The 72,089-nt window shown below is 41.0% G+C and overlaps 1 pseudogene; it reads right to left on the minus strand.

Moving 5' to 3' along the window:
• Nucleotides 1–2,295: 2,295 nt before the first annotated feature.
• LOC147443729 (uncharacterized) lies at nucleotides 2,296–33,234 on the minus strand (annotated as a pseudogene).
• Nucleotides 33,235–72,089: the final 38,855 nt, after the last annotated feature.

The raw sequence follows: 72,089 nt of genomic DNA on the forward strand, positions 1-72,089 counted from the left end.
AGAGAGAGAGAGAGAGAGAGTGGGAGATGAGGGGGAGAGAGGAAAGATAGGTTCAAAATGAAAAAAGACCGGCTCAAGTTTGAGCAAAAAGGTTCTCAAGCCGGTTCAAATTATTTTATTTAGTAACTTGGTATAGAATTGTTTATGTGTTGGTTTAATGTATATATTTTATAAATATCCCACATTTTAATTGAGATGAAAGTGGAGTTAAGTAAAAGTGGAGTTTTGTTGCCATGAGGATATACAAAAGCTATACTTAATTGCTTGCCAGTCGCTCTTAACATGGTCTAATTGTTGCACGAACCACGTGGCGGCCACCCCCTCAAGCAACGTGCGGATTTCCAAAGCGCGACGGTCATCGTGCCACTGGTGATAACTTGCCACATTATCAAAATGGTCAAGCCATGTGAGGATATCTTCTATAGGTAACCCAAAGAAAGGAAGAGGTTTGACGCCTGTGTCAGTTTGAGTGGTGTGTAGGGAGTTTGTTGCCATGAGATTGAGCAAAGTTTGGTTGGTGTGGTTGACCTACAGAAGCATGTTGGAGATTGCCAGGAATATCTGTTCCATGGCTGGGTTATTGAATTCTGTGTGCATCTGGGCATCTTCGAAGGCTGTGGATGTAGGGGCGTGTCGTGGAGAAAGATTATGACTCATCGTGACAGTAGTGAGGGTGCAAAGAAGATGGCACAGGAAACCAAGAAAGGGCAAAAGGACAAGCGAGTGGGATGTAGAGAGCCTGCAGTCTCCACCAATGTAAGATGCTCTCGCAGAGAGAACCAGAACCTCCTCCTCTTTGCAGGTTCCCTTTCCATTATATTAGCTTGTTACAATCTATCCCAAGAAGTCGGTACCCAACTCTTGCAATAACAGATTAGCTGACTAGTTGGCCCCTTGGGGCTTACGGGATAGTACATCACAATATTTACATTGCAACTTCAAGGAGAAATGTATCAATAATAGCATACAAGGAAAAAATACAATCCAAAAAACATTTAAGGTGCATTGTCCTATGCATATTCTTGATGTCTCCCATTCAATTCTAGGAAGCCAGCATGGAAAGTTTGTGTTTTGTTTTTTTTTTTTGTTTTTGTGGGTGGGGGTTTTGGGTGGGGGGGGGGGGGGGAGAGAGAGAGAGAGAGAGAGAGAGAGAGTATACAAGAAGAGAAGGATATTACTAATTAGTTCTAACGATACATTGAGGTCCATTACAGTTTGCGTTACATCAAGACATCCTAATTAGATACATGATACATCCTATAATTAGTAGATATTGCTAGAGCCTAGAAGGGAGTGCAGAGGCAGCGCTTGGGAAAGAAAAACATGCACCAGCAATTGTTCTGTCCGCCCTTGCACGTTTCGCAGGTCCAGTGCAGCTTCAACTCCTCCTGCCCAAGCACATGTGCGGCCTCTCGTGTCGCCTCTGCTCCTGGCACCATCACCATCACCATCACGACGCACATACAGCTTGCCGCCATTATCACCAGCGCGAGCGTTAATACACCCTCACCTCTCATCATCGACTGCTGCTTCGGATAGATAAGAAAGGTGAATGCACATTCTTATAAGGTACCTTCCACACGCAACGGGGTAACTCCTAGAATTAGACAGACACGACCTTCATCCCACTCAGGAACCCCTCAGCCTCCACGCCGACTCTTCACTACTCGAGAAAAGTCGTTTTCCAAAAAATTCCGTCTAGTAATTTAAGATACGGGAGTGCTTCACCCCATTGAGTTGCCCAACTCTACCTACTCTAAATACTTTTCTGTAGCTTATCAAAGATTCAACTATAGAACCCAACCTTGAAGCCTATAAAAGAGGGTTATTGAAGAGGCAAATGCGCACATAGTACCGAAAGATGACAGTAGCCCCATCCAAGAAAACCATATAGACGATCATTAAATGGCCAAAATCAATGTCAAAAGCTCTAAGCAACCTCCATTAGCCTCATTAATTGCCTCTGCTGACATTACCCCAACGCAAGAAAACCCTAAGCAGGTCAAATAGCAAAAAATAGTGTCGGTACCCTCAACACCAAGAAGGGCCCAGTCATTCATGGTTGCCCCATGTGGTGCTTGTGCAGAGTGTGCAAGAGAGCGAAGGAGAAGAGAATTGGGGAAGGGGATGATACACAGGGACAGGGAGTTGGGTTAGTGAAGAGGAAGGTAAGGGTGGTTTCCCACGGCCACCTGGCTTATATCCCAACAACCCCCCACTTGAAGGTCATGGTGCCCAATAGTGGCATCAGTATAGTTAGTCTATAAAAAGTTGATATGAAGCATTGCTTAGGTTTCATCCTACACCCATAAGTTCTATGCAATGAGTAAATCGTTCCGAAGCTAAGCTCTTCGTGAGAGCATCTGCGTGGTCATCATTGTGAACCTTGACAAGCTCGATGCGCTTGGCAGCCAATGCATCTTGTATGACACGGTATCTGACCTCTATGTGTTTCGACTTTGATTGAAACAGCGGATTCTTTTCCAAAGCAATGGCACTCTGCCTATCACAATGCAGTATTGGAACCTCGTGAATACCCAAGTCTCCCACTAGACGAGCTAACCATAATATGGCTTCCTTGCTTGCGTCATAGACAACAACATATTCTGCCTCAGTGGTACATGAAGATGTGCAGCTTTGGAGACACGATCTCCAAGAGATAGCTGCTCCTACAAACATGAACACACAGCCAGATTTGGATCTTCTACGATCTACGCAACCCGCATAATCCGCATATGTGTAACATACCATAGATGGATCACTATTTCCGAAGCGTAAACGCTTGCTAGCTGTACCCTTCAAGTATCTGAGGATTTTCTTCACTGCTTTTCAATTCTTCTTGCCAGGGTTTGCCATGTACCTACTAACCATCCCCACTACATGTGCAATGTCTGGTCTTGTGGATACCATAGCATACATCAAACTTCCAACTACTGAAGAATATAGCACTTTCGCCATTTCCTCTTTCTTAGTAGTTGTCTTGGGATAATTTTCCTTGCTCAGGATCTTCTATTGTATACTTCTTTTTGTATACCCACTTGCAAGGTAGAGCATTTTTCCTTTTGGTAATTCAACCAAATACTATGTCTCATTAGCCACAATCGAACTATATTCTAATTGCATAGCTTGCTCCCAATTAACGCTATCATCCATTTGTATAGCTTCTTTGTAGCAGGTTGGCTCTCCACTGTCACTGACCAAAATGTGGTGCATACCTGGGTCAAACCACCCGAGCGCACGAGATACTCTTACAGAACGTCTCAGTGCCTGACTACTGAAGACTCTGCTCTCTCTCATTAAATAGTAGTATCTTGCACTTGAGGATAGCCCATCTCTCCATTTGCACCATAGCCGGTAAAAATGGATTTGTGTGACCTGGGATCTAACTTGTGACAAAGTTCTTTGGGCACATGTGCATATGTCTCACATCCAAATACATATAAATGCTCATGGCTTGGCATTTTCCCAGTCCATAATTCCTGTGGAGTTTTGAAATTCAAAGGAGAATTAGGTGACGTGTTGATGATGTGCACTGCTGTTAGAACAGCTTCCCTCCCAAACTCTGGAGTAAGCTTCGCCATAAACATCATAAAGATAACTCTCTCTTGAATTGTGCAATTCATTCTTTCATCTATCCCATTTTGTGTAGGTGTGTATGGAGCAGTAAACTACCGACGAATGACTCTTCTGTCGAGCAACTCGAAGCATGTCAAAATGGTCTCGGAGAAAATCCTTTGCTTGTTGTATCTTCTCCTTAGCCAACCCCACCATAACAGGTGATCTAGGTTGAAATCTATACAAAAGCATAAATGGACTAAACTCTTTAGTCACATGCTTTGAACTATTATAAGAAAATTCCAATATAGGTAAGTAGTCTTCCCAATTGGTTTGCTTCTTGCTAATGTACGCTCGTAGCATATCCTCTAGCACTTGATTAACTCTTTCTCTTTCACCATCCGTTTTTGGATGATCAGCAGTACTTAGATTAAGTTTAGTTTCCAACTTTTGGAACACAGATCTCCAGAAGTGATTATTGAACTTTCAATCTCTGTCACTAATGATACTAGCTAGATGACCGTAGAGTTTATATATATTCTCTACAAATAGCCGTGCTAGTTTCGATGTCTTAACCGTGGTCTTAGTGGGAATGATTCGCCCATCTTGGTAAGACGGTCCACAATTACCCATATGGCATCATGTCACGGGAACCGAATAATAGAGATAGACAGCAAAACAGAGGAAGAAATCTTTGTATTGATAGTGTTTGATACAACAGAGGAGCAATTGAATATATATATGGGCGCACTCCGTTGTACGGAGCTCGAACCTCCCGACCACCCCCGAGCTTCATATATATATGGGCGCACTCCGTTGTACGGAGCTCGAACCTCTCGACCACCCCCGAGCTTTAGTTCTCTTGCATGCAATGTCTCACTCGCACTCGCACTCGCACTCTCACTCTCACTCTCACTCGCACTCGCACTCGCACTTGCAGAAGAGAGAATGGTGAATGATCCCCAAACGCACCACCCGTCGTGCTTTTATCCTTCTTTTCCTTGAAAAGCCTGCACGATTTTCGTACCAAGTATACCTGCGAGAATAATATAAGAACGTGATCGCTAAGCGATCCGTAAAGGTTAGATTTTTATCATGACACTTTGCACAGATCCGGTTTCACAAACTGATTTCTGCATCGCCTACAAAAGAGTCAAAAGAACATACTCGTGCAACCAATTCAACATGATAATCAAAGTAAAAAAACATAATTATATACCTTGATAATCTCAATTGCAATACTCTACCATGAAGAAACAATCCACTTCTTGGTTGATAGCAGGGAGAGCTGTATGATGTTGTATGTCTGTCTGTCCCTGTGTATACTACACTGCTATTGCTTTCTATTTGTTTTCATCATAACTTCTACAAACAAACTCAGAACAGAGCAATCCAGGTACTCAAAACGACGGAAATAGGTCTGGTCTACAAGGCAGCGTAAACAGAATGGCGAAAAACATCTTTGTTTGGCTAAAAACGCAACTTTTAGGTCGCGACTCATAAAACCTCTATTTTTGGGTCTCCACTACTTTTACAACTTATTTTAAGCCTACCCATGCATTTTAAGCTAAAACACATAAATATAAAACATTGATATTAATAAAAATCTCAATTTTACTGTTCATAGACAGACTATCTGTTATTCATTAATCTTTATCAAATCCGTCTTTAGTGTATTATTTTTAAAAAAAAGAATATATGTTCTCTCTTAATATCTCAACTCATTCGTATAAGCTCTATTTAATAGACTATTCAACAATCTTTCAAATCGTACTAACGAAAGATATGCCCTGCTACATTCTTTTCGACTTTAAGAACTTCAAAGACTAATCCTATTACACATCATGGCCATGATTTGTAGTAGGTAGTATTACTACAAAATCCATAGAGATACTCTCCCACTTACCTTGTGGAATATCTAAAGGATGTAAAAGGCCACCTACCTTGAGGCACTCTGCCTTATTAACTTGGCACATCTTCAGAATACCTGGATGACCAGCACTTGTACTATTGTGACACTCAAATAAGATGTGGCACCTAGTGTGTGAGTCCTTTGGCACACATACTCTACATTTGTGGAGTAAGTAGCCATCATCAATGGAAAAATTCTTGCATCGCTTAAGCTCTTCCTAAGTAGGGGTGCAGCTCTATGTGTTGGAGTTTTTATCTGCAAGTGCAGAGACATGTTGATCTGGTTGTTCAGAGACATGTGAGTGTGAGGGATCCCTTTTCAAAACTACACTCCACACTTTAGTGTATGATTGATCTTGTGCACACTTGCCACTTAATGACTCTAAAAATCCACTCTTTATTTCCGTGAAAGCAAGTGAATTAATTTGAGGCATCCGACTTAGTGCATCCGCTACTACATTATATCGCCATTTGCGATATTGTAGCTTACAATCATATTCTTGAAGGATTTCGACCCAGGTAGCTTTATTGTCCTTCAATTTCGTTTGAGTAGTAAACCATTTGACAAAAACTACTTCAAACTCGGTACCATGTAAACTCGGTACCATGTAAACAGTGTCACCACTTTCGTAAAGCATGAATTATGGTATAGAGCTCTCTCTCATAGACAGAATAATTCTGTTGAGCTCTATCTAACTTTTTCATTTCAAAGGCTATAGGTCTTCCCTCCTCGAGAAGGTATCGCACCAATTGCTTTATCACTAGCATCAGTCTCTACCACAAACGTCTTAAGTGCGTCGACGATTGCTAGATGGGAGAAGTGGCTATAGCTACCTTGAGCTCTTTGAAACTGCGTTTTTGGGCTTCTTCCCAAGAAAAGGTCTTACCTTTTGTTTTATGTTGATCCATCATAGGAACAATAATTTTGGCATAATCACGGATATACTCTCGATAAAATCCGACCATGCCTAAAAATATTTGAAGCTCCTCAACCGTGTTGGGATGTGGCCATTGAAGAATGGCATAGACCTTGTCAGTGTCCATTTTAAGGCCAAAATAAGAGATCACATGACCGATGTAATGTACCTCTGTTTTAAAGAAATCGCACTTGCTTTGCTTTCCATACAACACGTTAGCTCATAGCTGTTTGAACACTAATCGTAAGTATTCTATGTGTTCATCTTCAGTCTTATTGTAAATGAGAATTTCATAAAGGAAAACCACAATAAATTTTTAAAGACAGGGACGTAAGTTACTATCCATGAGTGTCATAACCAAAAAGACATCTATGCCATGTTGCACATCACATGTGGGGGGTAAACATGGTGGTAAATCACTTGAGAACACATCACTATACTCCATGAGTAAGTGAGTTAGCTTTTGCCATGCAAAAGGAGAAAGTAAACTAGAGTTATGTTGGGATGGAGAATCTTGTAATTCGTGTAATGTTTGTTTTACAATAGTTTCACGTTGCTTTATAGAATTAAAATTGAGAACACTTTGCTTGTTAGATCTGTTAACACTTTGCATACCATTAGTATTCATTGCATTTTGCATACCATTACTATAATTCACAGCACTTTGCTCTTGATAATTCACAAGACTTGGAGACAAGCAGTAACACAAAAAGACTTGATCTATTAAATCTACTTTCTGCAAAATAGAAAGCTTGGCTGTACATATAACAGGTGTAGATGGTATATTTTTCTCACCAAGCAAAAGCACATGTTTACCATTGTCTATAAAGGATAAGGAGTTGTGTTCATAACTAGTGTGCAATGTGTTTCCTAAACCATGTAGCCACGCCCATCCTAAAACTACATCAGCACGATCCATGTTCATAACTTGAAAGTCAAGGGTCATCCTATGATCTTGAACAATAAGCTCAACCCCTTGAACTACTCTATCCCATACTTCTTTATCATTCTCAGACATATGCTCGACCACATACTTGTGAGAGCAAGGAGTCTGTGTAAGCTTCAATTTCTTGACTAGCTTATAGTTCAAGAAGTTATGAGTTGCACCATCATCCACTAAAATACAAACAGGTTGTCCGTTAATAGTGCCATGCATGCGAATCAAATCATGGGGGCCAAAGGTGGGCTGGCACATTGAAGCAGGCACACAACACTTGTGCTTTTGTTCCATATGAAGAACCTCTACAGCACAATATTTAGGAGATGAATCTAATGTGAGGCGTTGCATCGTGTACATGGCCTTTTCTTTGCCTTGCAAAAGAGGAGAATCTTTCTTGTTATGTTGGTCCGAAGGACACCTAAAACACAAATTGTGTTTCTTTGCATGCTCAAAATCAGCAATGCTGAGAGACCCGCCTGGAGTATCTCGTGAGTGCTTAGGCTTCTTATCCTCTTGTGGGCATGGAGAGGTAGATTGTCTGTTATTCCTCGTGGAACGTGTGGGAGATCTACCTCTCCATTGGCTCTTAGCCACATTGCTCTTAGAAAAAGTATTCTTAGAGTAGGGGACATTTCCTTTCCTCTCTTGGTCATCATCATATCTTTGGGCATGACTGATGGCTTCTTCCAAAGTTTTTGGATGTTGGGTCTTGACATGAAGACGATATTCTTTGTCAAGACTGTCACCTATTAAAACCCTGTATCTTCTAGAATTCATCTAAACCTTATACTTTTAATATGATTTCTTGATACTTTGAAAGGTACTGTGTGAGAGAGAGGCCAGATTTGCAGCATGCATCCCATCCTAACCAATGCTTATCTTCTTCATTGAAGTCCAAAAACTCTTTGGTGAAAGAAGCTTGAAACCCAGCTCAAGACGGAGGACGTGCATCTATTGGAAATGTCATCCACCACTTATAGGCCTTGTCTTTAAGAGATAGACTTGTTTCCTCAGCCGTCTTTATATCCGAGGTGTGTCTCAATCTATGAATATCACTCCATTTGTGTAAGAACATATTGACCACATCCTTATTGCGATCACGCTATTCCATGTAAAACTCAGGAATGGTGATATTCTTAAGTAATGCATTGTTATCTTGTGCATCTTCTGCAACATTTGTCTCTTGGACTTCTTGAGTCCTGCGAGCTTGGTTCCCTTGAACCGTGGCACTTGTGGCTTCTTGAGTCACAAGTGAATTCATAAATTTCACAAGTAACTCCATTAGATTGGTAACATTTGCATTAAGTGCAGAGAGGTTGCTTTCAAGTACACTTTGGCGATGTTCTAAAGTCTTGAAAGAAGCCATATTTACAAGCCTATGATCGCCTAGATCATCATTATCATGCGTATTAGTGTTAGCAGCACTAGTGGTGCCCTGATTTTGATCTACCTGCTCAAAATCAAAAGTGTGTGTAGGTGGGATATCCTCACTGGCCATGGTAAACACACACTAATGTAAAGAGAGAGAAAAACCTTAACTTGTACCTTGTGAAATTGAAGTCTTTGTGTTTTGTATGCTCCGCAATTTGTGTTGCATGCGAACCTCACATTGTGGGATTTGTAGTGCTTCACGGGTTGTTCGTCATAAGAACACCTTTATTTCCTCTTCACAAAAACTTGTTGTTTTTGTGAAGGCTTTTGCTCACATTGAAGCTACCTCCTTGAGGAAAAAAGAATTTTTGGAGGAAAACTTGTCTTCCTCCTAGAAGTGAAAAGAAAGTGTGAAGCTACTTTCTTGAAGTTTGAAGCTTTCTTTTTCCTTCTAGTTTTCCTTTCAACACAAGTATGCTATCTTTTCTTGTTATACACAACAAGGTTCAATAGGTTGATGATAAAGTGTTTGCCTCTTACCCTCATAAGGTCGGTTCAACCCTCCTTCATGCAAGGATTAAGCGGGCCTTCCTACGCGCGCAACCAACGGCATCAACGAAAGCCTTCGGAGCCTCGATGTTGTCGCGTTTTCCTTGGTCGCGCGTTGTGGAGGGCGTAGGTGGGGTTCTCATTGTCGCTGTCTATCTGTCTGTGCACTTTCCACAAGAAAATGTGTCTATCTTTTTTTGCTGCACAGCGGAGACGTCGTTGTATGTGGAACGTGGGAGAGAAGCTGCGCGTCGCACGCACAAGCAACCCGTTTTTTGCCTCTTCCCAAAAAAATCTCGGATACCAGTGAAAGAGAGGTGGTAATGTGTGTGCTAGTCTCCACCCAAGCGTGCTATCTTATAGCCTCTCCCTATCGTACACACTGTTCGACTGTGCCGGTGGCGTTGCCCATAGGAACCATGTCCTTACACATGGAAATCGACGGGTCTCAGGAGCGTAAAAACTGCCACTTGTGGTCTTGAAATTGAGCGCGCTGGCAAGCTCGATGATTTTCTCCTCTTGGTCGTGCTCAACTGAGCTCTCCTTTGCCCAACACAAGCCCATCTCTCCTTCTCTACGCTACCCATTGCTCTCTTTCATGCATTCCCCCTTTGTTTTCCCACTAGAAAGGCCCTTTAATATCCTTTACAAGCGGGCGGCCACCCTATGGGCAGCCATACTCTCAGTGTCTCTTGGTGGCCAATCAACCACCCGCCAATCGGCAACACACTCGGCATTTCTCATCAACCAAGTCATTGCCAACATCACCTTCCACTAACATGTTGCACATTCCCCACAATAGAGTCAGTCTATTTAATCAAAAGCTCATTAAAACCTCAAATGCTTTTATAATGGCACCACATTTGGCGTATACGTCAACCAAGAATTGCTTATCATCACATCCGTTTTCAGCAGCCCTTGAATCACAATATCGTCATGATTTTTATCGCCCATCTCAATTCCTTGGATATTTTCACATGCCCTCAAGATTCAAGTATAGGTGATTTAAATTGACGTAAGGCCTTCCATCACATTCGGTTAGAGTGTCAGACTAACCAGGCACTGCCAATCACGACTACTGCCGGCCAACAACTACAAGAGATGGCATCCTGGACATGAGACTCCTCAAGCTATTATTGCTCACGCATTCCAAAACCGCGATGCAGCTCAAAAATTCCCAGATGGCTCCTCGATTGAGCCGACAAGACTAGTACATAACTGGCCTCGAGTGAAATTTAATTTGACGATATCTTGGTAATCGTAACTTTGATTGATGATCTGAAAAAATGGATGTGCTCCACAAAGTCAACACTGCATTCACTTCATCTCAAACCCTTCATTAGCATCTGCCCAATCCGGTATAAATTTGCAAACATCTGAACTTCAAACTGCCATAACTTCTTCACCCTAGCTCCAACCGATGAGCCATAAAGACAGGCCGCTAGAGCGCTTCAAGCATTGCAGTTCTAGATCGTAAACCTTCATATGTGCTCAGTTTGAGCATACTCCTTTTTAGCCTCATTAAGGAATGTGTTAGCCCTTTAAAGCCACATCTGGCATACATTAATCATTAAACTTGGCCTGTTAACAAGCCCTGATCACTGCTCAATAAATGTGTAGGCTTCAAAGAAGATTAGCTTGCATTTCTTTGCTCTTTTTTCCCATCATGAAAGCGTAGCTACATGACATCCACCCCCTCTAAACCTGCACAGCCTCTGGTCTGTGCCAACTGCACTTCAATCTACATCTGCTACAGGTACCTTAAGCTCTTTGCCATCATCAAACTCACGTAATTGGTAAACATATGAAAAGAATATAAGGCTTATACCCTATCATCAATGTTCTACCTTAATCATTAGGTATCTACCCATCAAAAATCTTTGAACCATATCTGTCGTGTCTCCAAAGCATTCAATCATGGAAAACCTATTTAGTGAACCCCTCCAAACTCAAGTGCTCCAGTTAATGATAGACATGGCTTGACCATCAAGCTATCCGCCAAGTCATTTACTTCAAGTTCTGGTAGCAGAACCAACCTAAAAGATGTGAATATACTTCATCATTTGTCCAAAGAAGTCAACTAGAAGCCAACCATGTAATCTTATTGGATGCATAACCAAAAACTCTTGTGACTTAGCATATATCTAGAAAACAAAACCTTGTACCATGCAACCTGCTACAATAGATAACTGGTATTCTTCAAATCTGCAACTTGCACTTTAGTAGCCCTCCTGATCAAATGGGAAACCAATCATTTTCCCCACTGTGAGAATTCCTTTAAAAAATTTGCACCATCTTCCAAGGTCATAGGGAAAATAAAAGATTTTCCAATCTATAGAATATAAACATAAATTAACCCGCAAATCGTCATGAAAATTGCCTGGATCATATGGCATATAAGTCAATTTCCCCAGAACATGCATATATCCGTCACCTCCTTGGTCAAAAGATAGCTCAAAATCCTCTACATCAAAGGGTAACATCAGATCCCATATAGCATCAGGTATCACTAGATACTACCATATCCCATGTGCAACTAGCTCATCAAATTGTCGATCATCAATCATAGGTAAAAGTGTCATAATAATCAATATCTAATTCTCCTAAATGATTTTCTCAGGTTAAACTGATCATTTAATATGGGGAAGTGCCAGGGGAGAAAAAGCTATAATATTGGTTAAGCTAGAATATTGGTTAATCTAGCAGACCGGCCACAGTAGGGATCCAAAGGAGGGAAAATAGGGATCCAAAGGGGGGGCCATCTGCAAAAGAGCCATGTGCAACAATGGGCTAAAAAGACCCTAAGGTTCATTCCATTAAGACTTCCAAAATGCTAAGGTTCCCAAATTCAAAGGTTGTGTCCAAAGGTCAACCTTAAGGGAATTGGATGCTTTGTGTGTGACAAAAAAAGTCTTTGAATATCCCTACATAGGAGGGGGCAAGCCTATCAAGTAGGGGATGAGAGAGAAGGCCACACACACACACACAAGTTCCCTTTACACAAAGGGAATGAGGGACACATGTCAACTCCCTAGGCCAGATGCCCACAAGGTGTACCCAATTCCTATTGGATGACCCTTGAAGTGGACCAATGAGAATTAGGCTAGAGTAAATTTAGCTTAATTAATTTTAAAACACTTTATAAAAAGAACGAATGAAAATTAAGTCTCCTGGATGATTATTGGACAGCCTGTGAAGGGGTCCAATAGGAATTGAGCAGCCCAATGGGCTACTTAATTCCTATTGGTCAGAATGGGGAAAGGTCCAATGGGGATTTAATTCATTTAAATCAATTAAGTTTAATTGATTAAGCTCTCGGAAAACGAGAAAGGGGGACACATGTCAGAAGGCTATCACTTATGTTGCTTAATAGCCATTGGCTTGACTTGGGGAGGTCCAATGGGGAGCCTGCAAGAGAAAATAGCAAGAGGGCTCACCCAAGAGAGAGAGGGGGCTAATTTTTGCAAGGCATTATCACACACACACTCACACAATCTCATGTGTGAAGAAAGAGAAGACTATCTCTACTCAAGCTTTAATGGAGAGCTCATCACCTACTCCAAGCTTGTGAGAAAGAAGCTTACATCGACACACTCTTGGCTTGTGGATGCAAATCCAACCAAGATCCAAGCTTGAATGCATGCTCATCTCCTCTATCAACCTAATTACTAAGCTAAAGCTATGCTAATATGAGTGATTATGTGAGGAGATATAATTCTTTCACGTAAGATACTCCTTCTTCCTCTCAATCTACTCTCATACCTTGCTAGCTCCTTCTACCTCTCAATCTACTCTCATACCCTACTAGCTCTCATACCCTGCTAGCTCTCACCATCTTCGAAGGTGTGTGAGGTCTTGGGTCTGAGAACGGGGATAATTAAAGTTGTGTTTGCTAAGTGTTTTGCTTAGTGCATGAAGCTTTCATCTTCATTACACTAGCTAGTCTTGAAGGAACACAAAGAATTGTATTGTACAATGTCTCTCTTGACGGGAGAAACCATAATACAAAGTCTTTTGGAGGGGGGACCGGCTCCATGCAAATCCGGTCCTCAACTATTTTCAATAGCTTAATTTCTCTCTCTTTTAAAAGTATTGTTGATGCTATCTAACTAGGTGTTATGCTTTTTGTTGCTCTCTCCACCCAAGCACTCTTGTAATTGTCATTAGGAATCTATTCTAATGAAATGCCCACTATGTTCATGCTAATGTCCGCTATACATAAGTTTTTAGACCATTAAATGTTACATTGGTATCAGAGCACAAGGTTTCTCTTTTCTTGCTCAAGAAGGGAGGTCCTCAACCTAGCTATAAATGATTGGTATTATTAATTGCCTGTGAGTAAGTAGAATAGGGATTTTTCAGCCTTGCAGTGCGCCTGCCTTCGTGCAGTTAATGGGGCATCAAAGCCACTGTCTTTAAAAAGTTGAATTTTGGAGAGCACAAGCAACAATTTTGTGTGGGCTTAACCGAAGAAATGGCGGAGTATGTCAACTCCCAAAGGCCACCTACCATATCGGCGGTAATACACCATACTATGGTGGCCTCACGAATCAAGTTCCAAATGGGGGCTAAAATAAATAATAAGCCCCCGAAAAACAAGGGTTCCAATGAGCCTAAGGGGAAGGAAAATGTCCAAAAGTCTCCTAAGGGAAACTCCAACAAAGCTAAAGAGAAGGGAGTTTACAAAGGTAAGAACAAACTCTCTCCTGAAGAGTTTGAGCGTTATCGCAAGGATAACCGGTGTTTCAAGTGCGGTGAACAAGGGCATGCGTACCGGGCTTGTCCTCAAAAGAACAACCGCCAAGATACTCCTAGAGCTTCCTTGGTTGAAATCCAAGAGGAGGAGACTCACCAAACTCATCACAAAGGATCTCCTCTATGCCATGCTTGGGGAAAGGTAAGAGAACATGATGCTTTTATTCTCTTTGACCCTGATTCTACTCATAATTTTATATCTATAGAATGGGCCACCAAGCTAGGCATATAATCCTACGAGATGGGAGATGTCCTACCCGCAGACAGTGCCTTCAAGGGGCAAGAAGCTTCAGTCACTCCCTTAATCCGGAAATTGAGGCTTCATGTCCAAGGCTATGTGGACAAAGAGGACTTCTTTATCTCTGCTCTCAAGGATGAGGATATAATCCTAGTGGCACCATGGTTTGACTGCCTGGCTGCCGATATTAAATTTCCTAAAAGGGGAATCTCCTTGAAGTTCAGGGAAAAATACATGTTTATAGATGCTAAGGAAATGGGTAACACTATCCCCATTGTACATACACCAGCTTTCAACAAGTCAATAAAGAGCTCTATTTCCGTGTACATGATTTTTGTTAAAGGTTCTCAAAATGAACCTAATGCTTTAACAAAAGAAAATAAAAGCAACCAAAAGGAATTAGAGTTTACAATTTTCTCAAGGGGTTTCAAGATGTTTTTATTGACGACATCCCTTGTGAACTACCTCCTAAACGAGGTAATAATGACTATGCAATTGAACTTCTTCCAGGAAGTTCAACGCCTAACAAACCTCCTTATAGAGTTTCTCAAGCTCAACAAGAGGAGATTATGCAGCAAGTGCGTGAGTTAGTTGAGAAGGGCATGGTTAGGCCTAGCTCATCTCCATTTTTCTCACCTGTGCTATTAATGCAAAAGAAAGACGGCACATATTGTATGTGTGTCGACTATAGAGAACTCAATAGGATCACTATCAAAAACAAGTTTCCCATTCCACGGGTAGAAGACCTATTTGATAAGCTACAAGGATCGACCTACTTCAGTAGGATTGACCTAAAAAGTGGCTATCATCAAATAAGGATAGTTGATCAAGACATTGTAAAGACCGCATTTTGCACCACATTTGGTCTTTACGAATACATTGTCATGCCTTTTGGCTTGACCAATGCACCAGCCACATTCAACCGCTTGATGGAGAAGCTGTTCAGGCCTCATCGAACCTTCACTAGAGTGTTCTTTGATGATATTATCATCTTCTCTAATTCATTAGACGAACACCAGCAAAACCTCCAGGTAATATTTCAAGTTTTGAGAGAGAATAAACTTTATGTTAATCGAAAGAAAAGTTAATTTTTCTTGCAAGAGATTCAATATTTTGGTCTAACTAAGATTCTGACCATGCCTAATAATATTTGAAGCTCCTCAACCGTGTTGGGATGTGGCTATTGAAGAATGGCATCGACCTTGTCGGTGTCCATTTTGAGGCCAAAATAAGAGATCACATGACCGATGTAATGTACCTCTGTTTTAAAGAAATCACACTTGCTTTGCTTATCATACAACACGTTAGCTCATAGTTGTTTGAACACTAATCGTAAGTATTCTATGTGTTCATCTTCAGTCTTATTGTAAATGAGAATTTCATCAAGGAAAACCACAATAAATGTTTCAAGACAGGGACGTAAGTTACTATCCATGAGTGTCATAAATGTAGCTGGAGCATTGGTTAGGCCAAAAGGCATAACCAAAAATTCAAACTGCTCGAACCGTGTTCTAAAGGCAGTTTTGGAGATATCTTGCAGTAGAATATGCATCTGGTGGTATCCTGAACGAAGATATATCTTGTATAGTACCTTGCCCCGTGGAGTTGATCAAACAATTCATCCACTTGAGGTAAAGGATACTTGTTCTTGATGGTTATCTCATTTAATCCGCGATAATCTACGCCCATGCGCATAGTACCATCTTTCTTTTTTACCAATAGAATTGGTGATGCCCAAGGCGAAGTGCTAGGTCTAATGAAACCACGAGCGAGGTAGTCAGCCAACTGACTCTCAATCTCCTTGGATTCTTTAGCACTCATACGATAAGGTGGTTTAGTCACCGGTTTAGTGCCTGGCAAGACATCTATGCCATGCTGCACATCACGTGTGGGGGATAAACATGGTGGTAAATCACTTGAGAACACATCACTATACTCCATGAGTAAGTGAGTTAGCTTTTGCCATGCAAAAGGAGAAAGTAATCTAGAGTTATGCTGGGATGGAGAATCTTGTAATTCGTGTAATGTTTGTTTTACAATAGTTGCACGTTGCTTTATAGAATTAAAATTGAGAACACTTTGCTCGTTAGATCTGCTAACACTTTGCTTATCATTATAATTATTTGCACTTTGCATACCATTAGTATTCATTGCACTTTGCATACCATTACTATAATTCAAAGCACTTTGCTCTTGATAATTCACAAGACTTGGAGACAAGCAGTAACACAAAAAGACTTGATCTATTAAATCTACATTCTGGAAAATAGAAAGCTCGGCTGTACATATAACAGGTGCAGATGGTATATTTTTCTCACCAAGCAAAAGCACATATTTACCATTGGCCATAAAGGATAAGGAGTTGTGTTCATAACTAGTGTGCAATGTGTTTCCTAAACCATGCAGCCACGCCCATCCTAGACCTACATCAGCACGGTCCATGTTCATAACTTGGAAGTCAAGGGTCATCGTATGATCTTGAACAATAAGCTCAGCCCCTTGAACTACTGTATCCCATACTTCTTTATCATTCCCAGACATATGCTCGACCACATACTTGTGAGAGCAAGGAGTCTGTGTAAGCTTCAATTTTTTGACTAGCTTATAGTTCAAGAAGTTATGAGTTGCACCATCATCCACTAAAATACAAACAGGTTGTCCGTTAATAGTTTCATGCATGCGAATCAAATCATGGGGGCCAAAGGTGGGCTGGCACATTGAAGCAGGCACACAGCACTTGTGCTTTTGTTCCATATGAAGAACCTCTACAGCACAATATTTAGGAGATGAATCTAATGTGAGGCGTTGCACCGTGTACATGGCCTTTTCTTTGCCTTGCAAAAGAGGAGAATCTTTCTTGTTATGTTGGTCCGAAAGACACCTAAAACACAAATTGTGTTTCTTTGCACGCTCAAAATCAGCAGTGCTGAGAGACCCGCCTGGAGTATCTCGTGAGTGCTTAGGCTTCTTAGCCTCTTGTGGGCGTGGAGAGGTAGATTGTCTGTTATTCCTCTTGGAACATGTGGGAGATCTACCTCTCCATTGGCTCTTAGCCACATTGCTCTTAGCAAAAGTATTCTTAGAGTAGGGGACATTTCCTTTCCTCTCGTGGTCATCATCATATCTTTGGTCATGACTGATGGCTTCTTCCAAAGTTTTTAGATGTTGGGTCTTGACATGAAGACGATAGTCTTTGTCAAGACACCTATTAAAACCCCGTATCTTCTAGAATTCATTTAGACCTTCTAGTTTTAATATGATTGCTTGATACTTTGAAAGGTACTGTGTGAGAGAGAGGCCAGATTTGCGGCATGCATCCCATCCTAACCAATGCTTATCTTCTTCATTGGAGTCCAAAAACTCTTTGGTGAAAGAAGCTTGAAACCCAGCCCAAGATGGAGGACGTGCATCTATTTGAAATGTCATCCACCACTTATAGGCCTTGCCTTTAAGAGATAGACTTGTTTCCTCAGCCGTCTTTATATCCGAGGTGTGTCTCAATCTATGAATATCACTCCATTTGTGTAAGAACATATTAACCACATCCTTATTGCGATCACGCTCTTCCCCGTAAAACTCATGAATGGTGATATTCTTAAGTAATGCATTGCTATCTTGTGCATCTTCTGCAACATTTGTCTCTTGGACTCCTTGAGTCCTGTGAGCTTGGTTCCCTTGAACCCTGGCACTTGTGGCTTCTTGAGTCACAAGTGAATTCATAAATTTCACAAGTAACTTCGTTAGATTGGTAACATTTGCATTAAGTGCAGAGAGGTGCTCTCAGGTACGCTTTGGCAATGTTCCAAAGTCTTGAAAGAAGCCATATTTACAAGCCTATGATCGCCTAGATCATCATTATCATGCGTATTAGTGTTAGCAGCACCAGTGGTGCCCTGATTTTGATCTACATGCTCAAAATCAAAAGTGTGTGTAGGTGGGATATCCTCACTGGCCATGGTAAACACACACTAATGTAAAGAGACAGAAAAACCTTAACTTGTACCTTGTGAAATTGAAATCTTTGTGTTTTGTATGCTCCGCAATTTGCGTTGCATGCGAACCTCACCTTGTGGGAATTGTAGTGCTTCACGGGTCGTTTGTCATAAGAACTCGTTTGTTACCTCTTCACAAAAACTTGTTGTTTTTGTGAAGGCTTTTGCTCACTTTGAAGCTACCTCCGTGAGGAAAAAAGAATTTTTGGAGGAAAACATGTCTTCCTCCAAGAAGTGAAACGAAAGTGTGAAGCTACTTTCTTGAAGTTTGAAGCTTTCTTTTTCCTTCTAGTTTTCCTTTCAACACAAGTATGCTATCTTTCTTGTTATACACAACAAGGTTCAATATCTTGATGATAAAGTGTTTGCCTCTTACCCTCATAAGGTCGGTTCAACCCTCCTTCATGCAAGGGTTAAGCGGGCCTTCCTACGCGTGCAACCAACGGCGTCAACGAAAGACTTCGGAGCCTCGTTGTCGTAAAGTTTGCCTTGGTCGCCTATTGTGGAGGGCGTAGGTGGGGTGCTCACTGTCGCTCTCTGTCCGTGCACTTTGCACAAGAAAATGTGTCTATCTTTTTTTGCTGCACAGCGGAGACGTCGCTGTATGTGGAACGTGGGAGAGAAGCAGCGCGTCGCACGCACTTGCAACCCGTTTTTTGCCTCTTCCCAAAAAAAGCTCGGATACCAGTGAAAGAGCGGTGGTAATGTGTGTGCTAGTCTCCACCCAATCATGCTATCTTATAGCCTCCCCCTAGCATACAAACTGCTTGACCGTGCCGGTGGCCTTGCCCATTGGAACCATGTCCTTACACGTGGCAATCGACGAGTCTTGGGAGCGCAAAAACTGCCACTTGTGGTCTTGAAACTGAGCGCGCAGGCAAGCTCGATGATTTTCTCCTCTTGGACGTGCTCAACTGAGCTCTCCTTTGCCCAACACATGCCCATCTCCCCTTCTCTACGCTACCCATTTCTCTCTTTCACGCATTCCCTCTCATTTTCCCATTATAAAGGCCCTTTAATATCCTTTACAAGCGCGCGGCTACCCTTTGGGCAGCCATGCTTTCAATGTCTCTTGGTGGCCAATCAACCACCCGCCAATCGGCAACACACTCAGCATTTCTCATGAAGCAAGTCATTGCCAACATCACCTTCCACTAACATGTTGCACGTTCCCCACAATAGAGTCAGTCTATTTAATCAAAAGCTCATTAAAACCTCAAATGCTTTTTTAATGGCACCAAATTTGGCGTATACGTCAACCAAGAATTGCTTATCATCACATCCGTTTTCAGTAGCCCTTGACTCACAATATCGTCATGATTTTTATTACCCATCTCAATTCCTCGGATATTGTCACCTGCCCTCAAGATTCAAGTATAGGTGATTTCATTTGACGTAAGGTCATCACATTCTGTTAGAGTGTCAGACTAACCAGGCACTGCCAATCACAACTACTGACGGCCAAGTACTGCATGAGATGGCATCCTGGACATGAGACTCCTCAAGCTATTATTGCTCCCTCATTCCAAAACCGGGATGAAGCTCAAAAACTCCCAGATGTCTCCTCGATCGAGCCTACAAGACTAGTACAGAACTGGTCCCGAGTGAAATTCAATTTGACGATATCTTGGTAATGGTAACTTTGATTGATGATCTAAAAAAATTGATGTGCTCCACAACGTGAACACTGCATTCACTTCATCTCAAACCCTTCATTAGCATCTGCCCAATCCGGTACGGATTTGCAAACATCTCAACTTCAAACTGCCATAACTTCTTCACCCTAGCTCCAACCGACGAGCCGTAAAGACAAGCCACTAGAGCGCTTCAAGCACTGCAGTTCTAGATCATAAACCTTCATATGTTCTCACTTTGAGCATACTCCTTTGTAGCCTCATTAAGGAATCTGTTGGGCCTTTAAAGACGCATCTGGCATACATTAATCATTAAACTTGGCCTGTTAACAAGCCCTGATCACTGCTCAATAAATGTGTAGGCTTCAAAGAAGCTTAGCTTGCATTTCTTTGCTCTTTTTTCCCATCATGGAAGCGTAGCTGCATGACATCCACCCCCTCTAAACCTGCACAGCCTCCGGTCTGTGCCAACTGCACTTCAATCTGCATCGGCTAGGTACCTTAAGCTCTTTGCCATCATCAAACTCACGTAATTGGTAAACATATGAAAAGAATATAAGGCTTATACCCTATCATCAATGTTCTAGATTAATCATTAGGTAGCTACCCTTCAAAAATGTTTGAACTGTATCTATGGTATCTCCAAAGAATTCAATCATGGAAAACCTATTTAGTGAACACCTCCAAACTCAAGTGCTCTAGTTAATGATACACATGGCTTGACCATCAGGTTGTCTTTAGGGAACCCTGTCAAGCTCAAGTATGCCTTACTCTGTATGGACACGGAATGTCCGCCAAGTCATTTACTTCAAGTTCTGGTAGCAGAACCAACCTAAAAGATGTGAATATACTTCATCATTTGTCCAAAGAAGTCAACTAGAAGCCAACCATGTAATCTTATTGGATGCATAACCAAAAACTCTTGTGACTTAGCATATATCTAGAAAACAAAACCTTGTACCACCTGCTACAACAGATTACTGGTATTCTTCAAATCTGCAACTTGCACTTTAGTAGCCCTACTGATCAAATGGGAAACCAATCATTTGCCCCACTGTGAGAATTCATTTAAAAAATTTGCACCATCTTCCAAGGTCATAGGGAAAATAAAATAATTTCCAATCTATAGAATATAAACATAAATTAACCCGCAAATCTTCATGAAAATCGCCTGGATCATATGGCATATAGGTCAATTGCCCCAGAACATGCATATATCCGTCACCTCCTTGGTCAAAAGGTACATCAAAATCATCTACATCATAGGGTAACATCAGATCCCATATACCATCAGGCGGTGCTAGAGGATGACTATGATTTCAAGAGAGAGTTAATGTCATAATAATCAATATCTAATTCTCCTAAATGATTTTCTCATGTTAAACTGATCATTTAATATGGGGAAGTGCCAGGGGAGAAAAAGCTAGAATATTGGTTAAGCTAGCAGACCGGCCACAGTAGGGATCCAAAGGAGGGAAAATAGGGATCTAAAGGGGGGGCCATCTGCAAAAGAGCCATGTGCAACAATGGGCTAAAAAGACCCTAAGGTTCAGCCCATTAAGACTTCCAAAATGCTAAGGTTCCAAAATTCAAAGGTTGTGTCCAAAGGTCAACCTTAGGGGAATTTGATGCTTTGTGTGTGACAAAAAAAGTCTTTGAATATCCCTACATAGGAGCGGGCGAGCCTAGCAAGTAGGGGATGAGAGAGAAGGCCACACACACACACACAAGCTCCCTTTACACAAAGGGAATGAGGGACACATGTCAGCTCCCTAGGCCAGATGCCCACAAGGTGTACCCAATTCCTATTGGATGACCCTTAAAGTGGACCAATGAGAATTAGGCTAGAGTAAATTTAGCCTTATTAATTTTAAAACACTTAATAAAAAGAACCAATGAAAATTAAGTCTCCTGGATGATTATTGGACAGCTTGTGAAGGGATCCAATAGGAATCGAGCAGCCCAATGGGCTACATAATTCTTATTGGTCAGAATGGGGATTTATTTCATTTAAATCAATTAAGTTTAATTGATTAAGATCTCACAAAAGGGGAAAGGGGACACATGTCAGAAGGCTATCACTTATTCTGCTTAATAGCCATTGGCTTGACTTGGGGAGGTCCAATGGTGAGCCTGCAAGAGCAAATAGCAAGAGGGCTCGCCCAAGAGAGAGAGGGGGCTGATTTTTGCAAGGCATTATCACACACACACTCACACAATCTGATGTTGGAAGAAAGAGAAGACTATCTCTTCCCAAGATTTAATGGAGAGCTCATCACCTACTCCAAGCTTGTGAGATAGAAGCCTACATCGACACACTCTTGGCTTGTGGATGCAAATCCAACCAAGAGCCAAGCTTCAATGCATGCTCATATCCTCTATCAAGGTAATTACTAAGCTAAATCTATGCTAATATGAGTGATTATGTGAGGAGATGTACATCTTTCTCGTAAGATACTCTTTCCTCTCAATCTACTCTGATACCCTGCTAGCTCTCACCATCTTCGAAGGTGTGTGAGGTCTTGGGTCTGGGAACGGGGATAATTAAAGTTGTGTTTGCTAAGTGCATGAAGCTTTCATCTTCATTTCACTAGCTAGTCTTGAAGGAACACAAAGAATTGTATTGTACAATGTCTCTCTTGATGGGAGAAACCATAATACAAAGCCTTTTGGAGGGGTGACCGGCTCCATGCAAATCGGATCCTCAACTATTGTCAATAGCTTAATTTCTCTCTCTTTTGAAAGTATTGTTGATGCTATCTAACTAGGTGTTATGCTTTTTGTTGATCTCTCCACCCAAGCACTCTTGTAATTCTCATTAGGAATCTATTCTAATGAAATGCCCACTATGTTCATGCTAATTTCCGCTACACATAAGTTTTTAGAGCATTAAATGTTACATTGGTATCAAAGCACAAGGTTTCTCTTTTCTTGGTCAAGAAGGGAGGTCCTCAAGCTAGCTATAAATGGTTGGTATTATTAATTGCCTGTGAGTAAGTAGAATAGGTATTTTTCAGCCTTGTAGTGCGCGTGCCTCCGTGCAGTTAACGGGGCATCACTGTTGAGAGCTATGTTCTTAATAGTGGAGTCCTACGAGGCTTGCCTATGGCTTAACCTCTATTAAGCTTTTAGAAGCTTGACAGGAGCCGGTGCTGTTTTGGTGTCAAAAGACCCTCTCTTCTATTCCTTGCAATTAATGGTATTCTAGCCGCGGGTACAGTAGCTTGAGTGCTTTTTCTAAAGGGGAAAGAGGAGTAGCAACTAGGGCTTGAAGTGCCAAAGTACACCTAAAAGTTGTTAGAATGGCTGACAATAGTAAAGAGATTGAAATTAATGTTGATAACTTTGATTTTGCTCATGAGCAAGCTACTAATGATGCTTCGATGCTTGTTAACTATCTTGTTTCTAGGCTTCAACAAGCCATGGGCAATTCATCTCTCCAAAGACAAGTGCAATGGCAGCTCCATGTTCATTGGATTCTCCAAGCTCATCACCATGAGGAGAGAACACCTAGGAAGCCTCCTTGTGAGACTCCCAAAAGAGGTCTCTCTCCGATTCGGGAAGAAGAAGAGAATCCGTACGAAGGGCTCAAGAATTTACTTCTTGATGATACATCTCCTTCCCAAAGGAGAACTCAAGAGCCTCCACAGAAGGAACGAGAAAGAAGGGAGTCTCCCGCCACCTCGGCGGAGATAGCTCCACGAAGACGGCGGGCTAAACGCTCTCCATCACCACCAAAGTGGAGAAGACCATCACACTCTTCTCCACACCATAATTCAAAGAGGGATGATAAAAAGCAAGAGAAGAAAAAGGTGAGAAAGAGGACACCCTCTTCTCCATCTTCTTCATCCTCTTCCTCTTATGAAGGTGATGGTGAAGACAACAAAGATCAAGACAAGAAAAAGGCGAGAAAGAGGTCACCCTCTTCTCCACCTTCTTCAAATTATTCACCTTCTGAAGAAAGTGATGGTGCAACCTTTGAACCATCAAAAAGAAGAGGCCATAGGAAATCCTATGCCGCATGGAAGAGGTCATCCAAGTTGAAGAAATTCAAAGAGGGAGGGAAGAGCATCTCTTTCCTTACCTATGATGGCACCTTTGGTGCTATGGACAAAGTCTTGGCCTTTATCGAGCAATTTGATGCGGCGTTTGGAGATGAGGGCTTCACGGAGTCCTCTAAGCTACGCCATGTAGCTATGCACTTTCAAAAGTCCTCTAGGCAATGGTGGTCTAGCCCACGAGCCAACGATGAAGCTCCACGAACATGGAAAGCTTTAAGAGCTTCCATTATGAAGCAGTTTTTGGCCACCGATGCCAAAGACAAAGTACTCACCGAATGGCGAAGCTTAAAGGTCTCTCCCAATGAATCCATCCACAAATATGTAGACAAGTTTTGGGACCTACAACTCAAAGCCATTGTCTTTAAAAATTTGAATTTTGGAGAGCAAAAGCAACAATTTTGTGCGGGCTTAACTGAAGAAATGGCGGAGTATGTCAACTCCCAAAGGCCACGTACCATATCGGCGGTAATACACCATACTATGGTGGCCTCACGAATCAATTTCCAAACGGGGGCTAAAAGAAATAATAAGCCCCCGGAAAACAAGGGTTCCAATGAGCCTAAGGGGAAGGACAATGTCCAAAAGTCTCCTAAGGGCAACTCCAACAAAGCTAAAGAGAACGGAGTTTACAAAGGTAAGAACAAACTCTCTCCTGAAGAGCTTGAGAGTTATCGCAATAATAAGCGGTGTTTCAAGTGCGGCAAACAAGGGCATGCGTACCGGGATTGTCCCCAAAAGACCAACCGCCAAGATCCTCCTAGAGCTTCCTTGGTTGAAATCCAAGAGGAGGAGACTCACCAAACTCATCACAAAGGATCTCCTCTATGCCATGCTTGGAGAAAGGTAAGAGAACATGATGCTTTTATTCTCTTTGACCCTGGTTCTACTCACAATTTTTTATGTATAGATTTGGCCACCAAGCTAGGCATACAATCCTACGAGATGGGAGATGTCCTACCCGCAGACATTTCCTTCAAGGGGCAAGAAGATTCAATCACTCCCTTAATCGCCAAATTAAGGCTTCATGTCCAAGGCTATGTGGACAAAGAGGACTTCTTTATCTCTCCTCTCAAGCATGAGGATGTAATCCTAGGGGCAACATGGTTTGACCGCCTGGCTGTCGATGTTAAATTTCCTGAAAGGATAATCTCCTTTAAGTTCAGGAAAAAAGACATGTATATAGATGCTAAGGAAATGGGTAACACTATCCCCATTGTACATACACCAGCTTTCAACAAGTCAATAAAGAGCTCTATTTCCGATTACATGATTTTTGTTGAAGATTCTCAAAATGAACCTAATGCTTTAACAAAAGAAAATAAAAGCAACCAAAAGGAATTAGAGTTATCCAATTTTCTCAAGGGGTTTCAAGATGTTTTTATTGACGACATCCCTTGTGAGCTATCTCCTAAATGAGGTAATGATGACCATGCAATTGAACTTCTTCCAGGAAGTTCAACTCCTAACAAACCTCCTTATAGTGTTTCTCAAGCTCAACAAGAGGAGATTATGCGGCAAGTGCATGAGTTAGTTGAGAAGGGCATGGCTAGGCCTTGCTCATCTCCATTTTGCTCACCTGTGCTTTTAGTGCAAACGAAAGACGGCACGTATCGTATGTGTGTCGACTATAGAGAACTAAATAGGATCACTATTAAAAACAGGTTTCCCGTTCCACGGGTAGAAGACCTATTTGATAAGCTACAAGGATTGACCTACTTCAGTAGGATTGACCTAAAAAGTGGCTATCATCAAATAAGGATAGTTGATCAAGACATTGTAAAGACCGCATTTCGCACCACATTTGGTCTTTACGAATACATTGTCATGCCTTTTGGCTTGACCAATGCACCAACCACATTCAACCGCTTGATGGAGAATCTGTTCAGGCCTCATTGAACCTTTGGTGCTACGGACAAAGTCTTGGCCTTTATCCAGCAATATGATGCGGCGTTTGGAGATGAGCACTTCACGGAGTCCTCTGAGCTACGCCATGTAGCTATGCACATTCAAAGGTCCGCCAGGCAATGTTGCTCTAGCCTATGAGCCAACGGTGAAGCTCCACGAACATGGAAAGCTTTAAGAGCTTCCATTATGAAGCAGTTTTTGGCCACCGATGCCAAAGACAAAGTAGTCACCGAATGGCGAAGCTTAAATCTCTCGCCCGATGAATCCATCCACAAATATGTAGACAAGTTTTGGGACCTACAACTCAAAGCCACTGTGTTTAAAAAGTTGGATTCTGGAGAGCAAAATCAACAATTATGTGCGGGTTTAACCAAAGAAATGGCGGAGTATGTCAACTCCCAAAGGCCACGTACCATATCGGTGGTAATACACCATACTATGGTGGCCTCACGAATCAATCTCCAAACGAGGGCTAAAAGAAGTAATAAGCCCCCGGAAAACAAGGGTTCCAATGAGCCTAAGGGGAAGGACAATGTCCAAAAGTCTCCTAAGGGAAACTCCAACAAAGCTAAAGAGAAGGGAGTTTACAAAGGTAAGAACAGACTCTCTCCTGAAGAGTTTGAGCATTATTGCAAGGATAACCGGTGTTTCAAGTGCGGAGAACAAGGGCATGCATACCGGGCTTGTCCCCTAAAGAAAAACCGCCAAGATACTCCTAGAGCTTCCTTGGTTGAAATCCAAGAGGAGGAGACTCACCAAACTCATCACAAAGGATCTTCTCTATGCCATGCTTGGGGAAAGGTAAGAGAACATGATGCTTTTATTCTCTTTGACCCTGGTTCTACTCATAATTTTATATCTATAGAGTTGGCCATCAAGCTAGGCATACAATCCTACGATATGGGAGATGTCCTACCCGCAGGCAGTGCCTTCAAGGGGCAAGAAGCTTCAATCCCTCCCTTAATCGAGAAAGTGAGGCTTCATGTCCAAGGCTATGTGGACAACGAGGAATTCTTTATCTCTCCTCTCAAGCATGAGGATGTAATCCTAGGGGCACCATGGTTTGACCGCCTGGCTGCCGATGTTAAATTTCCTGAAAGGATAATCTCCTTTAAGTTCAGGAAAAAAGACATGTATATAGATGCTAAGGAAATGGGTAACACTATCCCCATTGTACATACACCAGATTTCAACAAGTCAATAAAGAGCTCTATTTCCGATTACATGATTTTTGTTAAAGATTCTCAAAATGAACCTAATGCTTTAACAAAAGAAAATAAAAGCAACCAAAAGGAATTAGAGTTATGCAATTTGCTCACGGGGTTTTAAGATGTTTTTATTGACGAAATCCCTTGTGAGCTATCTCCTAAACGAGGTAATGATGACCATGCAATTGAACTTCTTCCAGGAAGTTCAACGCCTAACAAACCTCCTTATAGGGTTTCTCAAGCTCAACAAGAGGAGATTATGCGGCAAGTGCATGAGTTAGTTGGGAAGGGAATGGCTAGGCCTAGCTCATCTCCATTTTTCTCACCTGTGCTGTTAGTGCAAAAGAAAGACGACACGTATCGTATGTGTGTCGACTATAGAGAACTAAATAGGATCATTATCAAAAACAGGTTTCCCGTTCCACGGGTAGAAGACCTATTTGATAAGCTACAAGGATCGACCTACTTCAGTAGGATTGACCTAAAAAGTGGCTATCATCAAATAAGGATAGTTGATCAAGACATTGTAAAGACCGCATTTCGCACCACATTTGGTCTTTACGAATACATTGTCATGCCTTTTGGCTTGACCAATGCACCAGCCACATTCAACCGCTTGATGGAGAAGCTGTTCAGGCCTCATCGAACCTTTGGTGCTATGGAAAAAGTCTTGGCCTTTATCCAGCAAATTGATGTGGCGTTTGGAGATGAGGGCTTCACGGAGTCCTGTAAGCTACTCCATGTAGCTATGCACTTTCAAAAGTCCGCCAGGCAATGGTGCTCTAGCCTATCAGCCAACGGTGAAGCTCCACGAACATGAAAAGCTTTAATTGCTTCCATTATGAAGCAGTTTTTGGCCACCGATGCGAAAGTCAAAGTACTCTCCGAATGGCGAAGCTTAAAGCTCTCTCCCGATGAATCCATCCACAAATATGTAGACAAGTTTTGGGACCTACAACTCAAATGGCGGAGTATGTCAACTCCCAAAGGCCACGTACCATATCGGCGGTAATACACCATACTATGGTGGCCTCAGGAATCAATTTCCAAACGGGGGCTAAAAGAAATAATAAACCCCCGGAAAACAAGGGTTCCAATGAGCCTAAGGGGAAGGACAATGTCCAAAAGTCTTTTGGAGGGGGGACCGGCTCCATGCAAATCCGGTCCTCAACTATTTTCAATAGCTTAATTTCTCTCTCTTTTAAAAGTATTGTTGATGCTATCTAACTAGGTGTTATGCTTTTTGTTGCTCTCTCCACCCAAGCACTCTTGTAATTGTCATTAGGAATCTATTCTAATGAAATGCCCACTATGTTCATGCTAATGTCCGCTATACATAAGTTTTTAGACCATTAAATGTTACATTGGTATCAGAGCACAAGGTTTCTCTTTTCTTGCTCAAGAAGGGAGGTCCTCAACCTAGCTATAAATGATTGGTATTATTAATTGCCTATGAGTAAGTAGAATAGGGATTTTTCAGCCTTGCAGTGCGCCTGCCTTCGTGCAGTTAATGGGGCATCAAAGCCACTGTCTTTAAAAAGTTGAATTTTGGAGAGCACAAGCAACAATTTTGTGTGGGCTTAACCGAAGAAATGGCGGAGTATGTCAACTCCCAAAGGCCACCTACCATATCGGCGGTAATACACCATACTATGGTGGCCTCACGAATCAAGTTCCAAATGGGGGCTAAAATAAATAATAAGCCCCCGGAAAACAAGGGTTCCAATGAGCCTAAGGGGAAGGAAAATGTCCAAAAGTCTCCTAAGGGAAACTCCAACAAAGCTAAAGAGAAGGGAGTTTACAAAGGTAAGAACAAACTCTCTCCTGAAGAGTTTGAGCGTTATCGCAAGGATAACCGGTGTTTCAAGTGCGGCGAACAAGGGCATGCATACCGGGCTTGTCCCCAAAAGAACAACCGCCAAGATACTCCTAGAGCTTCCTTGGTTGAAATCCAAGAGGAGGAGACTAACCAAACTCATCACAAAGGATCTTCTCTATGCCATGCTTGGGGAAAGGTAAGAGAACATGATGCTTTTATTCTCTTTGACCCTGGTTCTACTCACAATTTTATATCTATAGAGTTGGCCACCAAGCTAGGCATACAATCCTACGAGATGGGAGATGTCCTACCCGCAGACAGTGCCTTCAAGGGGCAAGAAGCTTCAGTCACTCCCTTAATCGGGAAATTGAGGCTTCATGTCCAAGGCTATGTGGACAAAGAGGACTTCTTTATCTCTCCTCTCAAGCATGAGGATGTAATCCTAGGGGCACCATGGTTTGACCGTCTAGTTGCCGATGTTAAATTTCCTGAAAGGAGAGTCTCCTTTAAGTTCAAGGAAAAAGACATGTATATAGATGCTAAGGAAATGGGTAACACTATCCCCATTGTAAATACACTAGATTTCAACAAGTTAATAAAGAGCTCTATTTCCGTGTACATGATTTTTGTTAAAGATTCTGAAAATGAACCTAATGCTTTAACAAAAGAAAATAAAAGCAACCGAAAGGAATTAGAGTTATCCAATTTTCTCAAGGGGTCTCAAGATGTTTTTATTGACGACATCCCTTGTGAGCTACCTCCTAAACGAGGTAATGATGACCATGCAATTGAATTTCTTCAAGGAAGTTCACCGCCTAACAAACCTCCTTATAGAGTTTCTCAAGCTCAATAAGAGGAGATTATGCGGCAAGTGCATGAGTTAGTTGATAAGGGCATGGTTAGGCCTAGCTCATCTCCATTTTGCTCACCTGTGCTTTTAGTGCAAAATAAAGAGGGCACATATTGTATGTGTGTCGACTATAGAGAACTAAATAGGATCACTATCAAAAACAGGTTTCCCGTTCCACGGGTAGAAGACCTATTTGATAAGCTACAAGGATCGACCTACTTCAGTAGGATTGACCTAAAAAGTGGCTATCATCAAATAAGGATAGTTGATCAAGACATTGTAAAGACCGCATTTCGCACCACATTTGGTCTTTACGAATACATTGTCATGCCTTTTGGCTTGACCAATGCACCAGCCACATTCAACCGCTTGATGCAGAAGCTATTCAGGCCTCATCGAACCTTCACTGGAGTGTTCTTTGATGATATTATCATCTACTCTAATTCATTAGACGAACACGAGCAACACCTCCAGGTAATATTTCAAGTTTTGAGAGAGAATAGACTTTATGTTAATCGAAAGAAAAGTGAATTTTTCTTGCAAGAGATTCAGTATTTAGGTCACATTATCTCTCAAGATGGTATCCAAATGGATCCATCAAAGTTGGAGGTAATAAAAGGATGGCCTAAACCAAGGAATCTTCATGAACGAAGAAGCTTTATAGGTATGTGTGCATACTATAGACGCTTCATAGAAAAGTTCTCACAAATTGCGAGACCATTACATGACCTAACAAAGAAAAGTGTTAGGTACACATGGTCGACTAAGGAGAAACAATGCTTTTAAAAAGCTTAAAGAAAATCTTATCTCTCAACCTGTGCTTACACTACCGGATCTCTCAAAACCATGTGAGGTCCAATGTGATGCTTGTGGTGATTGCCTTGGAGCTGTTTTACTCCAAGAAGGGCACGCCATAGGCTATGAGAGTCGAAGGCTCGACCCTGTTGAGCAAGCTCTAGGAATATATGAAAAGGAACTCCTTGCAGTTCTACATGCCTTATACTCATGGAAGCACTATTTATTGGGGACTCCTTTCATTCTGCGAACGGATCACCAAAGTCTTAAGTACTTCATGACGTAGACCAAGCTCTCCGACAAACAAATGAGGTGGGCAAATTTCCTTTTGCAATTTCATTTTCATATTGCTCACATTGCTGGCAAGCATAATCAAGTAGCTGATGCACTCTCAAGACGGCCGAGAGTCAATGCGGTTTCCATAGCAACCAACAATGATCTATCTTTAATGATAGATGAGTACGCTATTGATTCCGATTTTAGAGATGTGATTTCAGCCCTTGCATTAGGGAAGAAAGAAGAACCATTTACTTTACAAGATGGTTATCTTCTCTATGGAAATAGACTATGCGTTACTAACTCACTACGTGAGAAAGTAATGTATGAATCTCATGCTCCACCGTATGCGGGGCATAGAGGGATTCAGTCTACCTTAAAAGGAATTGAAACATATTTCTAATGGCCTACCATGAAAGTGAACATACAAGAGTATGTTTCTAAATGTGGCGTATGCCAAAAGACAAAATTTGATAGAGGGAAGCAACTTGGATTGCTTCAACCCTTGGCAATCCCTAATTCACCATGGGAGAGCATATCCATGGATTTTATCTTTGGATTGCCTAAGTCTATCCATTGGAATACGGGAATATGGACGATAGTAGACAGGTTTAGTAAACAAGCTCATTTTATACCTGTCAAAAAGACTATCAAAGCCCATCAAATGGCAACCCTCTTCATTTCACAAATTTTCAAGTACCATGGCTTTCGAATGTCCATAGTGTCGGATAGAGACCCTAGAATGACCAATAATTTCTGGAAGGGTATCTTTGAGAATTTAGGGACAAGGCTAAACTTCTCTTCGGCCTATCATCCACAAACGGATGGCTGTTGGACGGGAGCGACTCACACACCCATGAAGTGCATGCAAACACTACCTAGATCAACATAATGTCAATCGAGGACACAGATGACACGATAGGCACACGGAGGAAATCTCTTTAGCTTGTCAGGCTGAGACCATCCTACACATACAACACTCAGGAAGGCCAACTAAACCACAATCAAGAACCTCACTGCTCTCAACTACACCACCTAGCCACATACACACATACGGAAGGTAACTCACCTAATCATGCCAGATTCATACGAAACTTAAGGAACACCATCCCCTCACTAGGATACACCTGTCCCTAAGCTTCTACACTCAAAACCCTCACTCAAAACCTATCTGCGGAAAACACGTTGGATGACAGAACAGAATTTTGAAAGTGGCCGAAACTGAAATTTATGAGTGCCTATGCGTAGCTTATGTCACCATGATTTTATAGACTACTAGCACACAGAAAACAGACATCATTTGATACACTTACGGCCACAAAAAGCTTGTAGATTCGTCGGCATGTGCGCTTCGTCTTGCGTGGAATGCTTGGTGTTGTCGCGTAGCTCTCCTTAGCCTACAACAATGGTGCAATCGGATCTTTAATGTGTTGAGCGAGCCGGGCCTAGCGAGAGGATAAAGCTCACGCTCACTCTGTTTCTCTCTCACACACAGTAGACGGCAGCGCTAAAAGTTTGATTATGATAAAAGTCCTCTTTTACAAAATGACCTAGGTACCTTATATACTAAGGCTACCTTAGGTTTAACCAAAAATGGGGTTGAAAGGGTCAAATGGCTTTGTATTTACAATCTGGAATCCGTTTTTGGATGATCAGCAGTACTTAAATTAAGTTTAGTTTCCAACTTTTGGAACACAGCTCTCTAGAAGTGATTATTGAACATTCAATCTCTGTCACTAATGATACTAGCTAGATTACTGTAGAGTTTATATATATTCTCTACAAATAGCCGTGCTAGTTTCGATGTCTTAACCGTGGTCTTAGTGGGAATGAATCAACCCATCTTGGTAAGACGGTCCACAATTACCCATATGGCATCATGTCCATGATTTGTAGTAGGTAGTATTACTACAAAATCCATAGAGATACTCTCCCATTTACCTTGTGGAATCTCTAAAGGATGTAAAATTCCACCTACCTTAAAGCACTCTGCCTTATTAACTTCGCATTGTTGGCAATTTAGTATGTACTCTTGAACATCATGATGTAAGCCCGACCAATAAAATTGTCGTCGAACTAAGGTATACATCTTCAGAATACCTGGATGACCAGCACTTGTACTATTGTGACACTCAAATAAGATCTGGCGCCTAGTGTGTGAGTCCTTTGGAACACATACTCTACATTTGTGGAGTAAGTAGCCATCATCAATGGAAAAATTCTTCCATCGCTTAAGCTCTTCCTGAGTAGGGGTGCAGCTCTATGTGTTGGAGTTTTTATCTGCAATTGCAGAGACATGTTGATCTGGTTGTTCAGAGACATGTGAGTGTGAGGGATCCCTTTTCAAAACTACACTCCACACTTTAGTGTATGATTGATCTTGTGCACACTTGCCACGTAATGACTCTAAAAATCCACTCTTTATTTCCGTGAAAGCAAGTGAATTAATTTGAGGCATCCGACTTAGTGCATCCGCTACTGCATTATATCGCCATTTGCGATATCGTAGCTTACAATCATAATCTTGAAGGATTTCGACCCATGTAGCTTTATTGTCCTTCAATTTTGTTTGAGTAGTAAACCAATTGACAAAAACTACTTCAAACTCGGTACCATGTAAACTCAGTACCATGTAAACAGTGTCGCCACTTTCGTAAAGCATGAATTATGGTATAGAGCTCTCTCTCATAGACAGAATAATTCTGTTGAGCTCTATCTAACTTTTTAATTTCAAAGGCTATAGGTCTTCCCTCCTCGAGAATTACCGCACCAATTGCTTTATCACTAGCATTAGTCTCTACCACAAACGTCTTAAGTGGGTCCACGATTGCTAGATGGGAGCAGTGGCTATAGCTACCTTGAGCTCTTTGAAACTACGTTTTTGGGCTTCTTCCCAAGAAAAGCTCTTACCTTTTGTTTTATGTTGATCCATCATAGGAACAATAATTTTGGCATAATCACGGATATACTATCAATAAAATCCGACCATGCCTAAAAATATTTGAAGCTCCTCAACCGTGTTGGGATGTGGCCATTGAAGAATGGCATAGATCTTGTCAGTGTCCATTTTAAGGCCAAAATAAGAGATCACATGACTGATGTAATGTACCTCTGTTTTAAAGAAATCGCACTTGCTTTGCTTTGCATACAACACGTTATCTCATAGCTGTTTGAACACTAATCGTAAGTATTCTATGTGTTTATCTTCAGTCTTATTGTAAATGAGAATTTCATCAAGGAAAACCACAATAAATTTTTCAAGACAAGGACATAAGTTACTATCCATGAGTGTCATAAATGTAGCTGGAGCATTGGTTAGGCCAAAAGGCATAACCAAAAAGACATCTATGCCATGCTGAACATCACATGTGGGGGGTAAACATGGTGGTAAATCACTTGAGAACACATCACTATACTGCATGAGTAAGTGAGTTAGCTTTTACCATGCAAAAGGAGAAAGTAAACTAGAGTTATATTGGGATGGAGAATCTTGCAAATTCGTGTAATGTTTGTTTTACAATAGTTTCACATTGCTTTATAGAATTAAAATTGAGAACACTTTGCTTGTTAGATCTGTTAACACTTTGCATACCATTAGTATTCATTGCACTTTGCATACCATTACTATAATTCACAGCACTTTTCTCTTGATAATTCAAAAGACTTGGAGACAAGCAGTAACACAAAAAGACTTGATCTATTAAATCTACTTTCTGCAAAATAGAAAGCTTGTTTGTACATATCACAGGTGCAGATGGTATATTTTTCTCACCAAGCAAAAGCAAATGTTTACTATTGGCCATAATGTTACGGGAACCGAATAATAGAGATAGACAGCAAAACAGAGGAAGAAATCTTTGTATTGATAGTGTTTGATACAACAGAGGAGAAAAATATATGGGCTCACTCCGTTGTACGGAGCTCGAACCTCCCGACCACCCCCGAGCTTCAATCCGCTTGCATGCAACGTCTCACTCTCACTCGCACTTGCACTCGCACTCACACTCGCACTCTGACTCGCACTCGCAGAAGAGGAGATCTGTGAATGATCCCCGAACGCACCACCCGTCGTGCTTTTATCCTTCTTTTCCTCGAAAAGCCTGCACGATTTTCGCACCAAGTATACCTGCGAGAATAATATAAGAACGTGATCGCTAAGCGATCCGTGAAGGTTAGATTTTTATCATGACACTTTGCACAGATCCTGTTTCACACATTGATTTCTGCATCGCCTACAAAATAGCCAAAAGAACATACTCGTGCAACCAATTCAACATGATAATCAAAGTAAACAAACATAATTATGTACCTTGATAATCTCAATTGTAATACTCTACCATGAAGAAACAATCCTTGATAGCTGGGAGAGCTGTATGATGTTGTATGTCTGTCTGTCCCTATGCATACTACACTGCTGCTACCTTCTATTTGTTTTCATCATAACTTCTACAAACGAACTCAGAACAGAGCAATCCAGGGACTCAAAACGACGGGAATAGGTCTGGTCTACAAGGAACCATGGACAGAATTGCAATAAACGTCTTTGTTTGGCTAAAAACGCAACTTTTAGGTCACGACTCATAAAACCTCTATTTTTGGATCTCCACTACTTTTACAACTTATTTTAAGCCTACGCATGCATTTTAAGCTAAAACACATAAATATAAAACATTGATGTTAATAAAAATCTCAATTCGACTATTCATAGACAGACTATCTGTTATTCATTAATCTTTATCAAATCCGTGTTTAGTGTATTATTTTAAAAAAAAGAATATATGTTCTCTCTTAATATCTCAACTCATTCGTATAAGCTCTATTTAATAGACTATTCAACAATCTTTCAAATCGTGCTAACGAAAGATATGTCCTGCTACATTCTTTTCGACTTTAAAAACTTCAAAGACTAGTCCTATTACATTCTCTCCTTATCAAGATTAACTCTGTCCTCAAAGTTGGTCTAAAGAGAGGAAAATTATCTTTGCAAAACACTAAGATCAACCCATGATGCATCCTCTACTGGATAGTTCTGCCACTTAACCAAAACTTCCACAATGTCTCTATTTCTCAAATGTTTGACACGCCTATCTAGCACTAAGTCTGGTTCTACTGTCAATGTTACGTCATCTTTCAACTTAGAGTTGTCCTGTAAAACATGGTGCACATTAGGAACATACGTTTTCAATAAACTCACATGAAATACAGGATGCACTTTGACATGAGAAGGCAATTCCAATTTGTAAGCTAATGAACCAATGCGCTTCAAAATTTTAAATGGCCCAGCAAATCGTGGAGACAATCGCTTATCCTTTCCAAGAATCAAATGAGACTTCTTGGGAATAACCTTTAAGAAAACCATATCCCCAGTTTCATACTCCACAACCCGATGTTTCTTGTCATAATACAATTTATGTCTCTTTTGGGCTTCTCTAATATTCCCCCTGATTTTGGCCAACTCGTTATCCATTTTCTCAAGCATCTCACGTGACAGTTCTACCTTGTTCCTCGAGTTAAGAAAATTAATAGGTGTGGGACAGTTGTAGCCATACATGGTCTCAAACGGAGTCATCCTAATAGATGAATGATATGAGCTGTTATATGCAAATTCAACCAAAGGCAGATATTCATTTCAATTAGATTGGTTTTCATTGACATATATTCGTAACATATCTTCTAAAATACGATTCACTCTCTCCGTTTCCCCATCTGTTTGAGGATGAAAAGCATGAGACATGCTTAATTGGGTACCTATAGAGTCAAAAGTCGCTCTCCAAAAATGAGAAGTGAACTTAGAATCTCTGTCAGACACTATACTCTTGGGCATGCCATGCAAATGAAATATCTCTTTCACAAACAAGCGTGCAATGGTCAATGCAGCATCACTTATTTTTACAGGAAAGAAGTGAGCTTGTGTTGTGAGTCTATCTACCACCAGAAATATCGAATCATACCCTCCACGAGTAGTAGGAAGTCTAATGATAAAGTCCATGGATATACACTCCCACTTCTGTAAAGGAATGTCTAAGGGTTGAAGGTCACCAGGCATCCTCTTATGCTCAATCTTAACTTGTTGACATTGAAAGCACTCACACACATAATTCTAATGATAAAGTCCATGGATATACACTCCCACTTCTGTAAAGGAATGTCTAAGGGTTGAAGGTCACCAGGCATCCTCTTATGCTCAATCTTAACTTGTTGACATTGAAAGCACTCACACACATAATTCTTAACATTCAATTTCATACGCAGCCAAAAGAATAAGGTTTTAATCTTTTCATATGTCTTATTTAATTCAGGATGACCAGAAAAAGGTGAATTATGACACTCCTGTAGAATTTGACTCTTAAAAGAAGAATTTGCAGGAATACACAAGCGGTCATAAGAATACAGATTTCCCTTATACAAGTGATATCTGTTTTCATACATCTCATCAATATTCTCACGCAAGAATTTCAAAATAGGCATATAAAAGGAATCATTTTCAACTTCAGCATGTATCTCATCAATCAAATTGGATCGCACAATAGTCAACAAATTACACATGGGTCTACGACTCAATGCATCTGCAACTTTATTTTCTTTTTCACACAAATACTTCAAATCAAAGTCATACTCAGCCAGCAATTCAATCCATCTTCTTTGTCTGTTATTTAACAATGGCTTAGTGAAAATATACTTCAAGTTTTGATGATTAATACGCAATTCAAAGAGGACGCCCATGCTTCAATGCATGAACAACAACAAGCAATTCTAGATCATGTGTTGCATAGTTCAATTCATGTTGTCTTAATTTCCTAGACTCATATGCAACCACTCTTCCTTCTTGTGTCAAAACACAACCTAATTGTTCACCACTAGCGTCATAGGACACAAAAAATGGTTTGCCCATCTCAAGAACTTTTAAAACAAAATTTTCCGCTATTTTAGCCTTCAAGGTCTCAAAAGCAGTCTCACAGCTAGAAGTCCACACAAAACCCTTGTCTTTCTTGCTCAATTCGGTCAAAGGACTTGCTATCTTAGAGAAATCTTTAATGTGTGCTCTCTCATATTGTGCTAGACCCATAAAGCTTCTTACATCTCTTACTAACATAGTCTTAACTTTATCAAGATCAATGTGAATCCCCTCTTTAGAAATCACTCTTCCCAAATACACAATCTGATCCTTTGCAAAATAATACTTACTTGCTTTGGCATACAACAAAATCTCAAATGTTTTCTTTAAGTGCAATGCATGATCTTCTTCATTCATAGAATACACAAAAATATTATCCAAGAATACCAGAATGAAGTCATCAAGATACTGGTGAAAAATATTATTCATTAAGCACATGAAAGTTGTTGGTGCATTAGTCAAACCAAAAGCAAGAACTGTAAATTCATAATGTCCATAACGTGTACGAAAAGAATTCTTTGGAATGTCCTTGGCCATGACGGATTTGATGGTAGCCAGAACGAAGGTCAACCTTTGAAAATATTGTGGCACCACTCAAATGACTAAGCAGTTTATCTATGTGAGGAAGAGGATATTTGTTCTTAATGGTCTGTTTGTTAATCCCCTATAGTCGATGTATAACCTATTTGTACCATCCTTTTTCTTTTGGAATAACAGAAGACTACCCCAAGGAGATACACTAGGCTTAATGAAACTCTTTTTCAAAAGATCATCAAGTTGTATCTTGAGCTCTTTAAGCTCATCAATATTGAACCTGTATGGAGCTCTTGAATAAGGTGTTGCTCCTGGATATAGATCTATGGTGTGGTCTACCGCTCTAGGCAGAGGCGTAACAGGAAGATCGTCCGGAAACACATCCTTAAATTCATGTAAGAGATCCTCTATAAATTCTGGATTTGTCTCTTTATGTTTATTCCCATATTCTTCTTTAATCGCATTAGCAAACACAAGCAACGTCTCACACTCTTATTTAAGTCACCTTATCAATTCCATTGCCAAAACTAGATTTAGAATCTCTTTCTTTCCACAAAGAGTGTGACTTATCATCATCAAATGATTAAAGATATATTTTTCTTTCTTAACAGTCAATCAAAACATGATTTTCAATGATCTAATTGATACCAATGATAACATCATGCATATCAATGTTTATGTTATGGAAATCATCTTTATGATTTTGACTCTTCAAAAGAAAAAAAATCATCTTTATGATTTTGACTCTTCAAAAGAAAAAAAAAAAAAAAAACAAATTTTCTACTAACTCTTTCGTGAAACTATTATTACCACTAGTTAAGTCCACAAGTCTTTTAACTTCTCGATTTAATTTCAAGTTTAATTTCTCAATCAATTTAGTCGATAAGAAGCAATGAATACTATCCAAATCAATTAAGAAATTCAAATTTTAATCTCAACTTCTACGCATAAATTCGATCTCACAGAAGCTTTCAAAGGACGTACCAAAGACATAAAACATCACAAAGAAGGGGTAGATGACTTACCTTTATCGTACGCATCGCCAAAAGTCTCCAATTGAGCCATCTTGGTACGTATTGTCTTATCGGTCACCTTGCTCGAGCATTCGAAAGTCTCGTGGTCGTGTTCTCGATATTGAAAGTATAATCCAAATCTTTGAGTTCTTCAATCCACGCTTCTAAATCTTTGCATATCTTTCTTATGCCATCAAATTCTTTAAGCTTATCCTTCGTTAAGAATGATTTGGTTGTCGCTTCTCCTATATCGCCATCGTTTCTTTTGGCGGTACCCCAGCGCCGCCACAATGATTAGTGTTTCCAGGTGGATTAGCATGGTTTTCACCTTCATGTTGGCCATCAAGGTCTACATAGATATCAAGCTCTCGTGCTGCTTTGCCCCGAAGAGCCTCACCACGCTCTCGATTTGCAATTTTCAGATCTTCTCATAGTCGCCGAATAAAGTGTTCTTGCTCCTTCATTCTCCTCTCGTATCCTTCCATGTCCAGAATCAACCGCTTGCTCTGATACCAATTATCACGGGAACCGAATAATAGAGATAGACAGCAAAACAGAGGAAGAAATCTTTGTATTGATAGTGTTTGATACAACAGAGGAGAAAAATATATGGGCTCACTCCGTTGTATGGAGCTCGAACCTCCCGACCACCCCCGAGCTTCAATCCGCTTACATGCAGCGTCTCACTCTCACTCGCACTTGCACTCGCAATCACACTCGCACTCTGACTTGCACTCGCAGAAGAGGAGATCTGTGAATGATCCCCGAACGCACCACCCGTCGTGCTTTTATCCTTCTTTTCCTCGAAAAGCCTGCACAATTTTCGCACCAAGTATACCTGCGAGAATAATATAAGAACGTGATCGCTAAGCGATCCGTGAAGGTTAGATTTTTATCATGACACTTTGCACAGATCCTGTTTCACACATTGATTTCTGCACCGCCTACAAAATAGCCAAAAGAACATACTCGTGCAACCAATTCAACATGATAATCAAAGTAAACAAACATAATTATGTACCTTGATAATCTCAATTGTAATACTCTACCATGAAGAAACAATCCTTGATAGCTGGGAGAGCTGTATGATGTTGTATGTCTGCCTGTCCCTGTGTATACTACACTACTGCTGCCTTCTATTTGTTTTCATCAGAACTTCTACAAACGAACTCAGAACAGAGCAATCCAGGTATTCAAAACGACGGGAATAGGTCTGGTCTACAAGGAATCGCGAACAAAATTGCAATAAACGTCTCTGTTTGGCTAAAAACGCAACTTTTAGGTCGCGACTCATAAAACCTCTATTTTTGGGTCTCCTCTACTTTTACAACTTATTTTAAGCCTACCCATGCATTTTAAGCTAAAACACATAAATATAAAACATTGATATTAATAAAAATCTCAATTTTACTGTTTATAGACAGACTATGTGTTATTCATTAATCTTTATCAAATCCGTCTTTAGTGTACTATTTTTGAAAAAAGAATATATGTTCTCTCTTAATATCTCAACTCATTCGTATAAGCTCTATTTAATAGACTATTCAACAATCTTTCAAATCTTGCTAACGAAAGATATGTCCTGCTACATTCTTTTCGACTTTAAGAACTTCAAAGACTAGTCCTATTACAATAAAGGATAAGGAGTTTTGTTCATAACTAGTGTGCAATGTGTTTCCTAAACCATGTAGCCACGCCCATCCTAAAACTACATGAGCACGGTCCATGTTCATAACTTGGAAGTCAAGGGTCATCGTATGATTTTGAACAATAAGTTCAACCCCTTGAACTATTGTATCCCATACTTCTTTATCATTCCCAGACATATGCTCGACCACATACTTGTGAGAGCAAGGAGTCTGTGTAAGCTTCAATTTCTTGACTAGCTTATAGTTCAAGAAGTTATGAGTTGCACCATCATCCACTAAAATACAAATAGGTTGTCCGTTAATAGTGCCATGCATGCGAATCAAATCATGGGGGCCAAAGGTGGGCTGGCACATTGAAGCAGGCACATAACACTTGTGCTTTTGTTCCATATGAAGAACCTCTACAGCACAATATTTAGGAGATGAATCTAATGTGAGGCGTTGCACCGTGTACATGGCCTTTTCTTTGCCTTGCAAAAGAGGAGAACCTTTCTTGTTATGTTGGTCCGAAAGACACCTAAAACACAAATTGTGTTTCTTTGCACGCTCAAAATCAGCAGTGCTGAGAGACCCGCCTGGAGTATCTCGTGAGTGCTTAGGTTTCTTACCCTCTTGTAGGCGTGGAGAGGTAGATTGTCTGTTATTCCTCGTGGAACATGTGGGAGATCTACCTCTCCATTGGCTCTTAGCCACATTGCTCTTAGCAAAAGTATTCTTAGAGTAGGGGACATTTCCTCTCCTCTCTTGGTCATCATCATATCTTTGGGCATGACTGATGGCTTCTTCCAAAGTTTTTGGATGTTGGGTCTTGACATGAAGACGATAGTCTTTGTGAAGACACCTATTAAAACCCCGTATCTTCTGGAATTCATCTAGACCTTCTAGTTCTAATATGATTGCTTGATACTTTGAAAGATACTGTGTGAGAGAGAGGCCAGATTTGCGGCATGCATCCCATCCTAACCAATGCTTATCTTCTTCATTGGAGTCCAAAAACTATTTGGTGAAAGAAGCTTGAAACCCAGCCCAAGATGGAGGACGTGCATCTATTGGAAATGTCATCCACCACTTATAGGCCTTGCCATTAAGAGATAGACTTGTTTCCTCAGCCGTCTTTATATCCGAGGTGTGTCTCAATCTATGAATATCACTCCATTTGTGTAAGAACATATTGATCACATTCTTATTGCGATCACGCTCTTCCCCGTAAAACTCAGGAATGGTGATATTCTTAAGTAATGCATTGCTATCTTTGTGCATCTTCTGCAACATTTGTCTCTTGGACTCCTTGAGTCCTGCGAGCTTGGTCCCCTTGAACCGTGGCACTTGTGGCTTCTTGAGTCACAAGTGAATTCATAAATTTCGCAAGTAACTCCGTTAGATTGGTAACATTTTCATTAAGTGCAGAGAGGTTGCGTTCAAGTACACTTTGGCGATGTTCTAAAGTCTTGAAAGAAGCCATATTTACAAGCCTATGATCGCCAAGATCATCATTATCATGCGTATTAGTGTTAGCAGCACCAGTGGTGCCCTGATTTTGATCTGTATGCTCAAAATCACACACTGATGTAAAGAGACAGAAAACACTTAACTTGTACCTTGTGAAATTGAAGTCTTTGTGTTTTGTATGCTCCGCAACTTGCGTTGCATGCGAACCTCACCTTGTGGGAATTGTAGTGCTTCACGGGTCGTTCGTCATAAGAACACCTTTGTTACCTCTTCACAAAAACTTGTTGTTTTTGTGAAGGCTTTTGCTAACTTTGAAGCTACCTCCGTGAGGAAAAAAGAATTTTTGGAGGAAAACTTGTCTTCCTCCAAGAAGTGAAAAGAAAGTGTGAAGCTACTTTCTTGAAGTTTGAAGCTTTCTATTTTCTTCTAGTTTTCTTTTGAACACAAGTATGCTATGTTTCCTTGTTATACACAACAAGGTTCAATAGCTTGATGATAAAGTGTTTGCCTCTTACCCTCATAAGGTCGGTTCAACCCTCCTTCATGCAAGGATTAAGCGGACGTTCCTACGTGCGCACCCAACGGCATGAACGAAAGCCTTCGGAGCCTCGATGTTGTCGAGTTTGCCTTGGTCGCCCGCTATGGAGGGTGTAGGTGGGGTGCTCACTGTCGCTGTCTGTCAGTGCACTTTCCACAAGAAAATGTGTCTATCTTTTTTTGCTGCACACCGGAGACGTCGCTGTATGTGGAACATGGGAGAGAAGCAGCGTGTCGCACGCACATGCAATCCGTTTTTTGCCTCTTCCCACAAAAACCTCGGATATCAGTGAAAGAGCGGTGGTAATGTGTGTGCTAGTCTCCACCCAACCGTGCTATCTTATAACCTCTCCCTATCGTACACACTGTTCGACCGTGCCGGTGTCCTTGCCCATAGGAACCATGTCCTTACACGTGGCAATCGACGGGTCTCAGGAGCGCAAAAACTACCACTTGTGGTCTTGAAATTGAGCGCGCTGGCAAGCTCGATGATTTTCTCATGTTGGTCGTGCTCAACTGAGCTCTCCTTTGCCCAACACAAGCCCATCTCCCCTTCTCTATGCTACCCATTGCTCTCTTTCACGCATTCCCCCTCGTTTTCCCATTATAAAGGCCCTTTAATATCCTTTACAAGCGGGTGGCCACCCTCTCGGCAGCCATACTCTCAGTGTCTCTAGGTGGCCAATCAACCACCCGCCAATCGGCAACACACTCGGCATTTCTCATCAACCAAGTCATCGCCAACATCACCTTCCACTCACATGTTGCATGTTCCCCACAATAGAGTCAGTCTATTTAATCAAAAGCTCATTGAAACCTCAAATGCTTTTTTAATGGCACCACATTTGGCGTATACGTCAACCAAGAATTGCTTATCATCACATCCGTGTTCAGCAGCCCTTGACTCACAATATCGTCATGATTTTTATTGCCCATCTCAATTCCTTGGATATTGTCACATGCCCTCAAGATTCAAGTATAGGTGATTTCATTTGACGTAAGGCCTTCCATCACATTCGGTTAGAGTGTCAGACTAACCAGGCAATGCCAATCACGACAACTGCCGGCCAAGCACTGCATGAGATGGCATCCTGGACATGAGACTCCTCAAGCTATTATTGCTCCCACCTTCCAAAACCGGGATGCAGCTCAAAAATTCCTAGATGGCTCCTTGATCGAGCCGACAAGACTAGTACAGAACTAGCCCTGAGTGAAATTTAATTTGACGATATCTTGGTAATCGTAACTTTGATTGATGATCTAAAAAAATGGATGTGCTCCACAAAGTGAACACTGCATTCAATTCATCTCAAACCCTTCATTAGCATCTGCCCAATCCGGTATGGATTTGCAAACATCTCAACTTTAAACTGCCATAACTTCTTCACCCTAGCTCCAACCGACGAGTCATAAAGACAGGCCGCTAGAGCGCTTCAAGCACTGCAGTTCTAGATCATAAACCTTCATATGTGCTCACTTTGAGCATACTCCTTTTTAGCCTCATTAAGGAATCTGTTGGCCCTTTAAAGTCGCATCTGGAATACATTAATCATTAAACTTGGCCTGTTAACAAGCCCTGATCACTTCTCAATAAATGTGTAGGCTTCAAAGAAGCTTAGCTTGCATTTCTTTGCTCTTTTTTCCCATCATGAAAGCGTAGTTTCATGACATCCACCCCCTCTAAACCTGCACAGCCTCCGGTTTGTGCCAACTGCACTTCAATCTACATCTGCTATAGGTATCTTAAGCTCTTTGCCATCATCAAACTCACGTAATTGGTAAACATATGAAAAGAATATAAGGCTTATACCCTATCATCAATGTTCTAGCTTAATCATAAGGTAGCTACCCATCAAAAATCTTTGAACCATATATGTCGTATCTCCAAAGCATTCAATCATGGAAAACCTATTTAGTGAACCCCTCCAAACTCAAGTGCTCCAGTTAATGATACACATGGCTTGACCATCAAGCTGTCTGCCAAGTCATTTACTTCAAGTTCTGGTAGAAGAACCAACCTAAAAGATGTGAATATACTTCATCATTTGTCAAAAGAAGTCAACTAGAAGCCAACCATGTAATCTTATTGGATGCATAACCAAAAACTCTTATGACTTAGCATATATCTAGAAAACAAAACCTTGTACCATGCAACCTGCTACAACAGATAACTGGTATTCTTCAAATCTGCAACTTGCACTTTAGTAGCCCTCCTGATAAAATGGGAAACCAATCATTTTCCCCACTTTGAGAATTCCTTTAAAAAATTTGCACCATCTTCCAAGGTCATAGGGAAAATAAAAGAATTTCCAATCTATAGAATATAAACATAAATTAACCCGCAAATCTTCATGAAAATCGCCTGGATCATATGGCATATAAGTCAATTTCCCCAGAACATGCATATATCCGTCACCTCCTTGGTCAAAAGATAGCTCAAAATCCTCTACATCATAGGGTAACATTAGATCCAATATAGCATCAGGTATCACTAGATACTGCCATATCCCATGTGCAACTGGCTCATCCAATTGTCGATCATCAATCATAGGTAAAAGTGTCATAATAATCAATATCTAATTCTCTTAAATGATTTTCCCATGTTAAACTGATCATTTAATATGGGGAAGTGCCAGGGGAGAAAAAGCTATAATATTGGTTAAGCTAGCAAACCGGCCATAGTAGGGATCCAAAGGAAGGAAAATAGGGATCCAAAGGGGGGCCCATCTGCAACAATGGGGTAAAAAGACACTAAGGTTCAGCCCATTAAGACTTCCAAAATGCTAAGGTTCCAAAATTCAAAGGTTGTGTCCAAAGGTCAACCTTAAGGGAATTGGATGCTTTGTGTGTGACAAAAAAAGTCTTTGAATATCCCTACATAGGAGGGGGCAAGCCTAGCAAGTAGGGGATGAGAGAGAAGGCCACACACACACACACAAGCTCCCTTTACACAAAGGGAATGAGGGACACATGTCAGCTCCATAGGCCAGATGCCCACAAGGTGTACCCAATTCCTATTGGATGACCCTTGAAGTGGACCAATGAGAATTAGGCTAGAGTAAATTTAGCCTAATTAATTTTAAAACACTTAATAAAAATAACCAATGAAAATTAAGTCTCCTGGATGATTATTGGACAGCCTGTGAAGGGGTCCAATAGGAATTGAGCAGCCCAATGGGCTACTTAATTCCTATTGGTCAGAATGGGGAAAGGTCCAATGGGGATTTAATTCATTTAAATCAATTAAGTTTAATTGATTAAGCTCTCACAAAATGGGAAAGGGGGACACATGTCAGAAGGTTATCACTTATGCTGCTTAATAGCCATTGGCTTGACTTGGGGAGGTCCAATGGGGAGCCTGCAAGAGAAAATAGCAAGAGGGCTCACCCAAGAGAGAGAAAGGGCTACTTTTTGCAAGTTATTATCACACACACACTCACACAATCTCATGTGTGAAGAAAGAGAAGACTATCTCTTCCCAAGCTTTAATGGAGAGCTCATCACCTACTCCAAGCTTGTGAGATAGAAGCCTACATCGACACACTCTTGGCTTGTGGATGCGAATCCAACCAAGAGCCAAGCTTCAATGAATGGTCATCTCCTCTATCAATCTAATTACTAAGATAAAGCTATGCTAATATGAGTGATTATGTGAGGAGATGTAACTCTTTCTCATAAGATACTCCTTCTTCCTCTCAATCTACTCTCATACCCTGCTAGCTCCTTCTACCTCTCAATCTACTCTCATACCCTACTAGCTCTCACACCCTGCTAGCTCACATACCCTGCTAGCTCTCACCATCTTCGAAGGTGTGTGAGGTCTTGGGTCTGAAAACGGGGATAATTAAAGTTGTGTTTGCTAAGTGTTTTGCTTAGTGCATGAAGGTTTCATCTTCATTGCACTAGCTAGTCTTGAAGGAACACAAAGAATTGTATTGTACAATGTCTCTCTTGACGGGAGAAACCATAATACAAAGTCTTTTGGAGGGGGGATCGGCTCCATGCAAATCCGGTCCTCATCTGTTGTCAATAGCTTAATTTCTCTCTCTTTTTAAAGTATTGTTGATGCTATCTAACTAGGTGTTATGCTTTTTGTTGCTCTCTCCACCCAAGCACTCTTGTAATTCTCATTAGGAATCTATTCTAATAAAATGCCCACTATGTTCATGCTAATTTTCGCTACACATAAGTTTTTAGACCATTAAATGTTACATTGGTATCAGAGCACAAGGTTTCTCTTTTCTTGATCAAGAAGGGAGGTCCTCAAGCTAGCTATAAATGATTGGTATTATTAATTGCCTGTGAGTAAGTAGAATAGGGATTTTTCAGCCTTGCAGTGCGCCTGCCTTCGTGCAGTTAATGGGGCATCAAAGACACTGTCCTTAAAAAGTTGAATTTTGGAGAGCAAAAGCAACAATTTTGTGCGGGCTTAACCGAAGAAATGGCGGTGTATGTCAACTCCCAAAGGCCACCTACCATATCGGCGGTAATACACCATACTATGGTGGCCTCACGAATCAATTTCCAAACGGAGGCTAAAAGAAATAATAAGCCCCCGAAAAACAAGGGTTCCAATGAGCCTAAGGGGAAGGACAATGTCCAAAATTATCCTAAGGGAAACTCCAACAAAGCTAGAGAGAAGGGAGTTTACAAAGGTAAGAACAAACTCTCTCTTGAAGAGTTTGAGCGTTATCGCAAGGATAACCGGTGTGTCAAGTGCGGAGAACAAGGGCATGCGTACCGGGCTTGTCCCCAAAAGAACAACCGCCAAGATGCTCCTAGAGCTTCCTTAGTTGAAATCCAAGAGGAGGAGACTCACCAAACTTATCACAAAGGATCTCCTCTATGCCATGCTTGGGGAAAGGTAAGAGAACATGATGCTTTTATTCTCTTTGACCCTGGTTCTAATCACAATTTTATATCTATAGAGTTGGCCACAAAGGTAGGCATACAATCCTACGAGATGGGAGATGTCCTACCCGCACACAGTGCCTTCAAGGGGCAAGAAGCTTCAGTCACTCCCTTAATCGGGAAATTGAGGCTTCATGTCCAAGGCTATGTGGACAAAGAGGACTTCTTTATCTCTCCTCTCAAGAATGAGGATGTAATCGTAGGGGCACCATGGTTTGACCGCCTGGCTGCCGATGTTAAATTTCCTGAAAGGAGAATCTCCTTTAAGTTCAGGGAAAAAGACATGTATATAGATGCTAAGGAAATGGGTAACACTATCCCCATTGTACGTACACCAGCTTTCAACAAGTCAATAAAGAGCTCTATTTCCGTGTACATGATTTTTGTTAAAGATTCTCAAAATGAACCTAATGCTTTAACAAAAGAAAATAAAAGCAACCAAAAGGAATTAGAGTTATCCAATTTTCTCAAGGGTTTTCAAGATGTTTTTATTGACGACATCCCTTGTGAGCTACCTCCTAAACGAGGTAATGATGACCATGCAATTGAACTTCTTCCAGGAAGTTCACCGCCTAACAAACCTCCTTATAGAGTTTCTCAAGCTCAACAAGAGGAGATTATGCGGCAAGTGCGTGAGTTAGTTGAGAAGGGCATGGTTAGGCCTAGCTCATCTCCGTTTTGCTCACTTGTGCTATTAGTGCAAAAGAAAGACGGCACATATTGTATGTGTGTCGACTATAGAGAACTAAATAGGATCACTATCAAAAACAGGTTTCCCGTTCCACGGGTAGAAGACCTATTTGATAAGCTACAAGGATCGACCTACTTCAGTAGGATTGGCCTAAAAAGTGGCTATCATCAAATAAGGATAGTTGATCAAGACATTGTAAAGACCGCATTTTGCACCACATTTGGTCTTTACGAATACATTGTCATGCCTTTTGGCTTGACCAATGCACTAGCCACATTCAACCGCTTGATGGAGAAGCTGTTCAGGCCTCATCGAACCTTCACTGGAGTGTTCTTTGATGATATTATCATCTACTATAATTCATTAGACGAACACCAGCAACACCTCCAGGTAATATTTCAAGTTTCGAGAGAGATTAAACTTCATGTTAATCGAAAGAAAAGTGATTTTTTCTTGCAAGAGATTCAGTATTTAGGTCACATTATCTCTCAAGATGGCATCCAAATGGATCCATCAAAGTTAGAGGTAATAAAAGGATGGCCTAAACCAAGGAATCTTCATGAACTAAGAAGCTTTATAGGTATGTGTGCATACTATAGACACTTCGTAGAAAAGTTCTCACAAATTGCGGGACCATTACATGACCTAACAAAGAAAAGCGTTAGGTACACATGGTCTGCTAAGGAGAAACAATGCTTTTAAAAAGCTTAAAGAAAAGCTTATCTCTCAACCTCTGCTTACACTACCGGATCTCTCAAAACCATTTGAGGTCCAATGTGATGCTTGTGGTCATTGCCTTGGAGCTGTTTTACTCCAAGAAGGGCACGCCATAGGCTATGAGAGTGGAAGGCTCGACCCTGTTGAGCAAGCTCTAGGCATATATGAAAAGGAACTCCTTGCAGTTCTGCATGCCTTAAACTCATGGAAGCACTATTTATTGGGGACTCCTTTCATTCTGCGAACAGATCACCAAAGTCTTAAGTACTTCATGACGTAGAACAAGCTCTCCGACAAACAAATGAGGTGGGCAAATTTCCTTTCGCAATTTCATTTTCATATTGGTCACATTGCTGGCAAGCATAATCAAGTAGCTGATGCACTCTCAAGACGGTCGAGAGTCAATGCGGTTTCCATAGCAACTCATGTTGAGAGAAGGAGAGAACACAGAAGTAGAACCCCAAAGTGTGTAGAATACACACATGAGATGATGTATATATAGAGGGGACCTGGGTGCCATATATAGAGAAGCCATATATTGAGTAGCTTCACATTTAAGCTCAACAATGTTTACGAGGAGCTACATCACTCCTTTTACAATGAATGTTTTATGAGGAGTTACATTACTCCTATCAAATACAATAATGAATACAAAGGTTCAATAAAGAGGTATAAAAGCTATCGATTAGCTTGTAATCAAAAGTGTCTCCGTGAATCTGCTGTGCAGCTTGTCATCAATATCGCATCATCAAACATGTCTTCATGTTGTCATCAATATGGCATCACCAAACATATCTTCATAAATCTTTTATTGTCACCAAGTTTGTCTTCATAAAATCAATTCTTTGATCAATCCTACATAGATCATAGACTCCAAAAAGAACATGTCATGAAAATTATTAGCATCGTTAATGAAATAATTACGTTCACAATGCCATAAGAGATGGTTCGTGACGCCACTCTTTTGACGACATATATACGCACGACAACATATGGTACATAAAGTATAAACGTAAAAGTACAAAATGTGTGATTACGTGATACAAATGATATGTGTATATACTACATAAAACAACATTTATCAATGTAGTGATCAATGAATACCATCAAAGTATTAACAAAATATCATCATTATATCAATAAAAATGAATAAATGACCATGGTATCAACGAAAAGCATCATGATATCACCGAGAATAATCATTGTATCAACGAAACAACATTATGGCATCACCGAGAATAACCATGGTATCAACGAAACATCATCATGGCATCACCGAGAATAACCATGGTATCAACGAAACAACATCATGGTATCACCGAGAATAACCATGGTATCAACAAAACATCATCATGGTATCAACAAAAATCACCATGGAATCAACAAAACAACATCATGGCATCACCGAGAATAACCATGGTATCAACGAAACATCATCATGGCATCACCGAGAATAACCGTGGTATCAATGAAATATCATCATGGCACCACCGAGAATAACCATGGTATCAATGACATATCATCATGGTATCAACGAAAATCACCATGACCAAAGTATTAACAAAACATCATCATGGTACCATCAAAATCATTATGGTATCAATGAGAAATTATCAATAAAACGACGTAAACTATATCTCTAAAAGAATAATTATACGAGAATCAATGAACGAGTATATCATATAACAAAAGATCATGTACCAACAGTAGCTCGATAGAATTTGGACGATCATCAACGGCTCGACTGAATCGGAACGATGTGTAACTGGCTTCTGCAGCAAAGTTACGTCAGTAACAAATATATGATTGATGAAGAAAAATATAATTGAGAAGTTTTCAATTATGAGAAAAATCAAAAGCAAAAAGTAAAATCGGTGCAGAATTTAGAGAAACTTCCTTCTGCAAAGTTATAGACCACATCGATTCCGATCTCCCATAGCGGGTAGTTTCTTCTGCAAAGTTGTAGAACACATCGATTCTGGTCTCTCACGCGGGTAGTTTCTGCAAAATCGTTTTCAATAAGCAGAAAAATAAAAAACAAAAAACGGAAATTGCTTTTTATGTATGTACGCAGTCCGTGAACGATAACTCAAAATCGCTGCAGAATTTGAAAACAATTCCTTCTGCAAAAATGTAGACCACATCCATTCCGGTCTCCCACGCGGGTAGTTTCTGCAAAATCGTTTTCAATTAGCAAAAAAACCAAAAACAAAAAGCGAAAGTTTCTTTTCAGGTATGTACGCAGTCCGCGAACGATAACTCAAAATCGGTGCAGAATTTGAAAATACTTCCTTCTGCAAAGTTGTAGACCACATCGATTCCGGTCTCTAATGCGGGTAGTTTCTGCAAAATCGTTTCCAATTAGCAGAAAAATCAAAAACAAAAAGCGGAAGTTGCTTTTTAGATATGTACGCAGTCCGCGAACGATAACTCAAAATCAGTGCAGAATTTGAAAAAACTTCCTTCTGCAAAGTTGTAGACCACATCGATTCCAGTCTTTCTCGCGAGTAGTTTCTGCAAAATCGTTTCCAATTAGCAAAAAAATCAAAAACAAAAAGCGGAAGTTGCTTTTTAGGTATGTACGCAGTCCGCGAACGATAACTCGAAATCGGTGCAGAATTTGAAAAAACTTCCTTCTGCAAAGTTGTAGACCACATCGATTCCGGTCTCTCCAGCAGCTAGTTTTTGCAAAATCGTTTCCAATTAGCAGAAAAATCAAAAACAAAACACGGAAGCTGTTTTTCAGGTATGTACGCAGTCCGTGAACGATAACTCAAAATCGGTGCAGAATTTGAAGAAACTTCCTTCTGCAAAGTTGTAGACCACATCGATTCCGATTTTAGAGATGTGATTTCAGCCCTCGTATTAGGGAAGAAAGAAGAACCATTTACTTTACAAGATGGTTATCTTGTATGAATCTCATGCTCCACCGTATGTGGGGCATAGAGGGATTCAGTCTACCTTACAAGGAATTGAAACATATTTCTATTGGCCTACCATGAAAGTGAACATACAAGAGTATGTTTCTAAATGTGTGGTATGCCAAAAGACAAAATTTAATAGAGGGAAGCAACTTGGATTGCTTCAACCCTTGCCAATCCCTAATTCACCATGGGAGAGCATATCCATGGGAATACGGGAATATGGGAGATAGTAGACAGGTTCAGTAAACAAGCTCATTTTATACCTGTCAAAAAGACTATCAAAGCCCATCAAATGGCAACCCTCTTCATTTCACAAATTTTCAAGTACCATGGCTTGCCAATGTCCATACTGTCAGATAGAGATCCTAGAATGACCAGTAATTTCTGGAAGGGTCTCTTTGAGAATTTAGGGACAAGGCAAACTTCTCTTCGGCCTATCATTCACAAACGGATGGCTGTTGGACGGGAGCGACTCACACACCCATGAAGTGCATGCAAACACTACCTAGATCAACATAATGGCAATCGAGGACACAGATGACACGATAGGCACACGGAGGAAATATCTTTAGCTTGTCAGGCTGAGACCATCCTACACATACAACACTCAGGAAGGCCAACTAAACCACAATCAAGAACCTCACTGCTCTCAACTACACCACCTAGCCACATACACACATACGGAAGGTAACTCACCTAATCATGCCAAATTCATAAGAAACTTAAGGAACACCATCCCCTCCCTAGGATACACGTGTCTCGAAGCTTCTACACTCAAAACCCTCACTCAAAACCCATCTGCGGAAAATGCGTAGGATCACAGAACAGAATTTTGAAAGTGCCCGAAACTAAAATTTATGAGTACCTATGCGTAGCTTATGTCGCCACGATTCTATAGACTACTAGCACGCAGAAAACAGACATCGTTTGATACACTTACGGCCAGAAATAGCTCGTAGATGCGTCGGCGTGTGCGCTTCGTCTTGCGTGGAATGCTTGGCGTTTTCGCGTAGCTCTCCTCGAGCCTACAACAATGGTGCAGTCGGATCTCCAATGTGTTGAGCAAGCCGGGCGTAGCGAGAGGATAAACCTCACACTCACTCTCTCTCTCTCTCACACACAGTAGACGGCAGCGCTAAAGTTTGATTATGATAAAAGTCCTCTTTTACAAAATGACCTAGGTACCTTATATACTAAGGCTACCTTAGGTTTAACCAAAAATGGGGTTGAAAGGGTCAAATGGCTTTGTATTTACAATCAGGAAGTGCCATTGCACCCCGGCTTTTGAAACTAGAATAACCACTCATTACAAATGACGTTTATAGCCATAATCCGTAGCATTTCATAACTCACAGAAGATAAGACTTTGGTACGAAAATTGAGTTATGTTGTGTTGTTGACCCAACGGTCAACGTTCCCTCTTCCGCGTTCATGTCGTCCTCGACATGCCCTGGTTGTCGATGGCGACGTGGTCTTTGCTATCGTTTTGGCTTCATCTGTTGCACTGCTTGTAACTTTGTCAAACCACAACAAGAACTATGATCCATTAGAGCGGCCATCTATCAGCATAACCATTCATCTTTTGAGATCCTCTGATTACTTTTATGTCTGCTCTTCTTCATTGGGGACTTCTTTTTTGATGTGCAATCATGTTGTTAGTGTTGGCTGCACCTTTGTCATTGTACGTCATTCTTCGACTCGCCATTGAGGAGAAGTATGCTATGATCTGAAATTGGTGCTCCAATTCATTTGTCAATTGATTTGAGTAGCATTTCCTTATTGTTGATGTAGAAGGAATATGTACAAGAGGATGGTGATAGGTGTCCTTAGATTAGGGTCTAAAACCTGGATGACCAAAGGAAAAAAACCTGGTGGGAAAAAAAAAGCCTTTGGTATGCGCTCTTATTGGAGTTGAGCAGTTGAACGTGAAGTACATGTTCATGAAAGGTGAGTGCTTGGGTGAAACACGGAAAGAGTGCCTGATGCAAAGGGCAATTATGGGACACTCTATATCAATATGAGAAATTTGTCAACAAAAGCATGCAATGTGAAAGAAGGAGATGATGGGTGTTTCGAGGAATAAATGTAGCACATGTGACATCAAAAGATGTCTCAATAGCTTCCAGCTTTCCAAGAAGGGTTTTCGATGTACAAGTTTCTCCACTCGTATCTCACTGTGCTCAGTACGTGAGTGTCTTTTGGACCTTCTCCTTCACTTCACCAGACTTAAGTACTTAGACTTCGACTCTTTTGCTCACCTATACGAGCATGAGCGACACAACGTAAATATGCTCAACCCTTCCAGCTTGAGAAGTACGTAGAATAGCTAAGACGCTTAGACCACAGAGAATATTACTTGAAGCTTTGGGACTAACACCTCACTCATTTTGTGGCTTAGCTACTCGTCTCTGACTTGTATGACTTGTCGGTTGCATGTTGACACTGCTTTGTGACAAGTTCTTCGGCTGTTGTAGTGGTTGCTGAGACATACTTCGTGAAGTTTCATCGTTTCCCTGTACCTTCTTCGCTTTGTAGTGCTCAGGCCTCTCGTCATTCTTTTCTTCATGTCGATTATGGATTTTTTAATTTTTAATTTTTTATAATCAACAAAGAAAATCTTTAAAAAAAACTTAACAAAAGAAAAATCATTCAAATAGAAATCCAAATGCTATGTACACTATACACATGTCCCTAGGGGCTCATATATGGATTTTGTCCCCATACTCCTCTGTAACACTACTATGAGGGCATATATGCTAAATTTCATTAAAAAATTCTCACAATAAAATGCAAAAATTCAATGCATCTCACAAAACATTGCCCTCTAATAGTCATAATATTAGGTCCGCATTTAGAATGCCTCCCCCCTTCCTATTTGGAGTCATCCTTTACGACAGGGTATCGCAAAGGGTATGTGTTGTGCTTGGGCAATTAAAAGTTGTGCCTATGCATGCCTTGTAATGTAGCCCTATTATGCATACACAGTCAATGCATGGAAAAGATTTATGTTGTGCAAGATGTGGGTATAAGAAATTTTCTTATTGGCATTTGTTGGTGAGGCTTCCTATTCTAAGCAATGTAATGGTCTTTGAAGCTCCTGTATCGTTGCTTGATTGAAGCGACTTGCTCTCTTCTAACTGTACTGTAATCGTAGGAAGAATTGTAAGAATTCAAGCGGCGATGCACTGACGGCAGTTTTTTTGTTCTTCTTTGGGACCCATTTCTTTGCGATTATTGGCTGTTTTGTTGCTAACGCTCGTTTGGGAACCCATACTTGCCCGTGCTTCGTTTGTGTGTGAAGAGACTTCTTTGGGATCCACCTTTTTGTTGTGTGAGTCGAGAGTGGTCTTTGCTTCGGCCCTTGTACGCTTGGTTGGTGACGGGATTTAGGCTTTGAAAGTTGATATTGTGGTTGTTTTGGAATCCAAATGAATTCGTGACTTTTTTGTGCTTGAATCAACTTCTTTGGAGCCCAAACCTGAGTTGTGAAAGCTTGAGACTTTGTGATATTCTTACCCGTTCGTGCACGCTTTCCTTGTTTTTGTTTTGGTGTTGGATCTTTTGATTTGTCATTAGAGATCTTTGTCTTCTTGATACATATCTGTTTTTGGCGGATCTGGCTTTTTGGTATCCAGATTTGTCGAGGTTTTTGGCTTTGACTTGTTGTCCTGTTCTTTTGACCTGTCATGGTTGTTGCTGAAGGGGTTGGTGATAGTGATGGCCTGAGTTGATGATAGGGGATGTCGTAAGATTCATCACTATCGCTACTATCCTCAGCAAGGTTGACTTCTTGTACTTTCCCTTGATTTCTTGGCTGGTAGTGGAAAGTTACTGTCTGTTTTCTCGTGAGTGGTAGTTTCTTGGAGGAATTTTCTAGCCCATTGATTAGAGCATTGTAAGCTCGTTGCTCTGGTCATATTCCTCCTAGATGAGTCTTTGCATCCTTATTAGGAGCCATGTATGAGGATGCTTGTGGTGGCTGTGTCTTTACCGAGGACTTTGGAATCCACTTTTGATGCACTTTATTCATGTAGCGATGACATTGATTCCCGGGTCGTTGATCTTCTTGAAGCTCGAAGTGTTCTACAGAGTCATAGAACTCGTCGTCTTCTTCATCTTTTGATTCTCCACATTTCTTTGTTTGCTCCTTATGTCGAGAGCTTGTTGATTTCTGGTTCTCTTCGTTTTCCTAGATTACACTTACTGCAAAATAAGGAACGATATCATAGCCATTTTCATCACAAAACTTTGTCATGGGAGCATCCTCCACGGCGCATGCGTCCAGAGTATCCAAGACGTGATCCCATGTAGAAGGCTCTAACTCTTCTTCAGGAAATGGTTCTGGGATATAGTCCTTCTCCTCTATAACCCGCTCTAGGATACATTCCTCACGTTTCAAGCTACCACATTGTGAAGCTCCACACATCCAAAGTTCTTTAGGCTTACCTAACCAAGCTGGAAGTTCTGATCCTGCTACTGTGGCGGAATCAAACTCCTCTATTGGTCTTCTCGTCACATCCCTATAGCTATGGTCCCTCAAGTTTATCTTTGTTATGGTCTCCATATGTCTCAAGTATACATGGTCATAACCCCAATCTTGGACCATTTTCAATTGTCGCAATGGTCTTCCCATAATGATGTCATAGTTGTTCTTCTTGCCAAAGTCAACAACAGCAAAAGTGTGTTCATATTCAATGCCACAAGAAGTAACAAGTACTTTTTCTAGCAGTCCTAGGGGATTTTCCTTGTGTTCGTCTGCAAGATGCAGGGTCATTCGTGTGGATATCAAGGCAGGTTTTCCCCATTTTTTCCAAACCTCTTTGGTTGCAATGGCCACACCAGCTCCACTGACAAGGATTGCCATGGTTTTTACATTATTGAATTCCATAGGAAGGGTGGTGTTTCCATCTTCTCCCTCGTAATACTCACCTACCTTGTTTAATGGCACTGGCCTAGTATTTAGTTGAGGCATTTTAAGCTCTTTGATGCCTTCCTCGATTTGAGTCATGGGGGTTTTTACACCAAATTTCTCTAGAAATTTACCCACATTAGCCCACATGTTTGGTCTTATTCTAAGTAACTCGGCTAACATTATTGTATAGGTGAGTGGGGTAGATAGAATATCTACTAGCCCCTTTGAATCCATGGCCTTGTTGGGAGACAGTCTCTGTGATGGGACTGCAACCACATCTGACTTGGTCTCTTACTCTCCCGTGTAGCATGGTACTGTTCTTAGCGAATGGGGTTGACTATCCATAGATTGTACAGATCCTTTCTCGCCCCAATACGATCGCATGTCTAGATTCATTTGAGATCTAGTCTCGAATTCCTCTATTGGTGGTAGAAAACTCCTCGTTCATCACCAGTCTTGTCTACACGTCTTCTTAGGTCATCGGCTTTATTGGCCTCTCTGACTAGTTTCCACAATTCGTCAAAACCATCTATCTCTTTAAAATCCTCAGGTATAGCTTGGTGAAATCCCTCGGAAGAGTTATTCGTGGTATTCAGTACTATCCTTGGTTCTAATGCTGGGTCTTTGAGGTTTGGTCTGTGCTTATGACTAGAATCTGGCTCTTTTAGTGCCTGGCTTGGTGGGATTACGTCTGTAGGCATGACACGGATCACATCCTCATGTTTTGCAACTGGTGGTTCTAGTAAAGCTTGGGCTGTTTGAATCATTTTCTAGTTCCGCATCGGGATATGTCATCCATCTGTGTTCTTGGGTTTGGTTGTTTTTGAGCCTCACATCATAGGCTTTCAAGAGGGTATCTAATATCTCATTCACCTTCTCTGCCAACACAGATCCTCCTGAACTAGCACTTCTCGGTTTCTCATCCGTGGATGGTTCTTCTAGAGGTTTAACCATCCTGAACTAGCACTTCTCGGTTTCTCATCCGTGGATGGTTCTTCTAGAGGTTTAACCATCTGTGTAAGAGAAGGTGCCTCGTTTTCCTCATGTTGTTTTATCTTCTCCTCAGATTTGGTAATCTTCTCAGCTAGGGATTTTTGCCCTAGTTCCCTGTGTACTTTCCTCCTAGTCTTTCTAGCTTTCCAACTATTTCGTTTGCTCTTGGTTTTCTGACTAGGTGCGTCTGTCTTTGGTCCATCATCTGTCTTTGGACTCATGTCACTTTACATGTTCTTTGTCTCTGGATTCTCATCAGCTTTCTTTTGAGCTTGTGCTCTCGTAACCATTTGATTTGGTACGACATTTTCATTTTCTGAGCTACTAGGGAGCTGAACAATCCTTGATACATTTGTCGTGATTTTCCTAATTTGGTTTGGGTTTTTCAGGCAATCGGGGATCAAGTGAGTGATGCCACACTCAAGACCATAGGCATTTACTTCAGTGATCTCCGTATGAGGACATTGTTTGACCAAGTGGTTGTCACGACTTTTGTGACAATCTGTCTCTGGTTGAGGAGATTCTTTCTAGCATTTCCTCTTGGCTATAAGCAAGCTTTGACCTAGATAAGCCGCTATTTGCAATGAATCGCAATGTCCTTTGGTCCATTTCATACCTTCTTTCTTTCGACTGAAACCCAGGAGGTGGAGGTTGTACCGGCCTCACCACTCCATGTGTTTCTCTCACATTTTGTTGCTCTGAAAGGTAGTACCCACTTTGGTTGCTATACCACATTGTAGCTTGAACTGGCGTTTGTTTATTTGATGCTTCCATCATTGGCATATATCTCATGTGTACCTGCATTCTAGCACCTGGCAATGGAGGTTGTTGTCCTAAGACAAGCTGTGGCCTTAAAACTCCTACTGGTCCTGGCGCATTCCCCGTAATGTATCTAGGTGGAGTAGGTACTTCTGGAACAGGTTGTACATACCTCTCCCTAGCATTTTCCATGATATAATAGCACTCTTCCTCTGTATGGTTCGTCCATTTTCTCTATTTCACACCACTTTGGCTCTCCCGAATCAGACCTTACAAGAGGAATCAGCCTCTTGACCAAGTCGTCGATAAGCTTTTCTTGATCAATAGGTGCCGTTGGCTTGGCAATGGACTCACTTATCTGTGAAACACTGTGCTGAGAGGATGTGTCATCTCCTTGACTCTTTATGTCCTTTTCTTTATAAGCCTCACAATTATCCACTAGATAAAGAGCTTCTTTGATCAACTCATGTAGCGTCATCCTCCTTATCATATGCAGATCCTTCTGAAGGCCCGCATGTCTCAATCGCTGGATAAAGATTAGCATCAGACATGCTTGTGTATGTAATTCCGCTCTCGGACAGAGCTTAACATATCTCTTGAGCCGTAATGATGCTTTGCATACTGATTCATTCTCTTTCTGTTTCAATCTATGGATTTGCGAGACCGTGTTGTGAACAATGCCTTTTGGCAATAATTCTTCAATAAACTCCTCAAATAGCTCATCTAGGGTCTCAAAATCCCATTTTTCCACCCAGTCAAACCATGTAGCTACATCATCTTCTAGAGTCAATCCAAATCCCGCAAATTGTGTCGCAAAATTTGAAACTTTGTCTGCTCTAATCACTCTTCTAAAAGCCGCTACGTGATCTCTCGGATCTTTATCTCCGGAGTATTTTCTGTTTACCCATTTCTGGACATGGGATGGTCTAACTCGTCGATTGTCTACAAGTCTAACCAGAGATTCTCCCAATCGTTCTCCCATTATCGCTCTTGAAGGGAATCCTAGTGGCTCTCTTCTTGGAATTTCTATAGGAATTCTCTTGTTTGGTGGAGGCATTTGTGATCCTTCATTGACCAAATATCCACCTCTTTCTAGTACAGTCTGCGGATTTGTGCTTTCTACAACTCTGTATTCTCGTCCATACTTGTCGACAACTATAGATCTCCATTGACAGTCGACTCCGTATGTGTAGACATATAAGAGCCTGTAATCCGTTATCTCTTCTAGGTATGGATCTGAGCACCTATAAAGATTGACCTCATTGTCGTCAATGTATCTATATAGTCCTTCACTCTCATGACCAATCATCTAAATTCTCTCAACAAGATGGGTCTTTATCAATTGCAAGTTTGGAAGATCCATTGTGGGAGGATATTCCTCTATCGTCGGGATCTCCAAGCTTGTGTAAGCTGCGTTTGAATCTAGGGTAGACATGATTTCTGGGCTTAAGAGATTTTGCTTGGTTCAAGTAGACTTAGTCCACTGTGTTCAAGTGCTTTGGTTAGGGAAAAGTCGAAACTATGTCCAAAACCGCAACCGTTTCGTCACAATTCTCGCAAATTGTCTCTTGCAGACACCCCTAAATTGCGGATGCATTTTGAGGCCTTAAACGATGTTTTTTTCAAAGTTGAACTAAATGGTTGCCGCTCTGAGGCTACGTTTTGATATAAAAACTTTTCCGATCCGATATCGTTTGTGAAAGTTATGGCCAAAACAGTGAAATGCAGTTTAGAATGGTCAAAATCGGTCCAAATTCAATTTTGAAAAAAGATTTGGGATCTTTGTGACACTGTGAACACTCCTGTATGGTCAAAAGTACAGTTGGACCCTAAAACTAGCCTGTAGACATACTACGCATAGGATGTCTATATGCTCAGAATTTAACAAAATTTGGTCTAGAGACTCCCCTTAAGTCCAACAACACAATGGTATGCTCATAATTTCCTTTGGACCTAAAAATGGCCTTGAGACATCCTACGCGTAGGATGTCTTTTTGCTCAGAATGACTTGAAATTTTCACCCCAGCTTCTCCTTGATGTGCTGATCACAGTGGTGTGCTCAGAAGTTGGTATGGAGTCCTAAATCAAGCTAGAGACATCCTACGCGTAGGATGTCTCACTGCTCAGATTTTGTCCAAACTTGCACTGTAGCTTCCTCTTGATGTGTTAAAATCACAGCTATTTTTACTTTTTGATTCTGACACCTATAGGTTAGTCAAATGATCAAGAATCTGTTCCAAAAGCCTGATGTCTGTTCTGATGAATTCCCAAGTCAAATCAACTCCAAATTGGACCAAAATTGACTAGAAGGCTTGCCTAAGGCTATACAACAGCATGGTATGTCCAAAGTGTTATAGAATTGACATTTTATTATTTATTGTTGCAGCTGACAGGTGGAAAAGACTGGACCAAGCATGGGCTATGCGAATGGATTTAATTGTAGTTCGTGCGAACAGCTTTGAGATTTTTTCCTAATTGGTTCTCAAACATGGTGAGGAATTTTTGGAATGTAGAAAAGACCTCTTCCTTACGTTGTCAGGGTATATGTGTTCGAAACATGAGCCGGACAGCATGCATCGAGTCTCTGGCTGTGGGATGTGTGAAAGAGGGAGATCAACACCCTAATCATCAATTAATTGAGTAAATCTTTAGGTATAGCTTAACCAATAGCCAAGGCGGGTTGTTAGCAGCACCGTCACTCGGATTACTTGAAAACTAGGAGTTTAAGCTCCCTTTACAATTACTCGGGCCGTTAACGACACCAAGATTTACCAAGATGAGTGTTCAAGTTTAAATTGATGACGATGATGCATTCATAGCTGCTCTCTTTTACTCCTTTGATTTCTTTTAAGGGGTCTATCAAGCTTGATGATAGATTTAGTTGTGAAAGAATTAGATACTCGCTGCTCATCAATAGACAAAAATTCTTATGTGTCAAATTTCTAGAATTGATTGCTATCTTTCACTTTACGTCTTTGGTTAGGTCAAAAACGAGGTTCAAGAACCTTGCTCCGAGCGAATTCCCTTCCACTTGCTTCAACTGAGCTTCTTACTTCTCCTGCATCCTTCTTGCTAACGCCCTCATGCCTTCCTCTTGTATCCTCTTTCTGTGCCTTGATAGAGAGAGCCCTTTTCTTTGCTTCACCTCCCCTTTCTCTCCCTCTTTGCCTATCCTTACTCATCGAGGACAAGAAGAGCGAGCGAGAGATCCTTCAACCCTTTGAATACCCTCACAATACTCCCTTTTTCCCGTTACCTCTGCATGCTCCTTTTGTTTCCTCTTCTCAAGGGCGGAGAGAGAGAGAGAGAGAGAGAGAGAGAGAGAGAGAGAGAGAGAGAGAGAGAGAGAGAGAGAGATCCCTTCTATGCTTTTGATCTCCCCCAAGCTCCACTCCTCCCTCCTCAATGCTTCTTGCCCATTGTTCCACCTCCCCTTGCTCATAACCCTCCTGTTCTCTTCTCCAAACTTCATATGCAACTCGTTGATAACTCTTAAAATAGCTGCCATTATTCTTATACAACGATGGTGCCATCGGTGACGTGGCATGGGAGTTGGGTCTATGATGTGGTGAAAGGGTGGTGGTAATGTGTGTGCTAGTCTCCACCCAACCATGCTATCTTTTAGCCTCCTCCCATATAGCGTACACACTATCCGGCCGTGCCGATGGCCTTGCCCGTAGGACCCATGTCCTTACATTACCCCCCCTTGGAGAATTGTTTTTCTCCTCAAAAATGAATGTAGGAAAATGTTTCTTAAGTGCGGAGACATTCTCCCATGTAGAACCTTCTTATCTAGCCATTTTACCAACACCTCTCGTCTGACATGATGTCTCGTGCGAAGCTCATGAGAATCCAAAATCTTTTGGGGCTCATGAGGGATGCTTGGCGGTTCGATAAGGTCAACTAACACACTTTTGTCAATGACATTATCATTCTGTCCTAGCTGTTATTGTAAACGGCTAACATGAAAAAGAGGATGAACTCGGTGGTCTGGAAGAGCTAACTTATAGGCCACTTGACCTATACGTTTGAGAATGGTAAATGGTACACAATAGCGTGGTGAAAGTGTAGCAACTTTTCCCATCTTCAGACTTTCTGAATGCTCCAAAACTTTGAGGAAAACCTTGTCTGCTTCTTCGAAAGTAGCAAGACGACGATGTTCATCTGTGTACTTCTTATATCGATCTTGAGCTTGCTTAACATTATGTCGAGAAACTCGAAGCATGTCAAAATGGTCTTGGAGAAAATACTTTGCTTGTTGTATCTTTTCCTTAGCCAACCCCACCATAGCAGGTGATCTAGGTTGAAATCTATACAAAAGCATAAATGGACTAAACTCTTTAGCCACATGCTTTGAACTATTATAAGAAAATTCCAATATAGGTAAGTAGTCTTCCCAATTGGTTTGCTTCTTGCTAATGTATGCTCGTAGCATATCCTCTAGCACTTGATTAACTCTTTCTGTTTGACCATCCGTTTTTGGATGATCAGCAGTACTTAGATTAAGTTTAGTTTCCAACTTTTGGAACACAGCTCTCTAGAAGTGATTGAACTTTCAATCTTTGTCACTAATGATACTAGCTAGATGACCGTAGAGTTTATATATATTCTCTACAAATATCCATGCTAGTTTCGATGTCTTAACTGTGGTCTTAGTGGGAATGAATCGACCCATCTTGGTAAGACGGTCCACAATTACCCATATGGCATCATGGCCATGATTTGTAGTAGGTAGTATTACTACAAAATCCATAGAGATACTCTCCCACTTACCTTGTGGAATCTCTAAAGGATGTAAAAAGCCACCTACCTTGAGGCAATCTGCCTTATTAACTTGGCATTGTTGGAAATTTAGTACGTACTCTTGAACATCATGATGTAAGCCCGACCAATAAAATTATCGTCGAACTAAGGCATACATCTTACGAATACCTGGATGACCAGGACTTGTACTATCATGACACTCAAATAAGATCTGGCACCTAGTGTGTGAGTCCTTTGGCACACATACTCTACATTTGTGGAGTAAGTAGCCATCATCAATGGAAAAATTATTCCATCGCTTAAGCTCTTCCTGAGTAGGGGTGGAGCTCTATGTGTTGGAGTTTTTATCTGCAGGTGCAGAGACATGTTGATCTAGCTGTTCAGAGACATGTGAGTGTGAGGGATCCCTTTCAAAACTACACTCCACACTTTAGTGTATGATTGATCTTGTGCACACTTGCCACGTAATGACTCTAAAAATCCACTCTTTATTTCCGTGAAAGCAAGTGAATTAATTTGAGGCATCCGACTTAGTGCATACGCTACTACATTATATCGCCATTTGCGATATTGTAGCTTTACTGTCCTTCAATTTAGTTTGAGTAGTAAACCATTTGACAAAAACTACTTCAAACTCGGTACCATGTAAACAGTGTCGCCACTTTCGTAAAGCATGAATTATGGCATAGAGCTCTTTCTCATAGACATAATAATTCTTTTGAGCTCTATCTAAATTTTTACTTTCAAAGGCTATAGGTCTTCCCTCCTCGAGAAGTACCGCACCAATTGCTTTATAACTAGCATCAGTCTCTACCACAAACGTCTTAAGTGGGTCTACGATTGCTAGGATGGGAGCAGTAGCTATAGCTACCTTGAGCTCTTTGAAACTGCGTTTTTGGGCTTCTTCCGAAGAAAAGGTCTTACCTTTTGTTTTATGTTGATCCATCATAGGAACAATAATTTTGGCATAATCACGGATATACTGCCGATAAAATCCGACCATGCCTAAAAATATTTGAAGCTCCTCAACCGTGTTGGGATGTGTCCATTGAAGAATGGCATCGACCTTGTTAGTGTCCATTTTGAGACCAAAATAAGAGATCACATGACCAATGTAATGTACCTCTATTTTAAAGAAATCGCACTTGCTTTGCTTAGCATACAACACGTTAGCTCATAGCTGTTTGAACACTAATCATAAGTATTCTATGTGTTCATCTCCAGTCTTATTGTAAATGAGAATTTCATCAAGGAAAACCACAATAAATTTTTCAAGACAGGGACGTGAGTTACTATCCATGAGTGTCATAAATGTAGCTAGAGCATTGGTTAGGCGAAAAGGAATAACCAAAAATTCAAACTTCTCGAACCTCCTTGGATTCTTTAGCACTCATACGATAAGGTGGTTTAGTCACCGGTTTAGTGCCTGGCAAGACATCTATGCCATGCTGCACATCATGTGTGGGGGGTAAACATGGTGGTAAATCACTTGAGAACACATCACTATACTCCATGAGTAAGTGAGTTAGCTTCTTCCATGCAAAAGGAGAAAGTAAACTAGAGTTATGTTGGGATGGAGAATCTTCTATTCGTGTAATGTTTGTTTTACAATAGTTGCACGTTGCTTTATAGAATTAAAATTGAGAACACTTTGCTCGTTAGATCTGTTAACACTTTGCTTATCATTAGAATTATTTGCACTTTGCATACCATTAGTATTCCTTGCACTTTGCATACCATTACTATAATTCACATCACTTTGCTCTTGATAATTCACAAGACTTGGAGACAAGCAGTAACACAAAAAGACTTGATCTATTAAATCTACTTTCTGGAAAAAAGAAAGCTCGGCTGTACATATAACAGGTGCAGATGGTATATTTGTCTCACCAAGCAAAAGCACATGTTTACCATTGGCCATAAAGGATAAGGAGTTGTGTTCATAACTAGTGTGCAATGTGTTTCCTAAACCATGTAGCCACTCCCATCCTAAAACTCCAACAACACGGTCCATGTTCATAACTTGGAAGTCAAGGGTCATCGAATGATCTTGAACAATAAGCTCAATCCCTGGAACTACTGTATCCCATACTTCTTTATCATTCCCAGACATATTCTCGACCACATACTTGTGAGAGCAACGAGTCTGTGTAGGCTTCAATTTCTTGACTTGCTTATAGTTCAAGAAGTTATGAGTTGCATCATCATCCACTCAAATACAAACAGGTTGTCTGGTAATAGTGCCATGCATGCGAATCAAATCATGGGGGCCAAAGGTGGGCTACCACATTGAAGCAGGCACACAACACTTGTGCTTTTATTCCATATGAAGAACCTCTACAGCACAATATTTAGGAGATGAATTTAATGTGAGGCGTTGCATCGTGTACATGGCCTTTTCTTTGCCTTGCAAAAGAGGACAACCTTTCTTGTTATGCTGGTCCGAAAGACACCTAAAACACAAATTGTGTTTATTTGCACGCTCAAAATCAGCAGTGCTGAGAGACTCGCCTGGAGTATCTCGTGAGTGCTTAGGCTTCTTAGCCTCTTGTGGGCGTGGAGAGGTAGATTGTCTATAATTCCTCTTGGAACGTGTGGGAGATCTACCTCTCCATTGGCTCTTAGCCACATTGCTCTTAGCAAAAGTATTCTTAGAGTAGGGAACATTTCCTTTCCTCTCTTGGTCATCATCATATCTTTGGGCATGACTGATGGTTTCTTCCAAAGTTTTTGGATGTTGGATCTTGACATGAAGATGATAGTCTTTGTCAAGACACCTATTAAAACCTCGTATCTTCTGGAATTCATCTATACCTTCTAGTTTTAATATGATTGCTTGATACTTTGAAAGGTACTGTGTGAGAGAGAGGCCAGACTTGCGGCATGCATCCCATCCTAACCAATGCTTATCTTCTTCATTGGAGTCCAAAAACTCTTTGGTGAAAGAAGCTTGAAACCGAGCCCAAGATGGAGGACGTGCATCTATTGGAAATGGCATCCACCACTTATAGGCCTTGCCTTTAAGAGATAGACTTGTTTCCTCAGCCATCTTTATATCCGAGGTGTGTCTCAATCTATGAATATCACTCCATTTGTGTAAGAACATATTGACCACATCCTTATTGCGATCATGCTCTTCCCCGTAAAACTCAGGAATGGTGATATTCTTAAGTAATGCATTGCTATAGCTATCTTGTGCATCTTCTGCAACATTTGTCTCTTGGACTCCTTGAGTCCTGCGAGCTTGGTTCCCTTGAACCGTGGCACTTGTGGCTTCTTGAGTCGTCTGCAAATTCATAAATTTCACAAGTAACTCCATTAGATTAGTAACATTTGCATTAAGTGCAGAGAGGTTGCTTTCAAGTACGCTTTGGCGATGTTCCAAAGTCTTGAAAGAATCCATATTTATAAGCCTATGATCTCCTAGATCATCATTATCATGCATATTAGTGTAGCAGCACCCGTGGTGCCCTGATTTTGATCTACATGCTCAAAATCAAAAGTGTGTGTAGGTGGGATATCCTCACTGGCCATGGTAAACACACACTAATGTAAAGAGACATAAACTTCAACTTGAACCTTGTGAAATTGAAGTCTTTGTGTTTTGTATGCTTCGCAATTTGCGTTGCATGCGAACCTCACATTGTGGGAATTGTAGTGCTTCATGGGTTGTTCTTCATAAGAACACCTTTGTTACCTCTTCACAAAAACTTGTTGTTTTTGTGAAGGCTTTTGCTCACTTTGAAGCTACCTTCATGAGGAAAACAGAATTTTTGGAGGAAAACTTGTCTTCCTCCAAGAAGTGAAAAGGAAGTGTGAAGCTACTTTCTTGAAGCTTGAAGCTTTTCCTTTCCTCCCAGTTTTCCTTTCAACACAAGTATGCTATCTTTCCTTGTTATACACAACAAGGTTCAATAGCTTGATGATAAAGTGTTTGCCTCGTACCCTCATAAGGTCGGTTCAACCCTCCTTCATGCAAGGGTTAAGCGGGCCTTCCTATGTGTGCAACCAATGGCGTCAACGAAAGCCTTAGGAGCCTTGATGTCGTCAAGTTTGCCTTGGTTGCCCACTGTGGAGGGCGTAGGTGGGGTGTTCACTGTCGCTATCTGTCTGTGCACTTTGGACAAGAAAATGTGTCTATCATTTTTTGCTGCACAGCGGAGACGTCGCTGTATGTGGCATGTGGGAGAGAATCAGCGCGTCGCACGCACATGCAACCCGTTTTTTGCCTCTTCCCAAAAAAATCTCGGATACCAGTGAAAGAGCGGTGGTAATGTGTGTGCTAGTCTCCACCCAACCGTGCTATCTTATAGCTTCTCCCTAGCGTACACGCTGTTCGACCGTGCCGGTGGACTTGCCCATAGGAACCATGCCCTTACACGTGGCAATCGACGGGTCTCGGGAGCGCAAAAACTACCACTTGTGGTCTTGAAACTGAGCGCGCTGGCAAGCTCGATGATTTTCTCCTCTTGGTCGTGCTCAACAGAGCTCTCCTTTGCCCAACACAAGCCCATCTCCCCTTCTCTAAGCTACCCATTGCTCTCTTTCACGCATTCCCCCTCGTTTTCCCATTATAAAGGCCCTTTAATACCCTTTACAAGCGGGCGGCCACCCTTTGGGCAGCCATGCTCTCAATGTCTCTTGGTGGCCAATCAACCACCCGCCAATCGGGAACACACTCGGCATTTCTCATCAACCAAGTCATTGCCAACATCACCTTCCACTAACATGTTGCACGTTCCCCACAATAGAGTCAGTCTATTTAATCAAAAGCTCATTAAAACCTCAAATGCTTTTATAATGGCACCGCATTTGGCGTATACGTCAACCAAGAATTGCTTATCATCACATCCGTTTTCAGCAGCCCTTGTCTCACAATATCGTCATGATTTTTATCGTCCATCTCAATTCCTTGGATATTGTCACATGCCCTCAAGATTCAAGTATAGGTGATTTCATTTGACGTAAGGCCTTCCATCACATTCGGTTAGAGTGTCAAACTAACCAGGCGCTGCCAATCACGACTACTGCCGGCCAAGCACTGCATGAGATGGCATCCTGGACACGAGACGCCTCAAGGGATTATTTCTCCCGCATTCCAAAACCGGGATGAAGCTCTAAAATTCCCAGATGGCTCCTCGATCGAGCCGACAAGACTAGTACAGAACTAGCCCGAGTGAAATTTAATTTGACGATATCTTGGTAATCGTAACTTTCATTGATGATCTGAAAAAATCGATGTGCTCCACAAAGTGAACACTGCATTCACTTCATCTCAAACCCTTCATTAGCATCTACCCAATCCGGTACAGATTTGCAAACATCTCAACTTCAAATTGCCATAACTTCTTCACCCTAGCTGCAGCCGACGAGCCGTAAAGACAGGGCACTAGAGCGCTTCAAGAACTGCAGTTCTAGATCAACCTTCATATGTGCTCACTTTGAGCATAGTCCTTTTTAGCCTCATTAAGGAATCTGTTGGCCCTTTAAAGCCGCATCTGGCATACATTAATCATTAAACTTGGCCAGTTAACAAGCCCTGATCACTGCTCAATAAATGTGTAGGCTTCAAAGAAGCTTAGCTTGCATTTCTTTGCTCTTTTTTCCCATCATGGAAGCGTAGCTGCATGACATCCACCCCCTATAAACCTGCATAGCCTCCGTTCTGTGCCAACTGCACTTTAATCTACATCTGATATAGGTACCTTAAGCTCTTTGCCATCATCAAACTCACGTAATTGGTAAACATATGAAAAGAATATAAGGCTTATACCCTATCATCAATGTTCTACCTTAATCATTAGGTATCTACCCATCAAAAATCTTTGAACCATATCTGTCGTGTCTCCAAAGCATTCAATCATGGAAAACCTATTTAGTGAACCCCTCCAAACTCAAGTGCTCCAGTTAATGATACACATGGCTTGACCATCAAGCTGTCTGCCAAGTCATTTACTTCAAGTTCTGGTAGCAGAACCAACCTAAAAGATGTGAATATACTTCATCATTTGTTGAAAGAAGTCAACTAGAAGCCAACCATGTAATCTTATTGGATGCATAACCAAAAACTCTTGTGACTTAGCATATATCTAGAAAACAAAACCTTGTACCATGCAACCTGCTACAACAGATAACTGGTATTCTTCAAATCTTCAACTTGCACTTTAGTAGCCCTCCTCATCAAATGGGAAACCAATCATTTTCCCCACTGTGAGAATTCCTTTAAAAAATTTGCACCATCTTCCAAGGTCATAGGGAAAATAAAAGAATTTCCAATCTATAGAATATAAACATAAATTAACCCGCAAATCTTCATGAAAATCACGTGGATCATATGGCATATAAGTCAATTGCCCGAGAACATGCATATATCCGTCACCTCCTTGGTCAAAAGATAGCTCAAAATCCTCTACATCATAGGGTAACATCAGATCCCATATAGCATCAGGTATCACTAGATAGTGCCATATCCCATGTGCAACTGGCTCATCCAATTGTCGATCATCAATCATAGGTAAAAGTGTCATAATAATCAATATCTAATTCTCCTAAATTATTTTCTCATGTTAAACTGATCATTTAATATGGGGAAGTGCCAGGGGAGAAAAAGCTAGAATATTGGTTAAGCTAGCAGACTGGCCATAGTAGGGATCCAAAGGAGGGAAAATAGGGATCCAAAGGGGGGTCCATCTGCAAAAGAGCCATGTGCAACAATGGGCTAAAAAGACCCTAAGGTTCAGCCCATTAAGACTTCCAAAATGCTAAGGTTCCTAAATTCAAAGGTTCAGCCTAGCAAGTAGGGGATGAGAGAGAAGGCCACACACACACACACAAGCTCCCTTTACACAAAGGGAATGAGGGACACATGTCAGCTCCCTAGGCCAGATGCCCACAAGATGTACCCAATTCCTATTGGATGACCCTTGAAGTGGACCAATGAGAATTAGGCTAGAGTAAATTTAGCCTAATTAATTTTAAAACACTTAATAAAAATAACCAATGAAAATTAAGTCTCCTGGATGATTATTGGACAGCCTGTGAAGGGGTCCAATAGGAATTGAGCAGCCCAATGGGCTACTTAATTCCTATTGGTCAGAATGGGGAAAGGTCCAATGGGGATTTAATTCATTTAAATCAATTAAGTTTAATTGATTAAGCTCTCACAAAATGGGAAAGGGGGACACATGTCAGAAGGCTATCACTTATGATGCTTAATAGCCATTGGCTTGACTTGGGGAGGTCGAATGGGGAGCCTGCAAGAGAAAATAGCAAGAGGGCTCGCCCAAGAGAGAGAGGGGGCTGATTTTTGCAAGTAATTATCACACACACACTCACACAATCTCATGTGTGAAGAAAGAGAAGACTATCTCTTTCCAAGCTTTAATGGAGAGCTCATCACCTACTCCAAGCTTGTGAGATAGAACCCTACATCGACACACTCTTGGCTTGTGGATGCAAATCCAACCAAGAGCCAAGCTTCAATGCATGCTCATCTCCTCTATCAAGATAATTACTAAGCTAAAGCTATGCTAATATGAGTGATTATGTGAGGAGATGTACATCTTTGTCGTAAGATACTCCTTCCTCTCAATCTACTCTCATACCCTACTAGCTCCTTCTTCCTCTCAATCTACTCTCATACCCTGCTAGCTCTCATACCCTGTTATTTCTCACCATCTTCGAAGGTGTGTGAGGTCTTGGGTCTGAGAACGTGGATAATTAAAGTTGTGTTTGCTAAGTGTTTTGCTTAGTGCATGAAGCTTTCATCTTCATTGCACTAGCTATTCTTGAAGGAACACAAAGAATTGTATTGTACAATGTCTCTCTTGATGGGAGAAACCATAATACAAAGCCTTTTGGAGGGGGGACCGGCTCCATGCAGATCCGGTCCTCAACTGTTGTCAATAGCTTAATTTCTCTCTCTTTTGAAAGTATTGTTGATGCTATCTAACTAGGTGTTATGCTTTTTGTTTCTCTCTCCACCCAAGCACTCTTGTAATTCTCATAAGGAATCTATTCTAATGAAATTCCCACTATGTTCATGCTAATTTCCGCTACACATAAGTTTTTAGACCATTAAATGTTACATTGGTATCAGAGCACAAGGTTTCTCTTTTCTTGCTCAAGAAGGGAGGTCCTCAAGCTAGCTATAAATGGTTGGTATTATTAATTGCCTGTGAGTAAGTAGAATAGGGATTTTTTAGCCTTGGAGTGCGCCTGCCTTCGTGCAGTTAGCGGGGCATCACCGTCGAGAGCTATGGTCTTAATAGTGGAGTCCTACGGGGCTTGACTATGGCTTAACCACTATTGAGCTATTAGAAGCTCGGTGCTGTTTTGGTGTCAAAAGACCCTCTCTTCTATTCCTTGCAATTAATGGTATTCGAGCTACAGGTACAGTAGCTTGAGTGCTTTTTCGAAAGGGGTAAAGACGAGTAGCAACTAGGGCTTGAAGTGGCAAAGTACACCTAAAAAGTTTACACCTAAAACTTGTTAGAATGGCTGACAATAGTAAAGAGAGTGAAATTAATGTTGATAACTTTGATTTTGCTCATGAGCAAGCTACTA

The sequence above is a fragment of the Adiantum capillus-veneris genome, chromosome 13 (assembly GCF_014529385.1).
Source record: "Adiantum capillus-veneris isolate H3 chromosome 13, ASM1452938v2, whole genome shotgun sequence".
In the NCBI taxonomy this organism is placed as follows: domain Eukaryota; kingdom Viridiplantae; phylum Streptophyta; class Polypodiopsida; order Polypodiales; family Pteridaceae; genus Adiantum; species Adiantum capillus-veneris.